Raw genomic sequence first — 64,921 nt, 5'->3', positions numbered from 1 at the left:
ACATTGATTAAAAAGACAAAAATTGCAATGTTCTTTTAAGTTTAGTAGTAGAACAACGCAAACTTTAATTATGTACAGCTAATTATTTGGTTGAGGATTTAGAGATATAATTTTTTTCTTTTAAAAACAAGAATATAATTTTTTTCAGTGATAGGATATGATTTTTATTAATAAAAATGGATGGTCTAAAATAGACTATAGGTAAGAGCAGGGATGGTTCCAAGTGTATTGATATGGGGCAAGCGCCTCCACTACAATTTAAAATTTTTTTGAGTAGTATATGATAATAATATTTATTTGCTCCTATTAGATTCTTAAATTTGACCTTACAATAATTTTTTACTCAACTTTTGGTACTTAATCGTCAATTTAAAAATTTTATATTAGATATTCGTTAGAATGATCAATTGTCAGATTTAAACGAAATTAGTGTTCTTTTTTAAAAATCAACTCAAAAGAATATTATTTATCTTCTTTTCAAATTAGCTTTAATTTTTGCGTAGCAACTATATTAATTGAAAGAACTTTTTTAACTATGAATATCAATAAGAATCGGCTTCTAATTGTGTTAGGAAGTGAATTTTTAAATAATTGTTTAGTAATATATATAGAAAGAGAGAAATTTTGATGGCAGTGTTAACAGAAAAATTACTTAATTTTTTAAAAATATAAAACCTAAAAGAATAGAATTTTAAATTATATATTATTATTTAAATTACTATTTTAGTGTTTTAATTTGTATATTAGATATTTTGAAGGCTAATCATATTTTACAATAACAAAATATAATCATAACAATAATCATGCTATATGTACATAAAAAATAATTATTTGTATAAAATATATATTAAAATATAAAATACACATTGAAAATAAGTTAAACAAACATATGTATTTATACACAGATATATAGTGGTTAATAGATAATTTAATATTTAATTTTTTATATACACATATTATTTTTATTATAAAAATTATTATCATGTTATATAAATTTTGCCCCCACTACCAAAATTTTCTAGATCTGTCACTGGGTAAGAGTAAAAAATGAATAGAGTTTTTAAAATTCTAATACATATCATTGGAAGAAAAAGAAAAGAGAAAGTGAGGCTTTCATATTCTTCAACGTTCTTCCATAGCCTTCCAAGCTGCTGCCAAGACCTCAGATGGGGGATTTGATGATCTTCAAAGATGAAAATGTTTCGAGCTTTCTAAATCTGCCAGGTAATATTTGCTACGAGTTCTCTTCTTTCTTTAGTTGCTTTATTTCTTCTCAGCTTATTTTCCACTCTCATCCACTCTTTTCAGGTCTCTTCTTACTGGTCTGATGTGAAAAAATTTACTGCTTGCCAAACATCCTTCGATTCTATGCACTCCCAGAAGCAATGAAAGGTTGATTCCTCAACTTGATTGCACCACTGGCAGATTGGGTTTACTGATTGAATTCGGAATTGGATCTTCTGAAGAATAGGTAGTCCCTTATACATAATCTTCCAAAGGCAATTCTTAATTTTTGGATGACAATTTATTTTCTACAAATTAGACCATAATGCTTTATGTTGGCACTGTTCTTGTAGGTATTCTAAAAGTGGGTGAAAAAATTGAAAGCTTATCCTGTATGCGGAGTTCACAGTGAAACTATCTCTTTTTCCTTTCATCCAGGTAACTTTATCTTTGATTTCATGTATCTGTGTGTTGAGGATTGCTGTAGCAATTTCTAGGCTGAAGATTGATTGAATTAGTGGATGATTTCATGACCTGTTAGGTAGGATTAGGTCTGAGACTCTCTCTGGTCTTTCTTCTGTATGTTGTGAGAGATTAGGATTGATGGTTACATAATCTCTGACCCATGAATCCTCTCTAATTCGAATAGATAGACCTTTGCCCACTTTCCAGAAAATTCCTTTCTCTAAGACTTTCCTTCCTTCCATTATATTACGCCAATCCCAGGAGGATTTGTACCTCTTTCTGCTCTTAGGAAACCAGAATTTTGATAATACATACTCTAGTAAACTTTACTGATAAGAGAGTTTGGCCTGGTGAGTAGACGCCATACTTGTTTTGCTAACATTGTCAGATTAAAGGCTTTAAGGTCTTTGAAGTTGAGTCCTTCTTGATTCTTTAGTCTGCAAGTAATTCTCCAACCAATCCAGTGCATTCTCCGTTCAGACTCCTTTTAGCCCCACCAAAATTATAGGATGGCTCTTTGAATTTCTTCAAGGAGAGTTTCTGGTTGTTTGAAACAACTTAGAGTGTAAATAGGAATCGCCGTGGTTACAGCCTTAATTAACACTTCTCTGCCACTAGTAGATAAAAGAGCTCGTTTCTAATGACTCAATTTCTGAATCACCCTATCGTTAATGAAGTTGAAAATAGTCTTCTTGGATCTCTGAATCACTGTTGGGAGGCCTAGATATTTATTCTGATTTTCAATGTGTAGTACCAAAAGAATTTGAGCTAGTTGGTCACGGATGTAAACTGGGATATTTTTGCTGAAAAGGACGACTTATCAAGATTAACCTTTTGCCCACTTATTTTTTCATAAACCTGTAAAATCTAAAGCAAATTTTGGCATTTTTTTTCACTTGCTTTGCTGAAAAATATTGAATCATCTGAAAAAATAAATGGTTGATTCTAGAATATAATTCTTTTTATATATTTTGAAAATGGATTGAAAATAAAATGTCTTGAGAAATCCTTTTTATCCTTAGTACAACTGTTGGTTTTTTGAAACTCGATTTTCTTTTCTCATCTTATTTGGTATTGAGTTAATGTTCAAAAAACCAACATTAAATATAAGCCTAGAGATTTTTTGAAATAACACATGCAATTTTAAATTCTAAATACTACTTAATTTCTTTTTAATTTAATATACAAGCTAAATTTATAATTATAAGTGACAAAATTATAAACATCTCAAATAGGATTTATGACAAAGGCACAATTGATTTTCTCTCTTTTTATTTTATTTTATTAATATATTTCAAAAACAACTGGTTTTAGTTTTTTTTTTTTTTTTTGTCTTAACTGGTTTTAGCTTTGAACAATTATACACATGAAAGTTGGACGTGGATCATCACACCCCTTTAAGCCCTCTCTGTATTATGTTCGGCCCAAAACATAGAGACAATATTGTTTTAGTGTATGCATTATTGGCCCAACAAAAATTTGTTGGATATTTTTTATATTATTTCAAGAAGTTTAATCTGAATCCTATCTTTTAGAATACATGTTGTGATTAACATACTACTTAAAGTACTTAGACCTTTGATAATGAAATTCAGTTCTTCCTATTGAGAAGAAAGGGGCGCAAAATCTGAGCAAACTTTCACTCCCGGACTAAAAAGGAAAAAGAAAAAGCAACTTTTTTTTTGGTCTCAAATCATCATTTTATTTTCATTGGGAATTTTTTTTTTTCTCAAGCAAGTTGAATGTCTCCTATATCCTATGGTATGTTGATCCAAAATTTGGGTAAGTTTGAAAGTTAAAATAGCATTTATGATAGAGGAAGGTACTCTATCATATGATCATATCTTTGAATAACTTTTAAGTATTTTTCTCTATGACAAATCATTTTAAATTTTATGTAACTAGAAGGACAATATATGTGCAATATGGTCTTGTGTTAAAGAGATAGTTGTCATAACTGGTAAGAAAATATCTGCAAAATTCATATGTGATTCACACCTGATATTTCTCTTAGTAAAGAAGATTGCCTAACAATATAACACCTTGCCATTAATTAATGCCATATATGTTAACACATAAATGGTTGGACTGCATATAAACTTGAGTTAATTAGGCAAATCAAACTCTAATTATTACACTAACCAATAATCACAAACAACAATAACATAGCCACTGGACTAGTACCTAGCTTCTGTTTTAGGTTTTTGTCTTGGTGTTCCAAACAAGAAGTGATATTTATTCTCATCATGGAAGAATGCATCTACCTATAACAATATAAGGTGGAAAAATGATGTGCATATAATGTACAACAAATTGGATCCAACTCAGTCATTGTCAAAACAAAATCAATAATGAAAGCACTGGAATTGGACAATATTCATATGATCATATACACACATATCCAATTTTCTACAGGTTATTTTAAGAGAATTATTTGGGAACAGAACTGCAACTTAGATATTAAGATAAAGGTAGAGGGGAGAAGATGAGAATGATTGTGTTTTCTTGTAGTTGTCAGATTTTAAACATATGGCATGGGTATCACTGTAATGATGAAAGTTTATGTAATATAAGGGAGGGACCAGTGCCTTTTAACATAATTCATATACGGGCCCTAGCTACTACCACTGGATTAAGATGGAAAATAAAAATTGAAATCAAATAAAAAACTAGAATTTAACTAATGTGTTTTAAGTTATTATTAATCAAAGTTTAATCTTTTTTCTTTAACAAATACATTATAAATGTATTAAAAACTTAAATTTTGTATATTCTTTTGTAAAAGCTTTTGGATTGTAAAATTAATCACGTGTCTTACTGTTGTATTAAGGTTTTTACATTAAGTGAAATTTATATTGACTAGTATTTGTCACTCTCAAGATATGGATTAATGATTAAAACGTGAATAAAAGATTATGTATCTCAATTTGGTATTTGAAATATCATACGTTACAAATTAATTCTTTAAAAAAATACTATAATAAATAAAGTTAATCATTTTATCCGTTAAATAATGATACATCACAAAATAATTTATGTCATGTGTCGTCAACTAATTGATAAGAATCAATCTGGTTCGATGTTATATTTCTAAGGGTCAATCTAAAATATCTAATTTTTTGAAGACCAAATTAAATACAAATGATATTTTAGAAATTATTTTGTTTATATACTCTCCAAATTTGATTTAGTTAATAATGCAACAAATGTTTTTCATGACATAATTCATTTTATTATTTTGGTATATCTATTATCTACTTTTTCTTATCCTATACAGTAATTTGTAGGACCTAAACGATTTATTTATAAGTATGTATCAATTATGTGATGTTTAATTGTATTTTAATAAAAAATAAAAAAAAAATTCTGATATATTTAGACATATTTAAATATCATTATGTATTAGCGTATTCAGTCTTATTTTTAATATATATTTTTAAAATAAATTTAAAAATAAATAAAATATTAAAAAATTAATTAATAATTTAATATTAATAAAATATCAAAATATTATTATTATTTTTTAAAATTTTTTTATATATTTTATATAAATACATGTTTTCGAATCTTATAAAATTTAAAAATTTGTAGCGCGTGTATCCCGCGTGTCGTATCGTTTTCAAAATTCTACTACTACTACTATTATTATTATTATTATTATTATTATTATTATTATTATTATTATTATTATTGATAAACCATACGAGCCATATTATTATTTCCCAGCAGCTGCATGATTGGACCACAGCATAACTTTATTGTACCGAAATTGATGTCTCGTACTAAAACACACATTTACATTATCAATCGAACTGATAAAAAGAAGTTGCAGAAAAAAAGTGCTCTTTTGCTTTCACGTGGAAGGATTTTCCACCGGATAATAATAATAATAATAAATTACTAAAATAATGTCCAAAAATTTGTATCACTAATAAAATAAATTTCAAAAGATATTAATCATAAATAAATTTCTAAACAATTTAAAAATAAGACAAAAAATTAAATATTAAATATATGTATTCAAAAAAATAATTTTAAAGATAAAAATTTTTATGTAAATTTTTGTAATTATTATTAAAAAAATATTTTTATCTTTAAAATTTGATAATTTTTGTGAATAAATTTTTTTAAAAATATTTTTTTTTATAAATGACCACATTTTTTAAAAAAATAAATGAAAAAATCTAGAAATTAAATTTGTGCTTCGAATTTTTTGTACACTTTTTAAATATTTATTCAAATCTTGTCACAAAAATTTAGATCTAACGAATAAATCATTTGCTAAATATAAAATTTTTTGTTGTTTACAAAAAATATAATGTTTATTGGTTCTTTTTGTCTTATTCAAATTATTTAGGAAATGTTTTGTTAATAACATCTTTTAAGAATTTTTTGTCAACAACTAAATCTTTAGGATACCAAATTAGTAGTTAACCCAAATAATAATAATAATAATAATATCTAAAATTCATATTTGTATTTATACTTTTTGTTTTTTTTTTAAATAAAAAATTTGAGAATTTGATTTGTATTTACAAACCTTTTATTATTGTAAAATTACAAATTTAAATTTCAGATTTGTATACTCCTAAAATTTTATCATGAAATCTGGAATTAAATTCTAAAATAGTCTCTGTGATTGGTGTCATACACTAAAATCTTTTATGAGATTTTAATTGCACCAATTACATTTCTAATATTGACAAAAGTACACCATATTAGTCCTGACCCATTTTCTGTTTACAGCATGATAATATGGCTTGATGATGTAGACTAGTAGTGATACATGTCATTCTATAATTTGGCTACGTGTAATGGTATAATGATGTGTGGACCAGTGACATGAAGTATGCTGACGTGGACGGTTGTGTCACATGTCGTAACAGTATTTGTCTACGTGTCATATGTTATATCATTATTGTAAATGCACCAAATTAGTTCCTCATTTTGCATTAAGTAATTTATTTTAGTCCCTGAAATTGAATGTTATGCATCAATCTAGTTCATGCACTAATTTTTTTCTCATTTTTAAAAAATTAAAAATTCTCAGTTAATATGACTCTAATTAACAATTTGGCCTCACTTTAATGCTTCTATTAGAATTTCTTTGTAATGATTAAAAAATTAATATGTAAAAAAAATTTATGCAAACATAGAATAAAAAATTCATGTGTAATAATATATGAAATGACCTTATAAAAAATAAGAATGATATTATTATCTTCCTAATTTTTTAGTTTTTATACATAACAAGAGAAAGTTAAAAAAACTAGAAAGGGAGTAACTTTCACAAGACAAATTCACCTTGTGTCTTTAACTCTTTATACAACCATTCACCACATTTGTAGAATTGTAAAATATAATTTACAAAAAATTGATGTATAGGTAAAAAAAGCGAGTGACTTAAATATTGTAGAGGAATCCAGGCAATTGCAGTTGGTTAAGAATTTGTCAAGTTTAATTCTTTTGCCGTTTTGCGACACAAAACAAAGATGAAATGCGAATATTATTTTATTGTCATGAAAATTGTTGAAGATGATCTACTCCTAATCCTTATTTTGTTAGCATACACGGGAGAAACTTGTAATTCAATTCCTATAGTTGCATCTCTTGTAGCATTGAAAGTCTCTCTTTTTAATCACAATATTAATTAATGTGAAGGATAATTATTATTCAGTGACCTTATCGGGTGTTCAGAACCTCTATAGAAGAGTCTTCCATGATTTACCAATAAAGGGAGCACTTTGATTATAAAGTCAGGCCATCAGTTGAGTTAAGAGACGCGATAATATACTCTCACTTTTTACTTCTTAATCTTAGAATTAGCCATGACGTATGATTCATCTCAAATTCGACAGTATTTTCAAATTAATTAAACAAGTCGTCGTTCTAATGTGAAGAACTATAACATTTCCTTAGGCAACAATGACATCAGATAATTGTTATCAAACTTGGTAAATCAAACTTTAAACTAATTCGATTCAATGTATAAACTATTTAAGCAATAGAATTGATCAAACTCAATTGAATCGAATGGATCGAATTAGACACACATGTTAGCATGTGCTTTTGAGGGGGCTTTTTTTTTTTTTTTGGATTAAATGGTTCTCCTATGATTTGAACCTTAGCTAAACTAATGTTACGATGGGTAACCGGAGATTAATGGGCTAAACTTGTTAGGTTGGCCCAATCGTCTGAGGATGGAAGCCTCCGAGCAGGTTTGCGTTTGGGAGCCTCCGTCCGACTTGTAAGTGTGAGAGAATGGGAGGTGGTACCTGCAAAGACACTCCGATGCTTAAGTCAGCAAGGGTCTAAGCAAGTTTAAAGAGTATTGGAACTTAGTAATACCTGAGGGATGTCAGTGTATTTATAGTGGTGAACCAATAACCACCGTTGGAGTAGTTCCACCTTTTAAGGGGGATAACCGTCCCTTGATCTTAGGGAAGTTGGGATATAGCTCCTGGAAGTAGGTTGAGAGATTCTAGGGGCAGTTACCTATTCGAATGGGTGTTATCTGCCAGTTAATCCGTACTCCCGACTTCCTTAGAGCAGGTCGTGGTAAGAACCGACTTCTTGAGGGAAGGTCGGCGTAGAGGGAGGGTCAATCCTTTGGATTGGGCCTCTCGTTTGGATCTGGGTCTTTAGCATTGGGCCAGGGTATGAACAGTGCCCCTACTCGAGTACAATCTCTTTCAAGAGTTGGGCTCGAGTATTTTGACTTGGGCTTATAACCGACCTGCTGAGGAACTGACGTGATTTTTCGGAACTGACGTGTTTCAAGGTTTCCCAACAGTCGTGTCTAATCAAACGTCGCGTCGGTTAGGAATTTGCGTATTCATACGCGGGGATCAGTTACATTGGTAACGGTGCACCTCTTTAATAACGGCCTCCATTTTTACGATTATGCCCCTAACGTAATTATAAATACTTTCCCTCTCTTTCTTTATTTCGTTTCTGAAAACCTTTGCATTTGCTTCCCTTGTTTAAAAAAAGAAAACACTCCGTTCGCGAGGATTCTTCCTTTTTCTGAGCCTCTACTGCCCCATCCTTTTTCAAGCAAAGGTTAGTTCTTTTCTCTACTCTCTTTTTACGAAATGCTTTCGTTTGCATGTTTTAGCGACTCTGTTTTGTTTGAGGATTTTGTCCCAGGCCTCTTAGAGACCTTAGAGAATCTATTTTTGATCCTTTTCCTTTTTCCATTGTAGGTTTCGCCGTCCCCTTTATTAAGGAAAATATGTCTTCTGTAGAACCCCTCGCTCTGTGGGTGGATGTTACGGTTCTTGGGGAAGAACCTTTTGTAGATACTGACTACATCACCGATCTTCGCACTCATCATAGGATTTGTGCTTCTTATGAGGATGAGTCAAAATACGAACTGGTTGTCCCAGATCCGGAAGACCGGGTTTGTTTTGGAAGGGCTTCTGACGAGGACCCTCATTTCTTTTTTATGTATGAGAGTCTCTTTACTCGACTGGGAGTTTTTCTACCTTTTTCCTCTTTTGAGATTTCTGTTCTACACCATTGCCGTGTCGCCCCTACTCAACTTCATCCCAACTCTTGGGGTTTTTTGAAGGTTTACCAACTTATTAGCCAGGCTTTAGATTTTTCGACCTCTTTGAGGATTTTCTTTTATCTTTTCCATATGACCAAGCCCTTTAGTGGACAAAACAATAAACAACAGTGGGTGTCTTTCTGGGCTATTCAAGGTCGGAGAGTTTTCAACCTTTTTGACGAATCCTTTCATGATTTCAAAAATTTTTTTTTGTTCAAGCTGTAGAGGGTCACCACCCATTTTTTCTGGATGAGAATTCTGTTCTCCGCTTTTCTTTATACTGGTTGGAGGCTTCTCCTGTGGAGAAGTATGGTTTGGATGACTTGGATGAGGTCGAGGAGGCTGTCGTGGGGTTCCTCCGAGAAGTTTGGAGAAGGGCCCCTTATTTGGATACAAAGAAGTTTCTCCAAGGGTCTCCGAGTTTTGTTCGGGCCCAGATAGGTAGATATAATTGTTTTTTGATTGTTCCGATTTGTTGTAACTTCTTTCGACTTGTGCTTAATTTATTTGTTGTCTTCTCCCTTTTCAGTAACGGTGGAGAAAGCTTCTGCCTCCTCCTACCAGAAAATCCAGGATGCCAAGAAAAGATCTCGGGCGCGGGTGGACGCTGCAAGGGCCACTGGCGATCTTCCCCCTCCTCATCCTCCTCATAATTTGGGAACTTTTTCCCGTCCCATTATGGTATCCTCTTCCTCTACTTCTTCTCTTCCTTCTCCTCCCCCTCCGCCCCAACCTTCCCCTGAACCCGAGAAGAAGAAACAGAAAACTTCTGGCTCTTCTTCCGGGGCTGCTTTTGATGGTTCTCAGTTTGTCCGAACCATCTTTTTCCTCATTCAACTATTAGTATGGATGATGCTATGCTTTGGAACCATCTAAATCTTATAGTTTAGACAAGCGTTCGGGCGGCTGGGGTTTGTACCAAGCTCCTGGATATTTTTGAACATACTCCCCTCAGTTCTTTGGGTTCCACCCCAAGAGTTGAGGAACTTGAGGGGAGGATTTCTTTATATCAGGAGGAGGAGAAGAGGTTGAAGGAGGAGGTTACCAAATTAAAGGAGGAGAAGGATAAGATTCGGGAGAGGGAGAAGAAGCTTATGGGCCAGTGTGCCATGGCGGAGGGCCTTAAGGAGAAGGCGGAGCAGAATTATATCAGACTTTTTACGGAGAATTTGAACCTAAAAAAGGAGCTCTCTCGGTGTCGGGACGCCTATCAAGATTTGGAAGATTCAATTACTGAGGGGGCAGAGGAGGCTTGGAGGATCTTTAGGGAACAAGTCGGAGTTATTGCTCCTGACTTGGGCCTCTCTCCTTTGGATCCCGACAAGATCGTGGTGAATGGTGCAATTGTCTCCCCTCCCAAACCTGAGACGGACTCCGAGTTGAAGACTCAGGGGCAGAGGATAATTGAGTCTCCTCCTCGGCATGATGTTCCGAGCTCTTCAGAGGTTCCTTTTGAGGTTCCTGACCAGCCTGCTCCGACTGCTTCTGACGCCGCTCCGACTCCTAGTGGTGACCTTCCTTCTTCTAATTAAACTATGCTGGCTATATGGGGACCCAGCCTGTGGGTCCTCCCTTTTTTAAACAATTTTTTATTTAAGTTTTTATTTGTGGTGGTAACTTGTTGATAATTTGGTGGCCTTTTTTTGCCATAAACAAAATTAAAAATACCCTTTTTTGGATAAGGGTTTTAGGTTATCTTTTATGTTGGCTTGCATGCTTTTTTCTTAGGTTTTTGGAAACTTCTTTTGATTTGTTTTGTTTTTACGAGAACCTTTTTTGAAAAGGCTTTTAACAGGGCTGACCGTCCTTTGTTTAACTTGAACTTTTTTCTAAAGTTTTAGGACAGCTTCTGCCTATTGGTTTTCGATGTATTTTCTTATCTTTTTTTGGGTTGTTCCTTATACTCAATTTTGGATTTCATTGAGTTTCTGTGAATTAGGTTATTTTTGTGATGCATTTCATCTGTCATTGGTTTTCCGACTTCTAGGTCGGCCAATTTTCGAGTTTTTATGATCTGCTTATATAACCTCTTTACACCGACTTGTACCTCGTCGTTTTATCCTGACGACCATCTAGGTCGGTTCATGGGATTTTCACGTTTTGTCGAGCTTAAGTCGGTGCGTTTTATAGAAAAAGTAAAAAGGTAAAGGAATTTATAAGAGATATTGTAAAAGATCTTTATTTATTTGTAAAGGTACTTTATTGCTACTAAGGGTTTTTGATGATTTAGTAGACCCTTAGCCTCTACTTTGATGCCTCATTAAAAACCTCCCCTCCAGGAAAACCCTTTCTTTTGGGAAAAAACCATAAAGTTGGGAAAAGAGTACATCAGGGAGTAGGGTTCGCTTTTAACTGTAGTACCTTTTCATATTACAAGCATGCCACGACCTTGGTAACTCGGTGCCGTTCAAGTCGGTCACCTTATAATAACCTTTTCCTAAGACCTCACTAATTTTGTATGGTCCCTTCCAATTAGCAGCGAGCTTCCCTTTCCCAGATTTGTTGACTTCAATGTCGTTTCTGATTAAGACCAAGTCGTTTGGGGTGAAACTCCTCCGAATGACTTTTTTGTTGTATCTGGTAGTCATCCTTTGCTTCAATGCCGCTTCTCTTATCTGGGCTTGCTCTCGGATTTCAGGGAGCAGTTCAAGTTTCTCTTTGTTCCCCTGTGTGTACCCGACCTCATCATGGAAGATCACCCTTGGACTTTGCTCGCCGATTTCTACTGGTATCATGACTTCCACGCCATAGACAAGTCGGAAGGGTGTTTCCCCTGTGGCAGATTGTGGCGTCGTCCGATAAGCCCACAACACTTGGGGGAGCTCCTCAGCCCAAGCTCCTTTTGCATCTTGCAACCTTTTCTTCAATCCTACCAATATGACCTTGTTGGCTGCCTTGGCTTGTCCATTTGCTTGTGGATGTTCCACCGAGGTAAACTGGTGTTTAATCTTCATACTGGCTACTAGGCTTTTGAAGGTTGAGTCGGTAAACTGAGTTCTATTATCTGTGGTGATGGAATGAGGTATCCCATACCTTGTGATAATATTTTTGTATAGGAACTTCCGACTTCTCTCGGCAGTGATGGTGGCTAATGGTTCTGCTTTTATCCACTTTGTGAAGTAGTCTATTCCCACTATTAGGTACTTTACTTGTCTTGGGGCTTGGGGAAAAGGTCATAACAGATCTATCCCCCATTTTGCGAAAAGCCATGGAGAAGTTATACTAATGAGCTCCTCGGGGGGAGTCACATGGAAGTTTGCATGCATTTGGCATGGCTGACACTTCTTCACAAATTCTGTGGCATCCTTCTGCAAGGTCGGCCAGTAGAACCCAGCTCGAATTACCTTTCTGGCTAGCGACCTGGCTCCGAGATGATTTCCGCAGATTCCATTATAAACCTCCTTTAACACTTCAGTTGTCCTTGAGGTCGGGACGCACTTTAGCAATGGTGTTGATATTCTTCTTTTATAGAGGATATTTTTCACCAGAGTGTAGTGTTGTGCTTCCCTCCGGATCTTCTTGGCCTCTTTTTTTTCTTTGGGGAGAATGTCGAATTTTAGGTATCCGATTAAGGGGTTCATCCATCCGAGGTTTAGCCCGGTGACTTCAAGGACGTCTTGTTTGGCCTCTGCTTTAACTACAGAGGGTTCTTGGAGGATTTTTTGGATCAGGCTTCTATTATTTCCCCCTGGTTTGGTACTTGCTAACTTGGATAGGGCATCTGCTCTGCTGTTAAGATCCCGAGTTATATGCCTGATCTCAGTATCTGCAAAGCGCCTGAGGTACTCCAAGGTTTTGTCCAAGTATCTCTTCATATTTGGGTCTTTGGCCTGATACTCTCCATTTATTTGGAAGGTCACCACTTGAGAGTCGATGAATATCATCACTTTTGTCGCACCGACTTCTTCTGCCAACTTCAATCCTACGATCAAGGCTTCATATTCTGCCTGATTATTGGAAGCTGGAAATTCAAATTTGAGGGAAACCTCTATTTGTGTTCCCCCCTCATTGACCACTATTATGCCTGCGCCGCTTCCTGTCTTGTTTGAGGATCCATCCACGTATAGTTCCCATGTGGTTGGTTTTTTCTCTTAATCTCCTACATATTCTGCTATGAAGTTGGTGAGGCATTGGGTTTTAATTACCGTCCGAGTTTCGTACTTCAGATCGAACTCAGAGAGCTCTATTACCCATTGAACCATTCTCCCTACAACATCCGTCTTTTGGAGGATTTGCTTCATGGGTTGGTTCGTTCGGACTCTTATTGTGTGAGTTTGGAAGTAAGGCCGTAACCTTCGTGAGGCTATTACTAAGGAGTAGGCAAACTTCTCTAGTATATGGTACCTTAGTTCAGGGCCTTGTAGAACTTTGCTGGTGAAGTACATAGGATGCTGCCCGACCTCATCTTCCTGTATTAGAGTTGATGTTACAGCTTTGTCTGCTACAGACAAATATAGGACGAGTTCTTCCCCAACTAGAGGTCGGGTCAGGATTGGAGGTTGGCTCAAAAACCTTTTGAACTCCTGGAATGCTTCTTCGCACTCTGGGGTCCATTCGAACTGGCATCCTTTTTCTCAGTAGAGGGAACAATGGAAGGGATCTTAATGCTGACCCTGCCAAGAACCTGGAGAGGGCTGCAAGTCGGCTATTCAATTATTGAACCTCTCTTAAGCAAGTTGGGCTTTTCATTTCTAGGATGGCTTTGCACTTGTCGGGATTTGCTTCAATTCCCCTTTACGTCAGCATAAACCCCAAAAATTTTTCAGCCTCCACTGCGAAGGTACATTTTGCGGGATTTAGCCTCATCCCATGTAACCTTATGGTGTTGAAGACTTGCGAGAGGTCTGTCAAGAGGTCGGTCTCCTTATTGATTTTCACCAGCATGTCTTCCACATAGACTTCCATTAAGTTCCCAAGGTGGGAAGCGAACACCTTATTCATCAGCCTTTGGTATGTGGTCCCAGCATTTTTCAACCCAAAAGGCATGACCACATAGCAGTAGTTTGCTCTAGGCGTGATGAATGATGTTTTTTCTTGATCCGACTTGTGCATCGGGATTTGGTTGCATCCCGAGTAAGCATCCATAAACGACAAGTATTGATACCCTGAGTTGGAGTCTACTAGAGTATCAATGCTTAGAAGAGGATATGGGTCCTTAGGACATGCCTTATTAAGGTCGGTGTATTCAACACACATCCTCCACTTGCCGTTTTGTTTTTTGACTAGTACTACGTTTGCTAGCCATGTCGGATATTTGACCTCCCTGATGAAGTCGGCCTCTAAGAGTGCTCGTATTTGTTCTTCCACCACTTGAGCCATTTAGGGTCCGAGCTTCCGCCTTTTTTGTTGAACAGGTCGCGATCCGGGGTAAACTGACAGTTTGTGTGACATGAGTTCGGGATCTATCCCGGGCATGTCTGAAGCTTTCCAGGCAAAGAGGTCGGAATTTTTTCATAGGAGCTTTATGAGATTTTCTTTCAATTCTTCTTTCAGGTCAGCTCCTATGTTGGTATTTTTTCCATCCTCTTTTCCGACTTGAATTTCTTCAATTTTGCCTCCCGGTTGCGGTCGCAGCTCTTCTTTGGCTCTTGCTCCGCCGAGCTCTATGGTGTGAACTTCCTTGCCTTTTCCTCTCAGGTTCAGGCTTTCATTGTAGCACTTTCTTGCCAATTTCTGGTCTCCTCGTACCGTTGCTATCCCCGCATATGTTGGGAATTTCATGCAAAGGTGAGGGGTGGACACCACCGCTCCGAGCTTATTCGGGGTAGTTCTGCCAATCAAGGCATTATATGCTGACCCAACGTCGATGACTATGAAGTCTATGCTCAGAGTTTTGGATTTTTCCCCCATTCCAAAGGTAGTGTGGAGGGGTAGGAATCCTAGTAGTTTTATTGGCGTGTCGCTTAACCCGTACAGGGTATCAGGGTAAAGCCCTTAACTCCTTTTCATCCAATCCTAGTTTGTCGAACGCGGGATTGAAAAGGATGTCGGCTGAGCTCCCCTGGTCTACTAGCGTTCTGTGGAGATGGGCATTTGCCAGGATCATGGTTATCACCACTGGATCGTCGTGTCCAGGGATTACCCCTTGCCCATCCTCTTTGGTGAATGAGATAGTTGGGAGGTCGAGTGATTCGCTCCTGACTTGGTGAACTCACTTCAGGTGTCTCTTGCGAGATGACTTAGTGAGTCCCCCTCCTGTAAAACCCCCCGAGATCATATGTATGTGCCTTTCTGGGGTTTGTGGTGGTGGGTCTCTTCTGTCTCCGTCATCTCGCTTTCTTTTTCCATGATTGTCCGACCTTTCCATGAGGTATCTGTCAAGTCGACCTTCCCTGGCCAACTTTTCTATCACATTTTTAAGGTCGTAGCAATCATTTGTTGAGTGACCATATATCTTATGGTACTCACAGTAATCGCCGCGGCTCCCCCCCTTTTTTATTTTTGATGGGTCTGGGGGGCGGCAGTCTTTCAGTATTGCAGATTTCTCTGTATACATCCACTATGGAAACTTTTAGAGGAGTATAAGAGTGATATCTCCTCGGCCTATCGGGACCGACCTCCTCTTTTTTCTTAGGCTCCCTTTCTTTCTCCTTTGCTGAGTAAGGGTGCCCAGGTCACCAACTGGGTTCTCGTAACCTGGCATTCTCCTCCATGTTGATGTACTTCTCTGCTCTCTCTTGTACATCGCTCAAGGAGGAGGGGTGCCTTTTTGATATGGACTGGGAGAAGGGACCTTCTCGAAGTCCGTTTACTAGCCCCATGATATTTGTCTCTGTGGGCAAGTCTTGAATCTCCAAGCACACTTTATTGAACCTTTCCGTGTAGTCTCGCAAAGATTCTCTGACCTCCTGCTTTACTCCCAGGAGGCTTGGTGCGTGCTTTACTTTATCCTTCTGGATGGAAAACTGCATTAAAAACTTTTGCGAGAGGTCCTCAAAACTGGTGACCGACCTTAGAGGGAGGCTGTCGAACCACTTCATCGCTGCTTTTGACAAGGTGGTCGGGAAAGCTTTGCAACGAGTTGTATCGGAAGCATCAGCTAGATACATCCGACTTTTGAAGTTGCTTAAATGATGCTTCGGGTCTGTGGTCCCGTCATAGAGGTTTATATCAGGGCTTTTGAAGTTTCTTGGGATTTTTTCCCTCATTATGTCCTCGCTGAACGGATCATCCCCTCCCAAGGGCGATTCTTTTCGGTCGCCGCAGGAGTTCCGACTTCTAAGGGAGGATTCTAGCTTCAAGAGTTTTTCTTCTAACTCTTTTCGTCGCTCTATCTCTTCCCTTAGATTTCTCTCCGCCTCTCGTTGTCATTGTAATTCTTGTTCCAGCTGTTCTAAACGGCCTTGGTGGTCGTGGACCAACCCCATTAGCTTGGCCGCATGGGGTAGTCCTTCCTTTCCTGACTCGCGTCCCTCTGAGGAGTTCACCTTCGGATTTTTTAACCCCGAGGTCCCTTCTCTGTGTTGGTCGTTTGCTCCTTGGTGGAGGGTCATGTCTTTGTCATTATTTCCGGTGTCCAGATTTTCTTGCTCTGAATCGGACGCCGTATGACCATCTTCTGGCGAATTGTCCACCATCACTGGTTGATCTCTCGGTTCCTCGGCAACGGCGCCAATGTTATGATGGGTAACCGGAGATTAATGGGCTGGACTTGTTAGGTTGGCCCAATCGTCTGAGGATGGAAGCCTCCGAGCAGGTTTGCGTTTGGGAGCCTCCGTCCGACTTGTAAGTGTGAGAGAATGGGGGGTGGTACCTGCAAAGACACTCCGATGCTTAAGTCAGCAAGGGTCTAAGCAAGTTTAGAGAGTATTGGAACTTAGTAATACCCGAGGGGTGTCAGTGTATTTATAGTGGTGAACCAATAACCACCGTTGGAGTAGTTCCACCTTTTAAGGGGGATAACCGTCCCTTGATCTTAGGGAAGTTGGGATATAGCTCCTGGAAGTAGGTTGAGAGATTCTAGGGGCAGTTACCTATTCGAATGGGTGTTATCTGCCAGTTAATCCGTACTTCCGACTTCCTTAGAGCAGGTCATGGTAAGAACCGACTTCTTGAGGGAAGGTCGGCGTAGAGGGATGGTCAATCCTTTGAATTGGACCTCTCGTTTGAATCTAGACCTTTAGCATTGGGTCAGGGTATGAACAACTAATAAGGTCTAATTGTTTAAAACCATTAGATTATTTTGTTTATCGGTTTCATTAAATATATTACATACCTGTTGAATTATATTTTATATATTAAATTAATTAATTTAAATTTAAATTCTGATCGTATTAATTATCCGATTGATTTTGATAATTTTGTATTAAAAGACAAAATATTGTGCGAAAAACAACCAAAAAAATAATTGCAAAAAAAGACAAAATATTGTGCGAAAAACAACCAAAAAAATAATTGCAAAAAATATATGGTGATTGAAAAGAGTGATACATTGATTTGCGTTATTTTATGCTTTGGATGCATGATCATATATAATAACTATTCTTGATATTATTAGGCAAGTGAAAGTTATGTATATCTGCAGCCATCTCTTTATCCTTCCATATTGACACATATTTTTGTTTAACGTGGAAGCTAATTAAATTAAACTAAACTAAACTAAATTAAATTAAAGCCCCACATGCATGGACAAATATATAGGATCGTCACGCAGCGATTGGTGCCTTAATTACTTTCGCTCTCAGGTATGCAATAATAATCCCTTTACCCCACACCACTACTCATCAATCCCCTTCATCTTCTTCTTATTTACCAAGTGGTTAATGCTATAAACCGCTACCCTTTCTTCCATGCATGCTTGCCTTCTTTGTAAAACATTCATTCAAAAGTTGTTAGAGATATGGGTTTGTAGGCTTCTTTTTTTAACGGTATTTTTTAATTTGATAAGTTATTTATTAATTTATTTTAAATTTAAATTTTATTTAAAAATTTATTATTAACCAATTAATTACTATATGCATAAAATAAAATTTAAACTCTCAACATTTATTTAAATAGACAAACGAACTAATTACTTATTAATTTTAGTTAGTCAGATTTTTTAACTTTTAACATATATTGAAGAAAAAAGAGAAAAAGAAAACGTAGTTTGTGACATTATTGGCGTAAGTAAATGAATAATTATTAACATATCTAATAAGTAATAATAGAATCTTATATTATATAGTAGCACCTTATAGTGTAAGCCAAGTAATTAACAGAAACATTTTTAAAATCTATGTTATGGAGTAACAGCACTCATCCCATTAATTGGTTTTGGCCGTTAGTGTTAGGGATAGTGTTAGTGTGGTCCTGTAACTGCAAGTAAGTACCATGGGATAAGTCACGTGTACAGTGTACACCATTCTACAGTTTTATTTACTTTTACTTCTCCAAAAAATTAAAGTAATACCACTCTAATTAACAACCTTAATAGTATAGTGATAATGACACAAAGAAAAACATACTAGTAACGGTAAATTTTTTTGGCTACAAAATTTTCTTTTGATGATGATAGAAAATTATTGACAATTTGCGAATGCCTTGTTAACTTTTTTTTTTTGGTAGTTCATTGAAAAACTAATATATCTTAACAAACTTTTGCAATTATTATTCTTCAAACACACGAACTAACATAGCTTTCTCAAAAATCAAATATCCGAAATAAATTAAAAAAAACAATTATTTCCTAAAACAAATTATTCTAACTTTAAATATCACGATACATTTTTTTTCATAGTTTTAGACAAGTTTGTCACACTCGTTGGCAAACTCTATTATTTTCATAGAATTCGCCGCATCCTCCGGCGAACTCTATAATTTATATAAAGTTCTCGCACTCCCGGTGAACTTCACCCCGAGTTCGCCTCACTATATAAGCTGTGAGACCTTCATTTTGTCGTTTTCAAAATTTCTCCCTCCCAAATCTTCTTTGTTTCATCTTCATTTGTCGTTTTTTTACTATCTTCTCTGCCAATTCATGTGTCTTTCCGACGCCTGTAAAGTTTTTTGTCTGATCTATCATCAGTTCGAGATTAGTATGCACTTCTTTTGTTATTGGTTTCAATTTGAGTTATTGTTTATAACATATTTTTTTATAGTTAGAGTAACTTATTAATTAATTGTTAGTTGAATATGTAGTTAGATTGAAATATGTATGAGTAGTTAGTTTGATTAAATTATCAGTTAATTGATGATTAGTATGTTTGTATAGTTAGTTGTGATCAAGCAGTTAGTTGTAGTACATGTTAGTTAATAAATTTATAAACTGATTAAGATGTAAAATAGACAATTAGTTTGAATATGTCTGATAAAAAATTAGTTAATGTGAAAGGAACTAAATTCAGTTTATTTTATTTTATTAGAGTATAATGATGGAGCAGTAGTTGTTGGGGTACGAGCATACTCTGTATAGACTGGATCAGGCTGAGCATATAGCAGGCAGACTTGATCGAATGGTACACTTTTATCACTCTTATTTATTATATTGTAATGAAAGGTGAATTTGTAATTTTATTTGTTGACCCTTTTTTTTTGAACTTGTTTATTTTGTTCGGTAGGCGCCTCGGATCTTACACACGAGACGAAATTCTATGAGACGCCCACCTGAGCAGATTAGGCTATATCTCAGACGAGTTGGGTTTGAGTATGTGACATACATGGTGGAGCTCGAGCATGATTGGCCATTGGCGTCGTTAATTGAGAGATGGAGACCTGAGTCTCATACGTTTCATTTGCCATGCGGGAAGATGACTATCACCTTGCAGGATGTGGCATACCAATTAAGACTCAGGATCGATGGTGATCCTATTAGTGGATGCATAGGTGGGTAGGAGAAGCACCATGATGGACGGTCCATTAAGGACTTCTGCCAACAGCTACTGGTGTTGTTTTGGGCTCAGATGATAGACAGTCACCGACAAAGTGCACTGTCAAACTTAGCTGGTTTCAGAATATCATTTGCAGAGATCTAGAGGAGGATGCGACTGAGGAGCGCCTGTTGCGCTACATGAGAGGGTATATCATATAGGTGATCGGGGTATCCTATTTCCGGATGCATCTGACTCTCGGGTACACATCAGGTGGCTGCCCTTGCTAGAGGACCTTGACAGATGTGGCAGGTTATCATGGGGCTCGGCTGTGTTGGCATGGCTGTACCGCCAGATGTGCCGTGCCACGGAGCATAGTCAGCGCAATTTGGGTGCTTGCGTTAGTTTGCTGCTCTCTTAGGCTTATCACCGTATTCTACTGCTACGGCCGGATAGATTTGAGACTCGTTGATTTCTGCTAGTTGAGAGGTATTATTCGTTTTTGCACTTTTCTTCGTGAGTTAATGAAATAGAGTTGTGATGTATAATCATTCGTTGTATATTAGGTGGGTTGAGTATCATCCGGATGATGCCAGAGGCGAGAACAGGCTTAGACATTACAGATGTACGTTGAATGGGGTCGGCATTCTCTACGTAAGTGATAAAGATTTAAGAATTTAATTTTATATTAATTAACTTTGAATCCTTTATATGATGCGTCTTGCATTTTGTGAACAGGTTGACTGGATGCTGTACACTGACCTACAACTGCAGGGTGTAGTTCCACCGGAGATAGCTAAGGTTGAAGCCTCGGCAGCGGTTGTATGTCCGCTCCTTTGCTTCGCTATCGTCGAGTGAAACCAGGTTGACCGGGTTGTGCATTAGTTCGGTGGCCTACATCATATTCCGACCAGGACACTGAACATCGACGAGATGTATCGTCACGATGGGAGGATCGGGCAAGGCGAGTGGTTCTCACATTTTCTGGGTGGCTGGCATGAGATGTGGGATGCTCGTGCAGACCACCGACTCCACATATACCATCATATTGACTTGCATCCATCAGGGCCATATATGACATGGTATCTTCAATAGGCCCACATAGAGTTTTTTGGTCAGGGTGACCAACACTTGGTGGCAAGTGGGGTTGTGCCAGATGAGCTTCCGAGTCACCACCCCGAGGCTCCAGAGCTGTATCAGCCAGAGGATGGTGAGCTTCCAGATGTGCGGCCTTATGCTGAGGGAGGGAGAGGTAGGGGGAGGGGGAGAGGTAGAGGTAGAGGGAGACGCGGTGGAGGGAGAGGGAGGCAAGGGGATCCGAAGGTTGCCCTCGACAGAGGTTCGGTCAGCCCGCCAGCGCATGAGGTAGAGGATATTGGATGCCAGGTCAGGGATCTTTCAGGACCCTTCCTCGGAGACTATTTGACCCTTAGACCTCCTGGGTCACATCCTGCGGATGCTGGGCCTAGTCACCAGGGGCATGCACCAAGAGCCAGGCCCAGTGCGCACCTTGATGTTCAGTTCGACCTGCCATTCAGCCCGTCAGACTTCGAGCCCGAGATTGACTATCAACCTATTTTAGATACGCAGGACATGGTGGATGTGACCCTGGGTATGCCTAACTGGATTACTCATTTGATCCAGGGAGGTGATGGCGGGTTGCCGAATGTTTCGGCAAGGCCACAGCAGACCCATCCTTTTTCACAGATGCACATCACCCATCCACAGTCTGCATACCAGCCACGACACATGGATGATCCATCTAGCAGGTCATTATCCACTGCAGATTATGTGACTCTCAGGGACCAAATGAGCACTCCAGTACCTGATCCGGATCCGCCCCTCAAGCGAGGACAGTTCGATGTCAGACCTCCTACATGTGGCACAGGTGGATGTCTTGATGCGAGGCCTCATGGATGACATCTTGGTCCACGTGGTGGTAGGCGAGGTCATGGCCAGTAGAATAGCTTAGAGTTTTACGCATTTTAAATGTCTAATGTACATAGTACAATGCTTTGCCATCATTATGCACATGCTTGTATTATCGTGTATCATCATTATTTATAGTTGTTATCTTTATTATTGTGTTATTATGTATATCATCCTTTATAGCTATGTTTTAAAGTTCAATCATGTATTCTGTTTTCAACTAGTCAGACGTAGTGAATTACATGATACAACGCTTTATCGAAATCAACTCAACGATGGTTACAATACAAGAGTTATCCACCCTAAAATAACAGCTTATAACTAACATGACTAGACGATTCCCCACCCCCGTGAAGAGTAGGGGTGGCAGTGGGGCGGGTAGGGGCGGGTTTTTACCCTACCCGACCCCGCCCCGCCGTCCTATTATTCATCAACTACCCGCCCCGTCACTACCCGCGGGTAGTAAATTGCACTACCCGAACCCGCCCCTGCGGGTACTCGCCCCACCCCTACCCGCCCCTATAAAAATTAAATATTTTAATTTTTACATATTTATATATAAATTAAGACAAAAACTTAAAATTCATAGATAAATTAAACTACAAACATAAAATTCATACAATGTCATTAGCTCAAATAACTTGAAATTAAAAAAAAGTGTTAGATCACTACAAATTTAACACCATAATAAAGAAATTACAATATTAGATATAAAGGAAACTTCAACCCTTATTCTTGATCACTTTCAACATCTTCATCATCATTAAAAGTTTGCAAATCAAGATTTAAACCTGAAAATCATATAAAAGTTTGCAAATCAAGATTTAAACCTGAGGGTATAAAATTAACATAAATCATATAAATGTATAAAGATCAGAATGCACAATTGCAAAATCAGAATAAAATCAAAATTTAAAATGCAAAATTAGAATAAAATCAGAAATTTTCTACTCTTTATGAATACACATTCATAATCTAAATGATCAAAAGAAACAGAGTCACTACAACACACTAAAATGATTTGAAATGGAAAAAAAAAATTAGAAAGAACGGAGGGTAATAGCTATCAGCTTGTCCTCATAAAGAACAACAAAATTGACTCAAGAGGTAAAAGGACATTGACTCAAGAACAACAAAATTTTGATATCTCTACTCTAGGAAACACTGAATAAAAACAATAGTATATATAAATAATATACATTTCAGTCTTGTTAACACTTAACACAAGGCTTTAAGTCACATGAATAAGTAAAGTGGCTCCTCTAGCCTAGTGGGGTCAAGTTCAAGTTCAAGTTCAAGTCATCATTTCTAACACAACATTCCTTAGATGAACAACATTAATCTAATAATAATGATAATAATGGAATACATACATTTGAAATGTTTAGAGTTATATAGCATGTATAATAAGCAAGCATTGAAATGTAATAATGACGAAGATTGGATTATGAATCTTTGATAATCTCATAAAATTAATTAAGATGATGCATGCACTGATGATTAAAAAGAAGAGGAAAAGGCTGCTATGCTGCAGAGTGTAGTAGTGTCTTGCAAATACAAACTCATAATACATATTACAAAATACTAATATGATCTACAAACATAAACAGGCATAGCACAAGTAAATTAAAAGGAGTAATTATTATTGTTACTATTATATTCATGATTAAATAATGAGGAACAGAAAAGGGAGAAGAAAAAGTTGGACATGGTTACAACTAAGCAGTAGGCAGATCTAGAAGGAGCCATGGTTCAAGGCAAGAAAGAAATGTGTGTGTTGTTGCTGTTTACAGGAAAAAGGAGCAAAGGTATATATATAAATAAAACAATAGTATATATAAATAATATACATTTCAGAGCTCAAGTTTTTAAAAGAATTGAAGCTAAAGTTTAGGAGGAAAAAACAAAACCTTTTGGTTCAGTTTGATTAAACAGAAAAACATAAAGGGTGAAGCTTCAATAAATGAATGAATAAATAAAACAACAGTGGAATTATTATATCATCATTCAACAGGATGAAGCCATCAATCTCAGACTCAGAGTAACGAATTCAACAAGAATAAAGCTATTTCAATTTCAACAGGATGAAGCCATCAACCCACACCGTCACTTCATAGCTCAATTTCATCATTTAATTTTTTTATTTAAAAAAGGGGGAAATGATTTTTTTAATTGAGCCAACAAACACTGATTGTTCCCTGAATCAAGCTATTTCAACCCACAAAACTTAGTAACAAACTCAGGAAACTCCCTAGAGAATTTGTTATCACCCAAATCAGAAATTGAAGAATCTTACAAGAAGAGTTACACAATGCAGGAATCTACCTAGTCAAAAGAATCTATGGACTGAATTTTAAATGTTCTTTTGAGCATCAAAATTAATTTTAGTTTTATCTTAACTATTTTAACATAAAACATAAATCATAAACATTAAATTAAAGAAAAAAACTGAAGATGCACATCAGCAGTAAGTATTGAGCGAGAAGTGCTTAGTGCTTACCAGTCACCAGAGAGACAACGACGGAGGAAGAAGGGACGACAAGGTGAGCAGAGACTAGAGAAAGAGGGGTTCACTCAGTAGCTTCGGTAGACGGTAGTGCAGCAGTGATGACTCGATGAGTAAGTTCGAGCGTTCAGCAGGGCGACGACACGGCGCCAACAAGACGACAGTGCAGCGGCAGCGACTCGGTGACGGGCTCGGCAGGACGGCAGCGCAGCGACGGCGACAAGCTCGGCGGAAGGCTCGATGGCGCAGTAAAGGTCACCAGATCTGAGGTTCACTGGGGAGAAGAGGAAGTGACTTTCCTTCCCTCTTCAATCTTCTCCGCTAGGGTTCTTTGGGGTTGAAGAGAAACGCGTAAATGAAAAAATGAGATGAGTACAGTGGTGGCTGTGAGGAATTGAGGATTAGAAACCCTAGAAAATTAAAATGGTATATATATATATACTCCGGGGCGGGTTTACCCTGACCCCGACCCCGCCCCGCCCCGGTCAAAACCCGTCCCGCTCCGGGTCGGGTTTAAACCCGCCCCGATCGGGTTGGGGCGGGTCGGGTACCCGCGGGTTCGGGTTCTCCTGCCACCCCTAGTGAAGAGCCGTACAAGTCCTACATGTGTGACCTACTTGACGACACAATCCACATCTCTTCTCCCGCTATGCTCAACATCATCCATGTTGTTGCGAATCCTGGAGCTAACAGGCCGACCTCTCTTACTCTCATCATCCTAGGGTTGGGCCGAATAGGGCCCCGTCATAGGATGGTCAGTCATCCTCGTGACCATTTGGTTGAAACTCTGATTTGTAAACATTAAATACCGACTCCATGTGATACACGGGATGTACATACTGCTTCCAATCAAGTCGTGCATGAGAGCAAGGTGCAAGAATGTGACGGTAAAGAACATGAAGAGCCTGAAAATATCCACAATCACACTTACCCTCATCAAGTAGCACTTGGTAATTCTATTGCCTAGACCTGGGCACTACTGCTAACTCTTCAACCGTGAACATATTCCTCGGCCGATCAAACTGATAAACATTCATAGTGTTGACATATTTCGGGTTGAACTCTATGGCCTTCATCAACGTCTGTGAGAATTCAGCGCCGACTTGAAGTTGAGCAAGAGCTTCTGAAACCTTCCTAGCAAAAAGTTCACCCAAACGGAAATAACTTGATTTAACAAGAGCAGTGATGGGCAAATTATGAGAACCCTTCATGACAACGTTAATGCACTCCGTGATGTTTGTCGTCATGTGACCAAACCGACGACCCTCATCTGCATATGCACCTAATGTGAACGAGGCATTTCTTCAAGCCAGTTTGTAATTGCGACATTCTCACCCCTCAGACGACTAAAATAATGAGCGAACTCCCGTTGCGACTTCGAATATGCTGCGTTAACCAGAACCTTCTTCAAGTCCTTATTTTTGAAGTGACTCATGAAGTTGGCAGCAATGTGTCTTAAAAAAAATACCTGGAAGGCATGCGGTGATTTTCATAAACTTCCATCGGCATTCAATGCAGCATCAATTGATTTATGCTTGTCTGAAATCACTAAGACACCAGGTTGTGGTGTCACAAGCTACCGCAAATATGAAAGAAAAAAATGACCAAGCCTCCTTCGTCTCACCATCAACAACGGCAAATGCAATAAGCAATATGTTTATATTTCCATCTTGAGCAATAGCCATGAGTAACGTGCCTCCGTATTTACCATATAAGTGGGTGCCATCGATGGAAATAAGTGGCTTGCAATGCTTGAAAGTCTCAACACACTGTGGAAACGTCCAAAATACCCGATGAAACATGATAGTGTCGATTGCACCAGGCCAAGGCTATATCACAAGTTGCACCCAAGTACCTAAATACCCATCAATTGTTAACATATGTAGATGGAGATTTTATACATAACTAAGCACAATGTATTGCATCTTACCGGGTAAGTACATCTGCATAGCGAATAACTAACGAGAAAGCTCGTTGTATGACTCCTCCCAATCATCATATATTCTAGGGGTGACAAAACGGGTTGAATCCGTCGGGTCGATCCGCTAAACCCGCTAAAAAGGCGGGTCGAGTTAGGATTTGGAGCCCGCCAAATTAAAACCCCTGCCAAACCCGCACCGCCAAATTGATGGGTTTTGGCGGGACGGGACGGGTCGGTCCGCCGGGCTAAAGATTTTTATTTTTATTTTTTTTATTAAATAAAAGAGTTATTACTATTATAAAATTAATAATTATAGAATTTTTAAACACTTTTTTTTATTTTTTATTTTTATTCTGTTTTTAGTTATTAACTTTATTTATTTTATTTTACAATTTCGTATATATGCTCAAATTATGTGACTTAATTTTTAAAATAAAGATAATTTTATTGACAAATATTATTTTGAACCATTTTATTGAAGTTAAAAGTTTTAAAAAAATAGTAAAAAAATAATATTATAATTTGATTATTTTTTATTTGTATTTGATTTTTTAATTTTTTTTTGTTAATTTTAATGAATTTTATTTTTCAAAAAAAAAAAAAAGAGTTAAGCAGGCTAGCCCGCCAACCCGCCATAAAGTGGGGCGGGCTAGCATTTTGAACCAATTTTAGTTGGTGGGGCGGGCCGATCCGCCCCGTTTATAGGGCGGGTTGGGGGCGGGCAGGCCCGCTTTGCCACCCCTAATATATTCTAGCAATGACTCTTTGCTTTGTAAGCCAAACCTTTCTGTAGACGCCTTGTAACCGAAGTGATTCTCCACACCTCCCTGCAGAACCCTTATGCTGATTGTTGGATCTGCTTTGACCATGGTGAATATGTGCTGAGCAATCACCTTCAAATCCAACCTACGATGGTCTTGACCCATGAATGTTTGCATGCAAGTACGAGGATCATTATATCTCCTAACCTCCCATTTTTCTTGCTTTCAGCGATATGCTATGCGTATGTTCCAAGAGCAACTGGGCCCGAACTGGATACACTGTACATCATACTTCAACTGGTCACTCTCAAGTATTTTATACTCCACCGCCCTCCTGATGATGCTTGTATTCCTTAACTGCCAACATGACTTCCTCTTTAAATGACCAATCTGAAGTCATTGCATCCAGATTCAATCTAAAGAAGTGATCTGACCCGGTCATATGGTCGAGAATAATAGGCTGTGTCAGAGCAATTTGTGTATCACCGTAGTAGTTTATCTCTTCTTCCTCGTCACCCTCGTCAGAAATTTTCGTTGGTTCATCATCAACATCGTCTCCATCATCGGGGTTAACTTTATAGGGATCCATCATCGGGTCCCTGATAGCAGAATCCTCATGTTATCTTGCATCATAATAGCATTAGGAAGTTCAACGTTTGACCCCTCTTGACTACCTTCAGCTGGCATATTTAGATCAACCATCGCCCTTCTAATATTTCTTCTAACAACTCCATTTAACGGACTATCATCAACCGTATCCACAGATGATCCTCGTCCACCCAACTCAACTAAAAATATGAATATTTCCAACAGATGAACAATTGTCCATCGGTTGTGTCACGACCTTATAAGACATACGTCCTCGTCATCACGTAACCGATACCTAATTCAAAATAACAGAAAATTTCTCAGAACCGTGATCTAATAAACATAACAACAACATAACAAAGACAACCGTAATATATCTTTTATAAAATAAATTGTCATCTACTTCGGTTGGATATCTGTAGTAATTTTTTTCACTCTTCTCGTGTGTTGTTGTCCAACATAACGCAATATCAAATTTTTTAACGCTGTTAGACTGTTGGCTTCTAGTGTCATGTACGTAACTATTGGTTGCCCGGACTTAAAAACGATAGAACCTTCTTCATCATACACTATTTCACCATCATAATGAATGGATAATAATAGATTGATTGACATTGTAGAGAAAAAATATCAAGATGAGAAAACCAAAGAGAAGAATGATATAATGATATTGAGCTCGCTTCTCCACCAACCATGCTTTTATTTGTCGAAATCGAGGTGAAGTTCGCTGGAGTACGGCGAACTCTACGAAAATAATGGAGTTTGCCGGGGGTGCGACAACTTGCCTAAAACTATAAAAAAAAAAAAAAACGTATCGTGATATTTAACGTTGGAATAATTTTTTAGAAAATAATATTTTTTTAATTTATTTCAAAAAAAATTCTAGAATTCTACAATAAAAATGTAAAATATTTTAGGTGAATATCCAATCACATTTTTTAAATAAGTGTTTTTAATTAACGTGACAATTAAGTAATTAGATAAATATATAAAAATTTTTGATTAACATAATTATAAAATAAATGTACAAAAGTCAGTCACAATATATATATATATATATATATATATATATATATATATATATATATATATATATATATATATATATATATATATAATAGTGGCTTAATTTTTTACGTTTATGTAATATGACTTTTACTTATTTTCTAAACCTCTTGGAATGGAATAATTATCCGTTAGTTATGTAATATTTAAAGGGAAAAAAAAGGAAAAAAAAATATGATGCAAGTACAAACGAACAATTAATGTCAAAATTGTATTTGTTTTTTTATTAATGATACATTATTGATGAGATAATAATTAAGAGGAAGTTGAAGAAAATTAAAGTTGAAGGTGACTGATATTTGTCCATTAACGGATGGGCGTGTCTCATGTCTCGTCCATGGAAGAGTAAGTTGGAATGCTTAATGCCATTTTGTTAGGGAAAATAGTTACACATCTTTTTGCTTCTATTTAATTTGATATTTGCCTAAACCCTAAACGACAAAACACAACTTCCCTACTCTTCCTTTTCTATATCCTTTAATTTCTTTCCCTAGCTTCCATAAAAATTCCATTTGAATATCTTAAGTAGAGTGAAAATTTTATCCAATAGTTTTACACATATATTAGCGTAATTAAGTTCAATTTTATATCATATAGATTATGGACTTCAATTGTACCTTACACTTATTTTAAAGTGGCGGGGAAGAAAGCAAGGAGTTTGGTGGGCGTAACAAAATAAAAATCATCATATGTTATTTAAATAGTAAATAGTAATTATCTTTTACTTCTTGCCCCAAAGAATGTCTTGTACTTAATTAGTATGCCTAATGAGAAACTTCCTCTCATACTTTATTTATTCTCAACACTCATATCTGTTATTCAATTATTCAGTCATGACTTATAAAGTGTGCAAAGAAGGAAATAAGAGTTAGCTTGCATGTAAGATTATTTTATCCTTAACTACTACAATAATATTGCGTAATTAATAATGTAATACTTGGTAAGTTGGCTAAGCCATTGCTGGTTTTCTGTTAAAAGTGCATTTTATTTGTAATCTCAAATCTCAAATTAAAGGGTTTGACATCATAGGGCATATGGATCAAATTAAATTGTATCTTTCTAAAAGAGTTCAAAAGGTTCAAACCTCACATAAAAAAAGGTTTAAATCTTAAAAATGCTCAGAAAAGTATCATTATGTAATTCCTTATTACTTTATATATTCAAAAGGTGTAGAAATGCCACAAATTACCCCCTCCGCTCTTCTTTTCGGTTGATGAATTATTCATAATTAAAGTTATTATCAGTCTTGAAAATTAAAAGGGACACAATGCATGGAGGTTTATTTGGTAGTCAACCCTACTAATTCATATTATCCATTTTCTGTTTATATATTTTTGTCATATATTGAAAAGCAAAATTGAGACATTTCAATAAATAATTATTTTACACGTACATTAAAAATCAATCCCATATATATATATATATATATATTAAAAACATGTAAAATATAATAATATGTATTTATTCACAAATACAAAATAGCAAATTTAGTAATTAATTCTTAATATATACATAATATTTCTTTTTAAAAAAAATAGGTGTTTACACAAAACCTAAAATAAAAAAAAAGAGTATTTTGAGAATATAAAAAAAATATAAAATGTCCATTGTAATTTATTATTTTAAAATTTTTAGTTGTATATCAAAATTTAACTATATTACATATACACTAAAAATTAATCACTCATTATATATTAAAATATAATATATTTAAATAATACATATATTTATACATAAATATATATTAACTGATTTGGTAGTTATTTTTTGTGTGAAATAGTATTTTTATCAAAATTTCAGTAATTAAGTCACACTTTTCTTTTAATACAAATCCCAAACATCTTCTCTGATCTTAGGCTATATTGTTCAAACTAAAGAAAGCTACTTAACCAATATTTGATCTCTCATTCAAATAATTTTAAGTACATACTGCATACCCAACTCTTGAATATGAGATTGTCCAACAAACATGAATTATTTATTTGAGTACAAATATGACAGAAATGGATATGCTTTTAATATGAGTGGTTATAAGTTAAACTAGATTATATTAAAATTTTTTAAACATATTTGATTTTCATTTTATGTTCATCGAAAATTTAAGAGGCTTTTCCAAGGCCTTAACCAGTTAACCTAACTTGTTTGCTATGTATTAAAGACTTCTTATATATCATTCTACCAACATATTCCTTGAATTTGTCCCTCAAGTAGGGTTGTAGACCTCTGTTGCCCAAATTTATTAAGAACAACAAATTTGTTTGTTCTAATTTTTTTCTTCTTCTTTTTAATTTACTTCTTCTATTCATTCCATTTTATGTTTCATCACATTAGAACATCAACATATTGTATTAGACAAAAAGATTTCCATTATAAATGAACAAGAATTAAATGTAAAATTTAATCTTAAATAAGACATATAAAAAATTAGTCAATTAACTATAATTGAAATGACATAGTTTTTTTTATCCTCACCTAAAAATTACGAATTTAAGTTTTACTTCTATCTTTAAAAAAATATATATAAAAGACTAATTAATAAATTACATATTCAAGGTAGAAGTAGAAAAGTACTAACTTAGAATACTATTACATTAAAAATAGAAATATATTAAAAATTGAATAGAAAAAAAAAAAAAAAAAAGAGAGAACAAAAGTAAAGAAAAATCCAAAATATGTATAAATAAATTGAGAGTAAATGCCACGTCACCACCAGCTAGCCAAGGCAGCCACCTTCGCCTACCCAAAAACCCAAAATATGTTGTCGTTGCAGACAGAGAGACAATAGACCCACTCTTCTCTCTCCTTCTCTCTCTTCCATTTTTCTGAGTTGAGAGAGAGAAAGAAAGAAAGAAAGAAAGAAACTGAAGAAAGAGAAAAGACAGCTCTAACTTCCCAACGAGATAATATAGCAGTGTGTGTCTCCTTTTTCATTTTCAGTCCACTACGCTTCTTCTCCGTTTCATTCACATTTCTACCTTTTACCTTCGACCCAAAAAAAAGGGAACTTTTTTTTTTGAATTTCATACCTTACAGCAACTACTTCTACTTCACTTCAAATCATTCTCTCACAATTCTACCTCTCTAAATTTACTTTTATTATTATTTTTATTACTATCTATCTCTGAATTCGCCTTTTGGGAATTCAATTATTTGACTAGTCTTTTTGTTCAGCTTTTTTTCTTTTTTGGGTTTGATCACCATTCACCAACTTGTTCCGCTCCAAGTTGTGAATTCGCCATTTTTGGGTTCAGGTTGGCTCCGATCGAATTGGGTATTTGCGGGATCTGCGAAGGTGTCTGGTTGTTGCAAAAAGTTTTGATCTTTGCTTTGCGGGGACGAACTCAAAACATCGGTTTGGATCTGATCGGGGCAGAAACAGCGCCATCAGATGGCGCTGTTCAGAAGGTTCTTCTACCGGAAGCCGCCGGATCGGCTTCTAGAGATCTCCGAGAGAGTTTATGGTTAGTTCTTGTTTAAATTCTTTCTCTTACTTTTTTTCCTAATATTTTATTATTGTTATTATTATATTTTTCTTTTGGTAACCATGGTTGTTGGCTTTTTTGGTTTGAATTGCTGAACTAATAAATGCGCGAATAACTGCAAGAAATGAAGCATTTTGACCTGTTACCATAACCTTCCATACCCACCTTTTTCTCTATGTAGCTTGTTTAGGCCTTAGGGGCAGCTGAAGTTGCTCCTTTTAGTTTTTAGGATTCATTTCAATGTTTTAGAAGCTAAGGTACTGAACTTTGATGTCGTTTTCGAACAATGCCGATGGTAATGTGCCAAGAGTCTAAGGCATTGTGGACTTTTTTGGACTTCGAACTTTGATATCATTTTTCTCCTTTCTCTTGCCTTTTCCATTAGAAACTAGGCAATAAATACTTCTTAGAATCATAGCTGAAAAACAAGCATTGCTAGTAGTTGATGAACTGTGAAGCTTTAAACTGAGACTATTGTCACTATAAACTTCATATTATATGGTATGCACTAAGTGTTGTTTCTAATAATTTAGTAGAACTTACTCAGTGAAGTGCCCTCCTCTGGCACAAATCCGAATTTTCTGGTCTTGATTTTCTTAAGCAGTTGTGCAACAAGTCCTCTGAGTTTGAGTTTCTTGGGTTTCTGTCTGATTAAAATGAAAACAGACGCTGAAAATGTAAGTTTTGTGGTTCTGTGCCTCAGCTGTTTGACAGTGACTAAATGCTTTTGCTGTATTTATGCAGTTTTTGACTATTGCTTCTCTACGGATGTCTTGGAAGAAGATGAGTATAGAGTTTATATGGGGGGGATTGTGGCGCAGCTACAGGATCACTTTCCAGATGCTTCTTTCATGGTGTTCAACTTCCGAGAAGGGGATAGACGCAGCCAAATCTCAGATATATTTGCTCAGTATGACATGACGGTTATGGAGTACCCTCGGCAATACGAGGGTTGCCCCCTTCTGCCATTGGAGATGATCCATCACTTCCTTCGATCAGGTGAAAGCTGGTTGTCTTTGGAGGGGCAACAAAATGTGCTTTTGATGCACTGTGAAAGAGGAGGTTGGCCCGTGCTGGCATTTATGTTAGCAGGTCTTTTATTATACCGTAAACAGTACACTGGGGAGCAGAAAACTCTTGAGATGGTGTACAAGCAAGCTCCGAGAGAACTCCTACACCTTTTATCTCCCTTGAACCCACAACCTTCACAGTTGAGATATCTTCAGTATATTTCAAGGAGACATTTGGGTTCTGAGTGGCCCCCTTCTGAAACACCCTTGTATTTGGATTGTCTGATTCTTAGGGTCCTTCCGTTATTTGATGATGGAAAAGGTTGCAGGCCTGTGGTACGTGTGTATGGTCAAGACCCTTCAAATCCTGCTAATAGAAGTTCGAAGCTTCTTTTTTCAACTTCGAAATCCAAAAAGCATGTTCGCCACTACCTGCAGGTGCTATATAAATTTACATTTTTGGTACTGAATTCTGAATTAATTATGTATAATGTCCTCTTAATTAATTTTAATCACAGGCAGAGTGTATTTTTGTGAAAATCGATATCCGTTGTCGTGTTCAAGGGGATGTTGTTCTTGAGTGCATACATTTGAGTGAAGATTTCACTCGTGAGGAGATGATGTTTAGAGTCATGTTCCATACTGCATTTGTGCGGTCAAATATATTGTTGCTGAGCCGTGATGAAATTGATATATTGTGGGATGCAAAAGATCAATTTTCTAGGGATTTCAAAGCAGAGGTAAGTTATAGTTATTCTTCTGTGGAATCTATTTTCTGATGCATTACAAGTTGAACACATACTCATGTCTGTTTCAGGTGCTTTTCTTGGATGCTGATGCTGTTCTACCTGATCTAACCACAGTCGCAGCGAATGATGATGCAAATGAAACTGAAAGTGCCTCCACTGAAAGTGCTTCACCTGAGGAGTTTTATGAAGTGGAAGAGATTTTTAGCAATGTAATTGATGGACAGGAAGGTAAAGGTGAGTATGATTCTCATGCTATTAATGACAGTGCTGTCTTTGATGGAAATCATAAAGAGGTTTGGAAGGGGGAGTTGGATTCTCACGGCTTTCAGGATTGTACGCCAGATGATGGGCTTCAAAAACGGCTCGATGAGATGGATTCTGGTATTAATGAAGTGAAAGACATCTCTGTTGATGATGTGAAATACAAGCTTGATGAGAGCATGGATTCAGATCCTCATGCAGTGAAGGACATTGCTGTGGATGATGGAAAAATTAAGTCAACCGCTGCAATATTTTCAGACATGAAAACAATGGAAATCGATGTGGATGTGAACCAGGAAATGGTAATCCAAAACAAATATGATGAAGATAACAAAGCTATAGAAAGGGACTTAGAATCCAAGGCAGGGCAGCAGATAGCTGATATTGCAAGACAAAAATCAGGTAAACTTGTTCCATTGGCTCCGAAGAAACAACCTCCATCAAACTCAAAGCCAATGGGAGATTCAATTACAACAAAGCAAAAGACTAAACAGCAAGAAACCCAAGGTTTTCAGTCAAAACAAGCTAAGCCTACTGCAGTAACTCAATGGATTCCTTCTAACAAGGGTTCTTACACAAACTCAATGCATGTATATTATCCATATAGGAACAATAGTGCACCTGCAGCACTTACAAATTATACAGCTCCAAAGGATAAAATGGAAGATACCAAAGTGAAGTCTTCATCTGCGTCTGCTGCTTCTACTGACACGAGAATTGAACTGAAAAGTCGCAAGGTGGCCCCTACAAAATCTTCAGGCAACACAGTAGTAGGATTGGATGCTAACCGCCCTCAATCATTACCATCTGTTAAAGAAACATCTTTTGAGTTAGTTACAGAAGCAGATCAACAGAGCTCAGAGAAAGAGCTACGGCCTCCACCACCGCCTCCTCCTCCTCCTCCACCTCCACCACCTCCGCGAAGAAACTTTTCTTCACATGTTTTTGAACCCTTATCGTTTCAGGATGATGTATCAAGTCAAGCATCTCAATCTCCACTGGTATCCTCAACCTCTTTGGGTGGAAATGTGTCTACTGCACAAGCCCCGCCACCTCCACCACCACCACCGCCGCCATTTTCAAGATCAATTAGTAAACAAAAAGTAGGGATAAATTTACAACCTGCAACTTCTCCTCCTCCCGCTCCACCCCCAACTCCACCACCACCCCCATTTTTTGGGCAAAACAAGGGGAGCTTACAACCTTCTGCATCCTCTTGGAAGTCTCTGTATTCCTCAATTTCCACTGCTGCGGACTCTAGTAGTTCTGAGGTATTTGAAGTAGTGGGTCTTGCACCTCCTCCTCCTCCACCAATGCCTCCTTCAAGCTATGATGTTTCATCCATTCCTCCACCAGCACCACCAGCACCTCCTCCTCCTCCTCCTCCTCCTCCTCCTCCTCCTCCTCCTCCTCCTTTAACATCATCGGTTCCTTCTCCTTCAACAACTAGAGTTCCTCCTCCTCCTCCTCCTCCACCACCACCACCACTTCCTACATCTTCCATGTATAGGGGTGCACCCCCTCCACCACCACCTCCTCCTCCTCCTCCTCCTCCTCCTCCCCCTTTTAGTCATGCTTCAACATTGCCACCTGCTTCACCTCAGACTCCTTTTAGTAGAGCTCCTCCACCCCCACCTCCTCCTCCATTTGGTATAGCTCCACCCCCACCACCACCTCCACCTCCTTTTAGTAAAGCTCCAACACCACCACCTCCACCTCCACCACCTTTTAGTAGAGCTCCACCGCCACCACCTCCACCACCTTTTAGTAGAGCCCCACCGCCACCACCTCCACCTCCTTCTAGTAGAGCTCCACCGCCACCACCTCCACCTCCTTTTAGTAGAGCTCCACCGCCACCACCGCCACCTCCTTTTAGTAGAGCTCCACCTCCCCCACCGCCACCTCCTTCTAGTGGAGATCCGACTCCCTCGCCACCACCACTTTTGACTAGAGCTCCATCTCCTCCACCACTTCCTCCATTACGTGGAGGCCCACCTGCACCTCCACCTCCTCCAATGTCTAGAGCCCCAGCTCCTCCACCTCCCCCTATTCGTGGAGCACCACCTCCTGCTCCTCCTCCTCCTATGCGGGGAGCACCCCCTCCTCCACCACCACCTGGGGGTCGAGGTGCACCTGCTCCGCCACCTCTTGGTAGTCGAGGCCCTCCTCCTCCACCTCTTCCTGGTGCTTCCGGTGCTCCTCCTCCACCTAGACCTCCTGGTGGCGCACCACCACCTCCACCCTTGGGTTCAAAAGGTTCAAATGTTGGAGCTGATCCAAGAGGAAGAGGGCGTGGATACGTGCGCCCTGCAGGAGCAGGTGCGGTTGCACCTCGACGGTCCTCCTTAAAGCCATTGCACTGGAGTAAGGTTACAAGGGCATTGCAAGGAAGTTTATGGGAAGAATTACAAAGATTTGGAGAACCTCAAATGTAATATGTCTTCCCTACTATTGCATGTTCATCTGATTCATTTCAATTTTATGTGCACACAGTTCTTTCTGCTTTCTATATCCCTATGTTTGTAATGACTGGTTTTACATTTTATCTTAGTGCACCAGAGTTTGATGTTTCAGAGCTAGAGAAGCTTTTCTCTGCAAATGTTCCAAAACCTTCTGATTCAAGTGGTAAATCTGGAGGGCGGCGCAAATCTGTTGGATCTAAAACTGACAAAGTCCACTTGGTATTCTTCTATCTAAATATTTTGGCAATTTGGGTTTTGAAGAAACAACATTGTTGTTAAACAATGAATTGATGGTTTTCACTTAGTCTTTCCTTTAGGAACTGCAATGAAGTAATTAACCATGATTTGTAGTTTTACTTCTCAAAGGCTGCTAAATACTAAAGTTCAACCCTATGTACATAGTAAAATTTAAGTGTAAGTTTGTAAAGTGGCTATTTGTTCGTTGAAAAAAGTCGGCTTCGTTCTGACCTAACTTGAAAGTTCAGGTACTTGCTCTAAATTTGTGGGGCAACCAAATGTACTTTTCTCTAGTTTTGTCTTGCCTGTAAATCTGTAAATGAGGCATACCTTGTTACATAATATATTAAGCATAGCTGACTGCACTGGTTTTATCTCTGAATAAAATTTCTTGTTTTTCAACAGTTACTTCTCTAACTCTTTATGTTTTAAAGTTTAGCATCTTTATGCTGACAATTTAATGAACTGTGAGGTGCATATTGGGGCTGCTTTTTGGCTGTTAGTACTCTGTGTCTCTTTATATTTGCTGGTTTCCTGTTACTGGTAATTAACTTGTTTGTTTGTATTATTGATTGTAGATTGACCTAAGGAGGGCTAACAATACTGAAATTATGCTCACTAAGGTTAAGATGCCACTTCCTGATATGATGGTAAGCTGAAAATTGGCGTGAATAAGTTTTTTGATCATTCAGGATAGAAGATTTTATAATGAAAATATCATTCTTTGTTGATTTCTAGTAAATATTAGTGTTTTTTATTTACATAGAAGATGCTTATTGAAATTTGATTGACTTGTATATGTGCCTAAGGCCACCAGTAATAGCTCTTGCCAGCAAATCTGAAATATCCACCTCGAACAATGTGGTTAAGTATTATCTGACACGTTAAAATGGATATTCTCAGGCTGCTGTGCTGGCTATGGATGAATCAGTATTAGATGTAGATCAGGTGGAAAATCTCATTAAGTTTTGTCCTACCAAAGAAGAGATGGAACTTTTGAAGGTAAAGATTAACAAACTTATCATACTTAATTCTTACATCTTGTTTTGTCAGCTAAGGTTTCTCATTTGGCGTCTGCTGTTACGGAAACATATCTTTTACTCTGGTTTGTTTGCTTTTGTAATTTTGATTCCCCTTGTTTATGAAGGGATACACTGGTGACAAAGAGAATTTGGGAAAATGCGAACAGGTGTGTACTAATTTGTTATAGCCATATCATTATTTATGTTAGCTAATTTAGCATAAATCTAAGTACTCAGAATTATGTAGGATACTGTTTGTAGGCTCATAACTAGGATCCGTCTACCAGCATTTGATTTCTTAGACCCTTTGCTTACTTTAAAATCTGATAGGGAGTTGGGAGGAATGGTGGAGAAATGAAGTAGAGAAGAGAGGAAACTTATTTTAAGGGGAAAAAAAGAAAAAACAATTGTTGGCATGGAAACTGGAAATTGCAAAATTCTGGGTATAAATAATTAGCTGCAGAGGTTAAAGAACTGAATGCGGCAAGGCTTTGATTTTGGAAGTGAATCTAACATATGATAATGATCAATAAAATTGTGCAAGAAGTCTATTTCCTTGGAAGGCAGCTCATATGAATTCAAGGTCTATATCACGTATAGTTACAGATTTGTTGTTGCCTGCTTGCTTCTAGAAAGAAAGAAGCAATTTATTACATGTTCCCGCTTTCCCTTTAGATGTTGGTTATAAAACAATTCTTTTGGCCTTTCCTAATGCAATATCATACTATGTATCTATAATCATATCCTGCATATATTTGGTCATGTTTCAGTATTTTTTAGAGCTGATGAAGGTGCCACGAGTAGAGTCAAAGTTAAGAGTATTCTCTTTCAAGATTCAATTTCTGTCTCAGGTATGGTGGTGCTTGCTATATTTTTCTATATGTTTTGTGGATTTGAACTTTTGATTCAGTTATGCTTTCTTCTTTTTGCAGGTTACAGAATTTAAGAAGAGTTTAAACGCTGTGAACTCTGCTTGTGAAGAGGTACATTGTGCATGAAACTAACAAACTGTGTTATTGGCATTTCTTTGACCTCATGCATTTTCTCTTGGGAATAGGTCCGAAAGTCTGTCAAGCTGAAGGAGATCATGAAGAAAATTCTTTTTTTGGGTAATACACTAAATCAAGGAACAGCTAGGGGTATGTACTTTTTTCTTTTAAATGTTAATGTCCTTATCATTCTCTGGGACATCATTCTAGCTCTCTCAATTTTCGATGTTTAGATAATCACAGGCCCTTCTTAATTTTTCAGCAGTTAAAATTTAATTTGATTCTGTTAGATCTTGTCTAACGTAAACTTATAGTTTATGGATTACTATTTATTTATTTAATTTATGCAGGATCCGCAATTGGATTCAAGTTGGATAGTCTTTTAAAGCTTACTGACACTCGTGCTTCTAACAATAAGATGACACTGATGCACTATCTTTGCAAGGTATAATAACAATTGCACTAAAGGAATATATCATTTGATCACTTACCTTCTTTCCATTTTGCTATTTTGGCTCTAGGTTCTAGCTGATAGGTCGCCTGGACTGCTTGACTTCCACTTAGACCTTGTAAGCCTGGAAGCTGCGACTAAGGTGATGATTTATGCTTGGTTGGAAAAAGAAAATTATTCAACTGCTAATTGCTAGTTTGGTTGGTTTATTGGTTCTGTTTCACTTTGTTCCCCTGTAAAACTGAGCACATATCTCCTCCTCTGACTTCTTGCAATGATATGTGTGTCACATGAATTAAGAGTTAACTCACTTTAGAAGCTCACTAGAGTAAAGTGACCCAAGATCAATCATCGTTATTGCTCGCCAGAGAAGCTCATTACTTTGGCATAATCTCTTTTAAGTCCAATACCTGCTAATACCTTCAAACTTTAGCCCATATGCTAGTATATTCTATGGTTTCAAATTTGGTAATTAATAAACTTATAATCTGAAGGGCCTTTGCTGAAAAAGGAATTGCCAAAAGTCACTGAATCGAGAAATTTCACCTAGTAGACATCTTGAATCAAATTCCTGGAAGAACTCCTTTTCATTTGACACATATTTCTTGCTTGTGTTCGCTGCGTAAGGGGATATTTGCTAGATGTTGAAAAGGGAGGTTGATTTCATCCTTGGTTTGCCTGGGCCTCAAAAGCTGAAGGGTTTATTTCCTTTTTAGCCAAACATGAGTACTAGTTGATGTTTTATGGGACTTTTCCATTTGGACATGTTGAGAGATTGGAAAGCTACGCATTATAGATAAAGCTTTTGTGTAGGGGATCCCTTAGCCCGCAACGTGAATTGATTAGAAGTTGCACTTCTTTCAGATACAATTGAAGTCCTTAGCAGAAGAGATGCAGGCAATCATCAAGGGACTAGAAAAGGTTAAACAGGAGCTTGCTGCATCTGCAAATGATGGACCTGTGTCCGAAGTTTTCTGTAAGGTGTTTAACATGTTTATGTTAGACTCTTTTTATTATTCATTTTTTGTTTAATCGAAATTCTTTATTCTTCATTTTCCTTGGGGAAAAAACAAGGGAGTTTCAAAATGATTCATAATAGTAGGTTTTGTGCTTTTGATGGACATAGTTAATCTTTTTAATTATCACCAGCTTTGCCAAAAAACTCTTATATGCAATATGCTTACAGAAGAGTGTGTATATTAACCTGTGTTATTGATCATGGTGTTGACAACTTGACAAATTAATCTCAATATGCTTCTCTAGCCTTGTGTAAACATTGATTATGGTGTGTCTATTTTAGCCCTTTTTTTGGGGGCATATCTATATAACACACTAAAAAAGCCACTTTTCATATATGTTGTATAATTTTTTTCAAAATTTACTTTTTTGAAAAAGGATTTAGCTTTTCTGCCGGAGCTAAAAAGAGTAGCTTCTTCAAAATAATAATAATAATAATAATAAATAAATAAATAAATAAATAGAAAAGAAACCCCTTCAAATTAAAATTGTCACTTTTTTGAAAAACTCTGAAATAAATGCACCAATAATCAGTTAATTTTTATTTTATTTTTTTTATGGTATTGTAGTATTATACCAATTACATCTTCACTATATTTGACTCATCTTTTGTGATCTCTTGTCAGACATTGAAAGAATTCATATCTGTTGCTGAGTCAGAGGTAGCATCTCTGACAAGCCTGTATTCCGTGGTGGTAATTTGCTTAACCTTATTTTAGTACATTAGGCATCTACCTGTGAAGAGATAAATAGATTGTGTAATTTGTCAATGCACAGGGTAGAAATGCAGATGCACTCGCACTATATTTTGGCGAGGATCCTGCTCGTTGTCCATTTGAACAAGGTAAAATGACCATTGGTCTTTTAACTGGTTGCTTGTTTCATCAGATTATAGTTCATTCAACTGATATTTGAGGGAAATTAATTCATGTCCATATCTGTTATGTTTGGGGAAAAAATAGCAAGATTATCTATTTATTTACTTTTCTGGTTTAAACTTTTATAATGCTCAGACTAACTTATTGTTTCTGGTTTGGCAATTACAGTCACCACAACTCTCTTAAATTTTATAAGGTTATTTCGGAAAGCGCACGAAGAGAATTGCAAGCAGGCAGAGTTAGAGAAGAAAAGAGCCGAGAAAGAGGCCGAAATGGAGAAGGCTAAGGGCGTTAACTTGACAAGGAAGAGTGCAAAAGATAGTTGACGACTGTGTTTTCTGCATTTTTCGCACCGACATCGTGCTCTCGCCAAAGAGTAGGTATCTTCCCATGGTATGAACGGGAACAATGCTTCTGGACTTTAAGAAGCCTACCTTTCCATGATGATGATGTGATAATTAGCTTTTCGACCCAGTCCATTCGAGGTGGAATTGCATATTCCTGCTCCCTGTGGACCTCTTGATTCATTAAATGCTATGATGCCAGAATCTGCACACACAAGTTTATGCAAATGACACCATGCTTCTGTTGCTTCAGATGCCCTCCACGGCCAGCGAGTGCTACGAAACACAATGTATCCGGTCCCACGTCGATTCAAGAAGAAATTTTGTATTTTTCAGTGGAACTAGCATTGGCTTTGCACCATTGATTTAGCTGCTTCCTGACCTTCTTGGATCTGTAAAGCACCAAAGTCAATTATAGTATCATGAAATCTTGTACAAAGCTCTAACCCTTTTCATTAGGATCCAATTCTTTGTCATGTAACATAGAAAAGAAGATTAAATTACTCTACCTTTTGATAGAGATTTTGGTAGTACCCTCAGGAAAAAAATGTTGTATAGCTGTCAGTTGAGTTAAAAATAGAAAATCAGGTGATCATTGTATTGTAACTGTAATATAAGTGAAGAGTAGGCCGAATTAGGAATGCTAGTTCCCATTTTTCATGTGAAAAAAAATACAATACTCGGATGTGTAACACGTTTTCCGGCTCATGAAATTTTATCACGCTGGATTATTTCATATATTTTTATTAGAATGAGAAATTTACACTGATCTCCTTTGAAGTTAGGTGGTATCATATATGATATTTTTATTTGTAAAAACATACACTAATTTTTTTATATTTAAGTTATATAATACGAAAGGTAGCTTTGGAACAATAGTTGAGTTGTCTCATCTCAAGATTATGAGTTCAAGTTGTGAAAACAATCACTGATATAATTATTAGGTTAGGTAAAGTTAAGCTATGTGTATTACATTTTACACCATTTAGAGTTGTTTGATGAAATAGTACTCTCTTATTGTTGTACTTTTCATTTATATAATAAAATAAGAGATATATATTTTGTTACAATGAATATGCATCTTTTGTTAACCCTAAATGAGTTTTAGTATAACAGGCTGAAATGTCTTTCTTTTCATATAGTAAAACTAGAGATTAACAATGATCCATAGAATCGAAATATTAAACTAGAAATATACTATACTTTGTCTTATTGCTTTTGAGCATATATGTCAATTGAACAGCATAGTATTAGCAGTCATCTCTCTGCAATGAAGTACAAATATCTAATCTTTCACTGGTTTTGAGAGACAGTTTTTGACTGTGTTTGATTATGGAAGCCTTTGTATTATTCACACTGTAAAAGATTGCTAAGTATCAATATACAAAGTAAATTTGATAATCAAAAGAAGGGGCCAGTTGAACAATATACATATAACAGAAAGGAATCTATATAAATTGGTTACTCTCCAGCTTCTTGTGTGTTGCATATAGCTGAGATGAGGTTCCTCCATTGAAATTTGAAAAAACTTGATGCCTTCAATTTTGCTCAATTCACTTTGAGTCATCAAGTAACATGATGAATTTCTCTCAAAAATTTAACTGGTAGTTCTTACTCCTTAATCAAATCAATAAGTTGCTACCTTATATGTCAAGGTAGTTCTTCAAAATTCTTGTTCTTTATGAAACCATAATTGTCCTCTTCTTGAAATTCAATCAACAAGTTCTTGAATTCTTGATCCACACTCGATCCGGTCTTGAAGCTTTTGTAGAACATGCAGCTCACAATGGTGTCAATGATAACAAAGATTGAATATAAGTAAGCAATGAAAATCCCCTCCAAGGCCACATAAGGCCCTGCCTTTCCGGCTATATGATAAGTCCTTACAATGCGAAATTGGAACAAGGCCTCGATGGCAGCCAGGGCCACATTTACTGGAAGTGCCAGGAACAAAGCCATTGATGTCTTTTCTCTTATCATAACACAAGCCTTAAGGATTGCCAGGTACCCTCCATGTCCTTCCATACCGGACAGAGCGAGTGCCATATTGCATATGACAAGTGCATTTGCAAGTATCACAGAAAACAGAACAGCCCCAGATGTTGACAAAAAGAGGAGCAAACTCTGCGAAGAGTAGCCGAGCCCTTCCACACAGCTGAATGCCAAGAACAAGAGACCAAAGGCGGTTGCATTTGCCGAGAGGATCAAGAAGCAGTTGCATATATAGGTTTGGAGGAGTGGCTTGTAAAGGGAAAATATGGAACCGAAAGAAGGTGGAAGCAGAGTTCTTTTGTGTTGGTTTAGAGTTATGATTATAGAAGCTTTTGCTATGAGGAGAAAGGTGAGGGTAAAAGGAAGGGTAAATATTGATGAAGTGATTGTTTGAGAAACTTTAAGGTTAAGAATGGTAAACAATTCTGAAGGAGGAAACCCTGCAGCATCAAAGAGATTCTTCAGGCGATTGTATACTTGAGGCAAGAGTGATGAAGGTGAAGGAACCAAAGCCTGTGAGAGAAGCAATGAAACTGAGAAAGGAAGAACAAGAAAAACTACTGTTGAGGTAAAATAGTGATAGTTTTGAAGAAAACAATGAATAGATCTTCTTAGTATCTTGCTTGAATCTTCCATTGCCAAAAATATTGATATGTATAAGTGTTTTTTTTCTCTCAGCCACAATAATATAGTCTCTATAACAGTAGAGAGGGTATTATGTTACAAATGAAGAGGTTGGTGTTTCATTTTCTGTGAAACTTTTTCTCAAACAGGTTGTGCTCTTAAATTTCTGTTGTAGGAATGGATGGTAGGTTAGAGAGTTATTATGAATGGGGTTGGTGTTTTTTGGATGAACAGATTTAGATAATTAGAAATAATAGGCCAACAACAAGAAACTAACAAGTCATGAGGTGGAGTTGTTTCGACTTTGTTTTTACCATAATTTTTTGGACACTTTTGTGAGTTTTTTTCTTTGTCCTAATAATCCCTCCCTCAATATATTGAGTCCACATATATTATTAAATAAAATATAATATTTATTGACAATATCTTTTCTGATAAAATATTATTTAATAACAATTATATGTGTGGATTCACTGTATAAAAATAACACAAAATAAATAATATATTAAGTTTTTAAAAAATGTATTTCAATCTTAGTCTTTTCCTTTTTCAAAATAAAAACAATTCGTCTCTTTCTATATATAATGATATACTATTTTTTTCTGTTAAATTAAACATGTTTATATCTATTAATATCTTTGAATTTTTATAATGAGAAGTTTGAAGTAATTTGGCATGGAAATTCTTTAATGTGGTCTCTGTCTTTGATGATGAGAGGCTCTCATCTCTCTTTTGGCTTGCTTAAAATGCACATTTATTTTTAGGAGGTTATTATATTGCTGATTACAAGTTACGACCCTTTTCCAAAGCACCAAAACTATATTATAAAGTCATGACAAAATGAAGCATTCAGATGTCGACCCCATATTATCCTTGAAATTAAAGCCTCATCTTCAAAAGGAGCATAGTTCGCGGCACGGGTGCAAAATAAAATAAAGAAAATATATATCTTTAAGGGTAAAAAGGCGAAAAACACGTTAAAATATTAACTAATTATAGTTCAAATAGTATAATTTTTTTTATATTCATTTAAAAATATGTTATTATTTTATTTATAAAATTTTTATTATTTTTTTATGAATTTTTTTTATTTATTATTTTTATTTTTTGTTAATTTTTTATTAATATTATACAATTTTATAATTGTGATTCTTATATATTATATTTATTATTATTTTTTTATAATGAGTAAATTACCAATTCTGTTTTCAAATTATTAGAATATTGACAAAAATAACTTCTACTTTTAATAATGATAAAAATACACCTAAAATATTAGAAAACATTACAAAAGTATTCACTTGTAAATAAAAAAATATTCCGTTAATAGAATTAGCTGAGCTGTTAAACGGATTTCATTACATCTTTCTTTTGCTTCTCCTTCATTCTTCCTCACTCCTTCCCTCCCCCAAACTTTTCAAAAAGAGCTTACGTCTCACCCTTTTCACTCAAACTCTGAATCCATGGCTGCTGTCTTTCGATCTTCTTTGTCTTGCGTTCTCACACCCCACTTTCTGCTCCTTTTTTCTTCTCCCTTTTTCTCACTTTCACTTCTCCAACACACAGAACAGTTGCTCATCAATCCACGCTACTTTCTCTTTGTTTTCAACAGCAGAACTTTGTTGTTGCCACTACTGCTTGCTCGCCGCTCCTCTGTTGTTGTAAAAACGGATCTCGCAGTTCTTTACCCTCTTCACTCTCGCACTAGATCTCTCAATCTTTCATTTGCTATTGTCGTTGCTTCTTGCTTGCTACCCCTCCATCGCTGTCAGAAATCTGTCTTACAGTGCCTTATTTTCCTCTCTCGCAGTAAGCCAGCAGCGGATAGTTCCTCTCTCTCTCTAGGATAGTGAGGAACCCTCTCTCCAGCTCCTTTCTTTGTCATTCTTTCTGTTTAGATTATATTTTTATTAGATTATTAAAAAAACTATAATAAAAAATTGTGAAATTGCTGATTATGGATGATTATTACTAATTCTGGTTGATTATTGTTGTGGCTGAGATGAACAGTGTGAGACGTAAGGTCTATTTTGGAAGGTTTGGAGGAGGGAGGGAGTCACTGAGATGTTGCTTATTGTTGTTGTTGCAATTTCGGGGTGACTGAGATATATTGTTGTTATTGCAGCTTGCAACGGCTTTTAGGAGGTTTTAGGGGTGGAGGGGAGGGAGAGTGACTGAGATGCTATTTATTGTTGTTGTAGTTGCTTTGGGGAGGGAGGGAGTGAGGGAGAATAAAGGAGAAGCAGAAGAAGGGGTGTAATGGAATCCGTTTGATAGCTCAGCCAACTCTTTTAATCAAATAGATTTTTATTTACGGTCGAGTATTTCTGGAACATTTTTCAATATTTTAGGTGTATTTTTGTCGTTAATAAAAGTTGAGGTTATTTTTGTCAATGTTCTGATAATTCGAAAGCGAACTTGGTAACTTACTCTTTTATAATATAATTTATTGATTCCATTAGGTAGAGTAAATTTTAAAAAAAAATTAACCATAAATAAATAATAATAGTAATAGAAAATTATAGTGTACTAAAAAAAAGTATTAAGAGTACTAAACAAATATTATATAAAAAACATATTAGAAAAATTATAAAAAAATTAAATATGCTTAAAAAAATAATATTATAATTTAATGGTATATCTTTTTTAGTAATTATCTATCTAAAAGTGATTTTAATTAATATTATCCAAACAAAGTTTATTTCATAGATTCACTCCTACCCAAAATCAATTCTATAAAATCACTTTTATTCAAATTTCAGTTTAACAAAAGCCAATCCAAACGCACATTTATAACTGAACGGTGTTATTGTTATAACACTGGATAGAATTTTAATTTAACTCTTATAATTTGTCATTATGATTTAAATAAATTGACTATTTTAATTTTTTTATTAAGTTAAATTATTTTATATTTTAAATTTTATTATAATTTTATATTTTATATATTTAAATTTATTCTTCTAATTTTAAGTAAAATCTTGATTTTTTTAGTAACTTCTCTTCGTGATGGATGAGGCTCTAAGATAGGACCAGGACCCGATTTTTGGCACTTTTCATACGATGCAAGTGAATTAATATTACGTAGCTTCTAAGCCATATTAAATTAAGGTGGATTACTCAACATCATTAATAAATATATAAAATATTTATATATACATACATAAAATAAATGAATGGTAATATAACTTCCATCAACAATTATTAGAAGAAAAAAAGAAGGGACTTCTTAAATCTAAGTGATACAGAAAATCCAGACGATCTATTTAACATAAATCATATGAATATGACGCACATAATTATTAATGAATGTCAAATTAAAATTAAAATGGAATATAAAAGGTGGGTAGGGTAGACGTGGTGCCAAAGGCTATATATAAGATTAGGCATTAGGATTATCAATAATAATCAATAATTGTTTAATTTTGGAGAAAATAATACTTATCAAAATTCAAAACTCGTTTTGATGTTTTTATGTTTTTAATATATTTAAAAATATTTTTATGTCAAAATATATTCTTTCACTAGTATTTTATTTTGAAAACGCTTATTAAAAATATAAATTATAGGTGAAAGTATTTTAGTAAGGCAGTATAATTTTCTAAGCTTTTAATAATATATTAAACTCAATAAACTTAACAATTCTACATTTATATTCCTAATAATAACTTTTAAAATACATGTAAAAAAATTCTTATTAATTATAAATACAATACATATAGTGTTTTAGGATGATCACCTAATAAATATCACACATACTGAATTGATTGGGGCCATTTTTTGGCCAAGAAGTGAAAGACAATGCAAATCAGGCTGATTCAATAATGCAAGTATAATTCAGTAGTTGAACTGAACCAATTATTTTTAGCTTTGAGAGTTTATTAGTATTAAGAATATTATTGACAAGTCCTTATATATATTAATTGATTTGGTTCTTTTTTTATGGTGACTTAATTATCTATTTGTTTGGTGACTTATTGATTTGGTTCTTTTAATATGCAGAGAGAGTATTATATTATAGTATCTAATTAAACAAGATTAAAGTATTTTTATTATTGTTTATAGCTTTGGTTATACTATCTTCACTTAGCTTGTTGAGATGTCAACACATTTGTTGACATTGCAACTGAAATTTAATTGCAATTGCAATTAGGTACTTGAAAACCAAATAATAGACTTATTTATAGACATGAAAAGATGTTTGGGGAATGGGCACTCTGGGTTTTCGAACATGGGAGCATTATTATTTAGGAAAAAAAAAAAAAGCCAAAACTGTATATACAAACGTGTCGGTTAATAGTTGTTTAAAAACTAAGCTAAACCTTTGATGATGAAACAAAAAGGTGGTTGCAATTTTTATACCTTGTTAATGTAATTTTAAACAAAATTTTAATTATGTATTATTATGACATTTAGGGACGGACATATGGGCGAGTAGGTCCCCAATTTTTTTTAAAAAAATTAATAGTAATAAGTTATTAAGTATGATTTAATTTTTTTTAAATTTATTTAGTATTTAATTTAATATAAATAAAAGTCTAGTCTAATTTAAATATTAATAATTTTTAATATCTAAAAAAATAAGTAATAATATTTAAAAAATTTGAAAAGATATTATTACTAATATTTTTAATTAAATAAAATTTTTCAAATCTCATAAAGTAGATTTTTTTTTTCTTGTGAGCGTTTTTCTTGATTCATTTGGTATTAATTTTCTCTGTTTCAACTATTATAACTGAGAGATCTTTTTCAGTGATGAATATTGTAAAGAATAACTCATAAACAAAATGATAGGTTAATTTCTTGCTAATTGTCTTTTAATTATATTGAAAAGAAAATTGCTAAAAAATTTGACACAGATTCTATTATCGATAAATTTTATGATACAAAAAATCGACCACTTCATTAATAAAAAGTACCTACATATTTTTTGTACTTTAAAATATATTCTCTATCGATATATTTTATATTATAGAATTTTTTGTATAATTTTTTAATATTATATATATTATTAGCCCTTCCAAAATAATATTTTTGGATTTGTCCCTGATGACATTAACAAAGAATAACTAGCTTTTATGCTTACCAATATTTGAATAAAAACTTTTTGTTAAATTAGCACAGCTTATGCGCTCATTGATGGCTAAATCGTAGTTAAAATGAATATAAATATTATAGCAAATCTTTTTGTTGAAAAAAATGTAACAATTACGTTAAGTAAGAAAGTGGGAAGCTCTAACAAAAGAAATAACCTATCTCTCTTTACATTACAAATTTCACAGAGAGAAATTTCCACTTGATTAGGACAATTTGGCATTATTAAAGTGGTGTTAGTATCTTTAGGTTAACAATTCAAGTAAAAGATTGAATGATTAACAATAAACCACTGCGTAACGGCACTGGAAATGTACCATTTATTTCTCATTAAGCATCTTCAGCAGTATTATTATATGAGGAGGAATATTTTACCCTACTGATTCTATTTGAGTATACATTTTAATAGCCCTTTTTGTTAGGGGAGAAATAGAACAAAGGAAAAACAACAAAGAAGCTAACACACTTTCTTAAAATAGCTTGATTGAAAATTTATTCTGAATAAGTTGAGCCTATAAATATTTTAATTAATTTAATACTATTAATAAACACTTTTTTGTGACTAATAATAAACACTTTATTTCATGAGATTATTAATATAGTGCTTTATATTATCCATCATCTTTCAGAAAACCTCCATCAATCCAGACATTTTTCCAAAACTGAGTTCGTCTCCTATCACCCACTTCCATAGGCAATCCAGTAAGCATCTTTTGTCAGACTTCTTGACTCTTGAACTGTAACTGACAGATATCCTTCCACGGACCACCTCAAATAGGTAGTTCCTGAGAGGACATGGGCTCATTTGGATTGAGGTTGTTATAGGAACATACAACCTTCTTCCACAGGGGACACTCCTCTTTAGAGAACCTCCACCACCATTTAAACAGAAGAGTTGAATTTCTTATCATAGCATCCCTAACCCCCAACCCACCTAACTTCTTAGGGGCCTGAACCACTTCCCACTTAACCAAAGCCATACCACTCTTTCCATCCTCTTTATTCCATAGAAATCTTCTCTGCAAGGAAATCAGTTTCTCTGCAACAGCCTTTGGCATCTTATAGAGGCTCAGATAATAAACCGGTAGACTATTTAACACAAATTTGATAAGTACTAGCTTACCGGCCTTATTGAGGATCTTGGCCTTCCAGAGACTAAACTTCTCCTCCACTTTGTCTATTACTGGCTTCTACGTCTTCACCAGCCTTGGGTTTGCTCCTAGCAGGATACCGAGATATTTAACAGGTAGATTGGCTTGCTTACAGCCCAACACACCGCACATACGTTGTACCCACTGCTCATCGCAGTTAACAGGAATTAAATTGGATTTATCAAAGTTAATGCTTAAACCTGACATCAACTGGAAGCATCTAAGCAACCTCCTGTAGTTCTTGATTGTGTCTTCCTCTGGAGGGCAGAACAAAACAGTATCATCTGCGAACTGTAGGTGCGACAACTCAATATGATCTCTCCCAACCATCAACGGTGATATGCGTCTGTTTCTCACAGCTTCTCCAATCATCCTATGTAGGACATCAACAACAAGTACAAAGAGAAATGGGGACAGAGGATCCCCTTGTCTCAGACCCCTTTCCATCTTGAACGGCTTGGATGGCGAACCATTTATCAACATTGACATAGAGCACGTGCTGATACACTCCATCACCCAACCCCTCAATCTTCGACCAAACCCCATCTTCTGCAATACAAGGTCTACAAAACTCCATTTGACTCTGTTGTATGCTTTCTGGAAGTCCAACTTTATTATTGCCGCTTTCCTCTTCCGTTATTTGATCCACTGAACCGTTTCACATGCGATAAGAGCCCCGTCATGAATCTTCCGACCCTTTACAAAAGCACTTTGTGTCTCGCCTACTAGTCCTGGCATAACCCCTCTCATTCTCCTAACCAGCATCTTCGAAATTACCTTATATACACACCCCACCATGCTAATCGGACGCAAATCTTTGATTTCCTTAGCACCAGAAAACTTGGGGCCAGCGCCACCCATGTGACATTAGCATCAGGCGGCAACCTTGAAGATTGGAAGAAACCCAACACCGCTGCCGTGAAGTCCGATCCTATATCATTCCAACACTTCTTTATGAAGTTCATGTTGTAACCGTCACATCCTGGGGCCTTGGACGATTCACAATCCCACACTGCCTCTTTAATCTCCTCAGGTGACGGTAGCACCTCTAGTGCAAGAGAATCCTCCTTGCTGATCCTTTCCACCAGACCATCTCTGAATCCCACCTCAGGGGACCTCTCTTGATGATATAATTCTTTGTAAAACTCCCTGATGGAAATTTTAATCCTAGCTTGATTCCTTATCAATCTTCCATTAATAGCCAGTGTATCAATCCTGTTATTTCGCTGTCTTGCCGAAGCTAAGTTATGAAAGTATCTCGTATTTTTATCCATGTCCCTTGCAAGCCTCGACCTTGACATCTGCTTCCAATGTAATTCTTTCCTCACATACCATTTCTCACAGCACTTAACTAACGCCTTCCTTCTTGCTTCCACTGTCTCATCATAGTTCCCATTGCCAACCATGTCATCAATCTTCTGAATCTCTTCCTCAAACTTCAAAATTTTCCTGTCCATATCACCAAAGTTGTCTCTGTGCAATCTCCCCAAAGGAACCGTCAACGCCTTCAGTTTATCGGTGAATTGTATCTCTCCCAGCCCTCTCCATTCCTCCTTAACCATCCTTAGAAACCCTTCATGAGTAAACCACGAATCCAGACTTCAAAACGGCCTCGGTCCAACTCTTAGTCTCTTCTCTTCCACTATGATAGGACAGTGATCTGACAACCCCCGTGACCCACCTCTCAAACGAGTCTCCGAGAATGCCTCAAGCCATTCCAGACTAACCAAAGCTCTGTCAATACGGCTACATGACTATCCTCTGAACCATGTAAACTTACGATCTGAGATTGGCAAGTTCACCAAACCCATGTCATGTACCCAATCCTTATAGTCCTGTGCCGACAGAGGTAAGCTTTCTAGACCTCGCCTTTCTTCCACTTGTCCAATCTCATTAAAATCCCCCAGAAAACAACAGGCGCCTGGACATAAGCCAGCCATGTAACTCAGCTCCTCCCACACAACACATTTCTCATCTCTCGTGTGAGCCCCATAAACCAAGAAAAACGCACAGTTAACAGACTTCTCTGACAGTACCCCTTCAACACACAGCCATCGCTCACCTTTATAGCAATTTCGCATTTTAAAGAAACCATCATCCCACATCAATAACAAGACACCAGAGGCACCATCAGACTCCACATATTCCCATCCTGCGCTTCCACTCCCCCAAATTTTTGATACATCAAACCTTGTCACTAGCTGTCTTTTAGTCTCTACCAAACCTAACATATCCAACCTATGTTTCCTCTTGAGTTCTTTTACCATTCTCAACTTCTCGTCACCCCTTAACCCCCCAATATTCCATGAACTGATAATAATTTTGAATTATAATTACACACCTTTTTGAGATTTTTCGGCCTGCTTCGTCTTGCTTTAGCCTTCTGTTTTGCCACTCTTCTCTTACGAGCAATCTCTTCATTCTGTTCTTGGAGGATAACCATAATGTTTTCTTCTTCATCAAGCAGCATTGCTCCAGACTCTTTTGCTAGCTCCCATGTCTTGCGGTTTTCCAGCATTTGTTCATCCAAACTTACATACTCATGACTGCTGATCTCATCATCATTGAGGTGTCTTTGTTCTCCTTTATGATTACCTCTATCACCATACCCCTCCTCCACATTCTGAATGGGCATATTCCTGTCACTAGCTAAATCAATTTCCAAGCCTGGCTTCCCTGAACTTGCATTACCACCAATAACTGTTTCATGATAGACATCATTACTATGCCGGTTCCCCTCCTCGACTGGTTGAACCCCCTCATGACTCATCACAGCCCCCTCCTCCCTGACAACGTGTTTTCCCAACCCATAAGTCCCTGCCCTTGTCGCTTTGTCGCTTTCTGCAACCTCCCTCTCTCCATCGATGCCCCCTTACCGGCGCACAACCAGCAGTCATCCGGGTGATGTCTCTATCCGTCACCCTCCGCCTCGAGGATTTCCGACCGATAGACGCAGAGCTCCCTTCTTCTTCCTCACGCTCAGATCCGTCCCACTCACCCAGTTCACCCTCTTCTAACCTTCCCACAGTGCATCATTCCTCTCCTCCTGCATCGTGCACGATGCATCCTCCGCCACCTTCCCGCTTTCTGACCTTGCTGCCCGTTGCCACTATCACGCGTGGTTCCCCTAGCGGCGCAGTTGGAGCAGCAGGAACCGATCCCATCCCTTAGAGCAGCCTGGCCCGACCCGCGGAGACATGGTGGATTCCTTGGATCAGACTGACCCGACCCACAGGATCATGGTCCAGCCCAGCGTAGCAAGTACCGCTTCTCCCCATCCCAGCCGTTGAAGAATTTGGGCCTCTGCTGTTCTCGGTTTCAAACCAAACAGGATCAATGATAGGGGATTGTGGGTTTTGGGATGGGTTAGATTGGATATGGAATTTTCAGTGGAAGAGAGAATTGTTCCAATGGGAGTTAGATCTAGTAAACCAGCTTCACCTCACTCAGAGGCTGGTCAAACTTGATCTTGGGAAAGAGGATAGAGTTGTATGGAAGTATGATAAACAAGAGATTTTTTCTACTAACTCATTTGTGCAGGTGTTGCAGGTGGAAATGGCTCCAGAGGATATACATAGTTACAGCTTTACTAGGACCATTTGGAAAGGCCTTGTCCCACCCAGAGTAGAGTTGTTTGTCTGGTTTGTCCTGGTTGGCAGGGTTAATACGAAGGAGAGACTGAGTCGACTTGGAATCATTCCCCAACAAGATACTTTGTGTGTTTTATGTAACAGTAATGTAGAATATGTCCACCACCTATTTCTTGGTTGTAGCTTTGCTTGGCAGGTATGGTGTGCTTGGTTTTCATATGTTGGAATGCAGTGGGTTTGCCCAGATGCAGTAAAGGACCACTTCCAGAGTTGGACTGAGAGCTCAAGTACAAAACAAGAGTGCAAGAGATGGATGGTGTGTTTATGCGCGATCATCTGAAACTTATGGTTGGAATGGAACCGAAGGATTTTTCAGAACAAAAGAAAAGGGGTTGAGGAGATTATTAACATGTCAGCGTTGAGCTACAAGAAGAGGTTAGGGGTTGACCCTTTTTGTTGTTGATGGCAATGCCAGAGATGACAAAGGGGTATCTACAGCTTCGTTTGTTCGGTCTATTTATTTTAGTTTTTAATTTTTAGTCTTTCTATACTGCTGGTCCCTATGCTCCACCTGTTGTGTTGAGCTTTCGTTCAAAAAAAAAAATATTATCCATCATCAAATTCTTTTTTATATTGTCACTTTTGCTATGAATATAACAAATCAAAGAAAAGTATTTTTTTTTCTTCTCAAACTTGAGAGAATTATTTTTTTAATTTTATCGTTATAATTTTTTGTCTAATGCTAAACACATTCACCACACTTAACCATATTAAAAAAAATTTTATACTTTTATATTTCACTCTTAAAATTTAAATTTTGGTACAATTTAATGAAAGATTTATAAATCTTTCTTCTATATTAAGTCTTGACTTTAAATTGAACATTCACAATATTATAATTTTTTAGTCAAGTTAAATTAGGTGAGGCTCAAACTCAAAACCTCTTATCGAAATAGAAAAAACATGCCATTTGAGTTATGGCTATTATAATTAGAATCACCTCCCTCTTTAGATTTCTCTTTTGGGATATTCCTGTATGTAGGGCTGTAAGTGAGGCGAGCTGAGTCGAGCTAAACCAAGTTCAAGCTCGACTCACGAAAATTATGCTTGGCTCATGACTCGACTGATGAGCAGATAATTTATACGCTTTTTGGCATTGTTTTTAGTATGTTTTTAGTATATTTTTGTTAGTTTTTATTATATTTTTATTAGTTTTTAAATAAAAATCATATTTCTGGACTTTACTATGAGTTTGTGTATTTTTTTGTGATTTCAGGTATTTTCTGACTGAAATTGAGGGACCTGAGCAAAAATCTGATTCAGAAGCTGAAAAAGGACTGCAGATGCTGTTGGATTCTGATCTCTCTACACTCGAAGTGGATTTTCTAGAGCTACAAAAGCCCAATTGGCGCGCTCTCAATTGCGTTGCAAAGTAGACATCCTGGGCTTTCCAACAATATATAATAGTCTATACTTTACCTAAGATTTGATGGCTCAAACCGGCGTTCCAAATCAGCACAAAAATTATGGCGTCAAAACGCCAGAACTGGCATAAAAGCTGGAGTTAAACGCCCAAAATGGCACAAAAGCTGGCGTTTAACTCCAAGAAAAGTCTCTACATGTGAAAGCGTCAATGCTCAGCCCAAGCACACACTAAGTGGGCCCGGAAGAAGATTTCTGCATTAATTACCTATTTTTGTAACCCTAGGCTACTAGTTTTCTATAAAAAGGACCTTTTGCTATTGTATTTTCATCTTTCAATTCATCTTTTGATCATCTTTGAATCATGTTTTGATGATTGAATCCTCTTTGGGAGGCTGGCCATTCTGCCATGCCTAGACCTTTTGTTCTTATGTATTTTCAACAGTGGAGTTTATCTACACACCATAGATTAAGGTGTGGAGCTCTGCTGTTCCTCATGAATTAATGCAAAGTACTATTGTTTTTCTATTCAACTCAAGCCTATTTCTTCTCTAAGATATACACTCGTTCTTTAACCTGACGAATGTGATGATCCGTGACACTCATCATCATTCTCACCTATGAACGTGTGCCTGACAACCACTTCCGTTCTACTTGCAATAGCTTGAGTGCGTATCTCTTAGCCTTCTGGTTCATGACGCATGGTTGCCTCGCCTGACAACTGAGCCTTCCATTCCATGATATCAGAGTCTTCGTGGTATAGGCTAGAATCAATTGGCAGCATTCTTGAGACCCGAAAAGTCTAAACCTTGTCTGTGGTATTCCGAGTAGAATCTGGGAAGGGATGACTGTAACGAGCTTCAAACTCGCGAGTGTTGGGCGTAGTGATAGACGCAAAAGGATCAATGGATCCTATTCCAACATGATCGAGAACCAACAGCTGATTAGTCGTGCGGTGACAGCGCATTTGGACCATTTTCACTGAGAGGACGGGAGGTAGCCATTGACAACGGTGAAACCCAACATAAGCTTGCCATGGAAAGGAGTATGAATGATTGGAAGAAGGCAATAGGAAAGCAGAGGTTCAGAAGGAACAAAGCATCTTCATACGCTTATCTGAAATTCTCACCAATGAATTACATAAGTATCTCTATCTTTATTTTATATTTTATTCATCTTTTAATTATCAATTCTCCATAACCATTTGAATCCGCCTGACTGAGATTTACAAGATGATCATAGCTTGCTTCAAGCTGACAGTTTCCGTGGGATCGACCCTTACTCACATAAGGTTTATTACTTGGACGACCCAGTGCACTTGCTGGTTAGTTGTGCGGAGTTGTGACAAAGAGTTGAGATTACAATTGTGCGTACCAAATTGTTGGCGCCATTGATGATAACAATTTTGTGCACCAAATTTTTGGCGCCGTTGCCGGGGATTGTTTGAGTTTGGACAACTGACGGTTCATCTTGTTGCTCAGATTAGGTAATTTTATTTTATGTTTAAGCTTTTTACTTTTTATTTTTCGAAAAATTTCAAAAAAAATATGTATTTCTATTTTGTTCTTCAGAGTTTTTAAGAATGAATTCTAGAGTTTCATGATGATTTGTTGAAGTCTGGCTGGCTGTGAAGCCATGTCTAATCTTTTGGACCGAGGTTTTAACTTATCATCACAAGGGCTTGTTGATTTTTATCAATCTTGCTGTTGAACGTAATGATCTGCTAAAGCTTGGCTGGCCATTGGCCATGTCTAGTGTTTTGAACCGAAACTTTCACTGAAAGCTTGGCTGGCTAGTAAGCCATGTCTAATTCCTGGACCGGAGTTTTAGACTAACATTGCATGATTCCTGGAATTCTTATTAAAAATTTTGAATCTCTTTATTTTCTTTTCCATATAATTTTCGAAAAATCACAAAAAAAAAAAAATTTACAAAATCGTAAAATCAAAAATATTTTATGTTTCTTGTTTGAGTCTAGTGTCTAATTTTAAGTTTGGTGTCAATTGCATTCTTCTAATTTTCGAAAATTACATGCATTATGTTCTTCATTAATCTTCAAGATGTTCTTGATGATTTCCTTGCTCTGATCTTTAAATTCTCTTGTTTTGTGTGTTTAGTTGTTTCTCATATGCATTCTCAATCTGTTGGTGTTTCTAATATGAAAATTTCTAAGTTTGGTGTCTTGCATGCTTTGTTTATTTGATCTTAGTTTTCCATGATTCGTTTCATTTTGTTGTTTCTCATCATTAAAAAAAAAACTCAAATTTTTTTTTTAAAATTATGTCTTCTCAAGTCAATAATAAAGAGAATTGAAGATTCAGAACATGCAGAAGAGGAATTACACAGAAAAAGCTGGGCGTTCAAAACGCCCAGTGAAGAAGGAAAACTGGCGTTTAAACGCTAGCCAGGGTACCTGGCTGGGCGTTAAACGCCCAAAAGGGTAGTATTTTGGGCGTTAAACGCCATAATGGATACCATTCTGGGAGTTTAACGCCAGGATGGCACAAGAAGTAAGATTTTGTTTTTAATTCAAATCTTTTGCAAATTTTCATAATTTTTCAAAATAAAATCTTTTTCAAATCATATCTTTTCAATCATATCTTTTCAAAATCAATTTCTTTCCATTTTATATTTTTTTTCTATTTTCAAAAATTCTTGCTACAATTAATGATTTAATTCAAAATTTTCAAGTTGTTACTTGCCTATTAAGAAAGGATCAAATTTTAAATTCTAGAATCATATCTTCTAATTTCTTGTTAGTCAAGTAATCAACTTTAATTTTAAAACTTTCTTTTTTTGTTTGATTTTTAATCATATCTTCTCAATCATATCTTCTCAATCACATCTCCTTCAAAATAATTTTCAATCATATCTTTTTGATTTCTAATTTCAAAATCTTTTTCAAAAATCACTTAATTACTTTCTCAACTTTAATTTCGAAAATCATCAATCCATTTTTCAAAATTTCTTTTAATTATTTCAAAATCTTTTTAATTTGTTTTCGAAAATTCTTTCCTCCCCTTCTCGCATTTTTCTATTTAAGGACTAACACTCCTCCACTATCAGCAATTCGGACTCTCTCTTGATAAGTTCGAATTCTCTCCTCTCTACCTCCTTCTTCCATTCATCTTTTTCTCTGACATCTCAAGGAACCTCTATACTGTAACATAGAGGATTCCATACTTTCTTCTCCTCTCTCTTTCATATGAGAAGGAGTAAGGACAAAGACTTTTTTGTTGAGGCTGATCCTGAACCTGAAAGGACCTTGAAGAGAAAGCTAAGAGAAGCTAAAGTACAACTCTCTGTAGAGGACCTAACAGAGCTTTTCAAACAAGAAGAAGCCATGGCAGCCGAAAACAACAACAATACCAACAATGCTAGGAAGGTGCTTGGTGACTTTACTGCACTTACTCCCGACTTCTATGGGAGAAGCATCTCAATCCCTGCCATTGGAGCAAACAACTTTGAGCTTAAACCTCAATTAGTTTCTCTAATGCAACAGAATTGCAAGTTTCATGGACTTTCATTAGAAGATCCTCATCAGTTCTTAGCTGAATTCTTGCAAATCTGTGACACTGTCAAGACCAATGGGATTGACCCTGAGGTCTACAGACTTATGCTCTTCCCTTTTGCTGCAAGAGACAGAGCTAGGATATGGTTGGATTCACAACCTAAGGAAAGCCTGAACTCTTGGGAAAAGCTAGTCAATGCCTTCTTGGCAAAGTTCTTTCCACCTCAAAAATTGAGTAAGCTTAGAGTGAAAGTCCAAACCTTCAGACAGAAGGAAGGTGAATCACTCTATAAAGCTTAGCAATTGATCAGAAGGTGTCCTTCTGACATGCTTTCAGAGTGGAGCATCATATGTATCTTCTATGATGGTCTGTCTGAACTGTCCAAGATGTTATTGGACAGTTCTACTAGAGGATCTCTTCATCTGAAGAAGACGCCTGCAGAAGCTCAGGAACTCATTGAAATAGTTGCAAATAACCAATTCATGTACACTTCTGAAAGGAACCCTGTGAATAATGGAACAAATCAGAAGAAAGGAGTTCTTGAGATTGATACTCTGAATGCAATATTAGCTCAGAACAAAATATTGACTCAGCAAGTCAATATAATTTCTCAGAGTCTGTCTGGCATACAAGCAGCAACAGGCAGTACCAAAGAAACTTCATCTGAAGAAGAAGCTTATGATCCTGAGAATCCAGCAATGGAAGAGGTGAATTACATGGGAGAACCCTATGGAAACACCTATAATTCTTCATGGAGAAATCATCCAAATCTCTCATAGAAGGATCAACAGAGGCCTCAACAAGGCTTCAACAATAGTAATGGTGGAAGAAATAGGTTTAACAATAGCAAGCCTTTTCTATCATCTTCTCAACAACAGACAGAGAATTCTAAGCAGAGCCATTCTGACTTAGCAACCATAGTCTCTGATCTAATTAAAACCACTCAAAGTTTCATGACTGAAACAAGATCCTCCATTAGAAATTTGGAGGCACAAGTGGGTCAGCTGAGTAAGAAAATTACTGAACTCCCTCCTAGTACTCTCCCAAGCAATACAGAAGAGAATCCAAAAAGAGAGTGCAAGGCCATCAACATTACCCACTCGGCCGAACTTGGAGAGGAGGAAGAGACAGTGATTTTCACTGAGGAAGACCTCAATAGACGTTCACTGGCCTCCAAGGAGTTCCCTAATGAGAAACCATGGGAATCTGAGGCTCATACAGAGACCATAGAGATTCCATTGAATTTACTTCTGCCATTCATGAGCTCTGATGAGTATTCTTCCTTTGAAGAGGATAAAGATGTTACTGAAGAGCAAGTTACTAAGTACCTTGGAGCAATCATGAAGCTGAATGCCAAGTTATTTGGTAATGAGACTTGGGAGGATGAACCCCCCTTGCTCATCAAAGAACTGGATGACTTGACTAGACAGAGATTACCTCAAAAGAGACAGGATCGTGGAAAGTTCTCAATACCTTGTACCATAGGAACCATGACCTTTGAGAAGGCTCTGTGTGACTTAGGGTCAAGCATAAACCTCATGCCTCTCTCTGTAATGGAGAAGCTAGGGATCCTTGAGGTGCAAGCCGCAAGAATCTCACTGGAGATGACAGACAATTCAAGGAAACAGGCTTATGGACTTGTAGAGGATGTCTTGGTAAAGGTTGAAGGCCACTACATCCCTGCTGATTTCATAATCCTAGACACTGGGAAGTGTATGGATGAATCCATCATCCTTGGCAGACCCTTCCTAGCCATAGCAAAAGCTGTGATTGATGTTGACAGAGGAGAATTGGTCCTTCAAGTGAATGAGGACTCCCTTGTGTTTAAAGCTCAAGGATATTCCTCTGTAACCATGGAGAGGAAGCATGAAAAGCTTCTCTCAATGCAGAGTCAAATAGAGCCCCCACATTCAAACTCTAAGTTTGGTGTTAGGAGGTCATCATCATGCTCTGAGTATCTGTGAGGCTATATGAGAGCCCACTGTCAAGCTATTGACATTAAAGAAGCGCTTGTTGGGAGGCAATCCAATTTAATCATATCTTTTTATTTTCCATTGTTATTTTATGTTTTCTATAGGTTGATGATCATGTGAAGTCACAAAAATAACTGAAAAATCAAAAACAGAATGAAAAACAGTATTAAAAATAGCACACCATGGAGGAGAAGTTTACTGGCGTTTAAACGCCAGTAAGGGTAGTAGAATGGGCGTTAAACGCCCAGTCTGGCACCATTCTGTGCGTTTAACGCCAGAAAGGGGAGAAAAGCTGGCGTTAAACGCCAGAAATGGGCAGCAACCTGGCGTTTAACGCCAGGATTGGCAATCAAGGGGGCGTTTACACGCTACATGGTGCAGGGATGAGAAATCCTTGACACCTCAGGATCTGTGGGCTCCACAGGATCCCCACCTACTTCATCTCTCTCTCTTCTTCACACCACTCCATAACAACCTTCCCCAAATATCCTCCACCAATCACCTCAATACCTCTTCCCCAAATACCCCTCACCTATCAAATCCTACCCTCTTCTCCATAATCTCTTCACCAATCCACATCCATCCATCATAAAACCCCATCTACCTCACCATTCAAATTCAAACCACTTTCCCTCCCAATCCCACCCATACATGGCCGAACCCTACCCCTCTCTCCACTCCTATATAAACCCATCTTCACTCCTTTATTTTCATACATCATACACACTACTTCTCCCCCTTGACCGAACCACAAAATCCCCTCCATCTCCTCCATTTTCTTATACTCTTTTCTTTCTTCTTTTGCTCGAGGGCGAGCAAACCTTCTAAGTTTGGTGTGGTAAACGCGTTGCTTTTTATTTTTCCACAACCATTTATGGCACCAAAGGCCAGAGAAACCTCTAGAAAGAGGAAAGGGAAGACAAAAGCTTCCACCTCCGAGTCATGGGAGATGGAGAGATTCATCTGAAGGGTGCATTAAGACCACTTCTATGAAGTTGTGGCCAATAAAAAGGTGATCCCCGAGGTCCCTTTCATGCTCAACAGGGTGAATATCTGGAGATCCGACATGAGATTCAAAGAAGAGGTTGGGAAATTCTCACCAACTCCATTCAACAAGTCGGGATCTTAATGGTTCAAGAGTTCTATGCCAATGCATGGATCACTAAGAACCATGATCAAAGTATGAACTCGGACCCAAAAAATTGGTTTACAATGGTCCGGGAGAAATGCTTAGATTTCAGTCCGAAAAATGTAAGGTTGGCATTCAACTTGCCCATGATGCAAGGAGATGCACGCCCCTACACTAGAAGGGTAAACTTTGATCAAAGGTTGGACCAAGTCCTCTACTTTGGCAAGGTTAGCATTCCCTCATCTCATTTGTCACCTCTGCAATTCAGCTGGAATTGACATAGAGGAAGACATCCTCATTGATGAGGACAAGCCCATCACTAAGAAAAAGGATGGAGCAAACAAGAGATCCCACTCATGGGCAAGAGCATGAGGAAATTCCTCATCATGAAATCCCTGAGATGCCTCAAGGGATGCATTTTCCTCCACCAAACTATTGGGAGCAAATCAACACATCCCTAGGAGAATTGAGTTCCAATATAGGACAACTAAGGGTGGAGTACCAAGAGCATTCTATCCTCCTCCATGAAATTAGAGAAGACCAAAGAGTCATGAGGGAGGAGCAATAAAGGCAAGAAAGAGACATTGAGGAGCTCAAGCACTCCATAAGATCTTTAAGAGGAAGAACAAGCCGCCATCACTAAGGTGGACCCGTTCTTTAATTTTCTTGTTCTTTATTTTTCTGTTTTTCGAAAATTATGCTTTAGGTTTATCTATGTTTGTGTCTTTATTACATGATCATTAGTGTCTTAGTGTCTATGTCTTAAAGTTATGAATGTCCTATGAATCCATCACCTTTCTTAAAAGAAAAATGTTTTAATCAAAAAAGAAAAAGAAGTGCATGAATTTCGAATTTTAAAATAGATTAATTATTTTGATGTGGTGGTAATACTTTTTGTTTTTCTGAATGAATGCTTGAACAGTGCATATTTTTGAATTTGTTGTTTATGAATGTTAAAATTGTTGGCTCTTGAAAGAATAATGAAAAAGGAGAAATGTAATTGATGATCTGAAAAATCATAAAATTGATTCTTGAAGCAAGAAAAAGCAGTGAAAAGCTTGCAGAAAAAAATATATGTGAAAAAAAAGAAGAAAAGAAAAAGAAAGAAAAAGAAAAAAGCAAGCAGAAAAAGCCAATAGCCCTTTAAACCAAAAGGCAAGGGTAAAATAAAAAGGATCCAAGGCTTTGAGCATCAGTGGATAGGAGGGCCCACAAGAATAAAATCCTGGCCTAAGCGGCTGCACCAAGCTGTCCCTAACCATGTGCTTGTGGCGTGAAGGTGTCAAGTGAAAGCTTGAGACTGAGCGATTAAAGTCGTGGTCCAAAGCAAAAAGAGTGTGCTTAAGAGCTCTGGACACCTCTAATTAGGGACTCTAGCAAAGCTAAGTCACAATCTAAAAAGGTTCACCCAGTTATGTGTCTGTGGTATTTATGTATCCGGTGATAATACTGGAAAACAAAATGCTTAGGGTCACAGCCAAGACTCATAAAGTAATTGTGTTCAAGAATCAACATACTTAACTAGTAGAATCAATAACACTATCTGAATTCAGAGTTCCTATAGATGCCAATCATTCTGAAATTCAAGGGATAAAGTGAGATGCCAAAACTGTTCGGAAGCAAAAAGCTAATAGCCCCGCTCATCTAATTAAGACTGATCTTCATAGATATTTTTGGAATTCATTGTATATTCTCTTCTTTTTATCCTACTTTATTTTTAGTTGCTTGGGGACAAGCAACAATTTAAGTTTGGTGTTGTGATGAGCGGATAATTTATACGCTTTTTGGCATTGTTTTTAGTATATTTTTAGTATATTTTAGTTAGTTTTTATTATATTTTATTAGTTTTTAAATAAAAATTATATTTCTAGACTTTACTATGAGTTTTTGTATTTTTCTGTGATTTCAGGTATTTTCTGGCTGAAATTGAGGGACCTGAGCAAAAATCTGATTCAGAGGCTGAAAAAGGACTGCAGATGCTGTTGGATTCTGACCTCCCTGCACTCGAAGTAGATTTTCTGGAGCTACAAAAGCCCAATTGGCGCGCTCTCAATTGCTTTGGAAAGTAGACATCCTGGGCTTTCCAGCAATATATAATAGTCCATACTTTGCCTAAGATTTGATGGCCCAAACCGGCGTTCCAAGTCAGCACAAAAATTCTGGCGTCAAAACGCCAGAACTGGCATAAAAGCTGGAGTTAAACGCCCAAACTGGCACAACAGCTGACATTTAACTCCAAGAAAAGTCTCTACATGTGAAAGCTTCAATGCTCAGCCCAAGCACACACCAAGTGGGCCCGGAAGAAGATTTCTGCATTAATTACCTATTTCTGTAACCCTAGGCTACTAGTTTTCTATAAATAGGACCTTTTGCTATTGTATTTTCATCTTTCAATTCATCTTTTGATCATCTTTGAATCATGTTTTGATGATTGAACCCTCTTTGGGAGGATGGCCATTCGGTCATGCCTAGACCTTTTGTTCTTATGTATTTTCAACGGTGGAGTTTATCTACACCATAGATTAAGGTGTGGAGCTTTGCTGTTCCTCATGAATTAATGCAAAGTACTATTGTTTTTCTATTCAACTCAAGCCTATTTCTTCTCTAAGATATACACTCGTTCTTCAACCTGACGAATGTGATGATCCATGACACTCATCATCATTCTCACCTATGAACGCGTGCCTAACAACCACTTCCGTTCTACTTGCAATAGCTTGAGTGCGTATCTCTT

The 64,921-nt window shown here is 36.8% G+C and overlaps 4 protein-coding genes across 8 annotated transcripts; 1 reads left to right on the top strand and 3 right to left on the bottom strand.

The window, feature by feature from the left end:
• Positions 1-31,561: 31,561 nt before the first annotated feature.
• On the top strand, positions 31,562-42,469 carry LOC112722529 (formin-like protein 20). Of its 5 annotated transcripts, none has more exons than XR_011867713.1 (18): positions 31,562-32,259; positions 33,025-33,728; positions 33,809-34,030; positions 34,108-34,273; positions 34,382-36,731; positions 36,852-36,981; positions 37,578-37,649; positions 37,903-38,001; positions 38,147-38,188; positions 38,792-38,872; positions 38,954-39,004; positions 39,079-39,160; positions 39,361-39,455; positions 39,532-39,603; positions 39,956-40,437; positions 41,105-41,173; positions 41,256-41,322; positions 41,525-42,469. XR_011867713.1 is itself a non-coding variant. In XM_029290256.2 (18 exons), exons 1-18 carry the CDS (start codon positions 32,187-32,189, stop codon positions 41,680-41,682), a joined length of 4,650 nt encoding a protein of 1,549 aa, XP_029146089.1. In that variant the 5' UTR covers positions 31,562-32,186; the 3' UTR covers positions 41,683-42,469. The 5 variants fall into 5 exon arrangements, 2 of the variants coding, with proteins under 2 accessions (XP_029146089.1, XP_029146088.1); XM_029290256.2 differs by having other exon boundaries at positions 40,326-40,442; XM_029290255.2 differs by having other exon boundaries at positions 31,565-31,711; positions 32,050-32,259; positions 34,108-36,731; positions 40,326-40,442.
• Positions 42,470-42,881: 412 nt separating this feature from the next.
• Positions 42,882-44,640, bottom strand: LOC112722528 (uncharacterized). Its single transcript, XM_025773586.3, has one exon. The coding sequence runs from the start codon at positions 44,326-44,328 to the stop codon at positions 43,351-43,353; it is 978 nt and encodes a 325-aa protein (XP_025629371.1). The 5' UTR covers positions 44,329-44,640; the 3' UTR covers positions 42,882-43,350.
• A 5,960-nt stretch (positions 44,641-50,600) lies between these two features.
• Positions 50,601-51,107, bottom strand: LOC140176193 (uncharacterized mitochondrial protein AtMg01250-like). The gene has a single exon (XM_072206096.1). The coding sequence runs from the start codon at positions 51,105-51,107 to the stop codon at positions 50,601-50,603; it is 507 nt and encodes a 168-aa protein (XP_072062197.1).
• Positions 51,108-51,334: 227 nt separating this feature from the next.
• Positions 51,335-52,123, bottom strand: LOC112721743 (uncharacterized). Its single transcript, XM_025772778.1, has one exon. The coding sequence runs from the start codon at positions 52,121-52,123 to the stop codon at positions 51,335-51,337; it is 789 nt and encodes a 262-aa protein (XP_025628563.1).
• Between the last annotated feature and the right edge of the window lie 12,798 nt (positions 52,124-64,921).

This window comes from Arachis hypogaea, chromosome 11 (genome assembly GCF_003086295.3).
Source record: "Arachis hypogaea cultivar Tifrunner chromosome 11, arahy.Tifrunner.gnm2.J5K5, whole genome shotgun sequence".
Classification (NCBI taxonomy): domain Eukaryota; kingdom Viridiplantae; phylum Streptophyta; class Magnoliopsida; order Fabales; family Fabaceae; genus Arachis; species Arachis hypogaea.
This window is presented reverse-complemented; position numbering and strand designations above follow the sequence as displayed.

Coding starts and splice junctions, on each gene's coding strand:
- LOC112722529 (XM_029290255.2), top strand. CDS start 32,187: ATGGCGCTGTTCAGAAGGTTCTTCTACCGGAAGCCGCCGGATCGGCTT. Junction 32,260..33,024: donor GATCTCCGAGAGAGTTTATG/GTTAGTTCTTGT, acceptor GTATTTATGCAG/TTTTTGACTATTGCTTCTCT. Junction 39,604..40,325: donor GCCTGGAAGCTGCGACTAAG/GTGATGATTTAT, acceptor CACTTCTTTCAG/ATACAATTGAAGTCCTTAGC.
- LOC112722528 (XM_025773586.3), bottom strand. CDS start 44,328: ATGGAAGATTCAAGCAAGATACTAAGAAGATCTATTCATTGTTTTCTT.
- LOC140176193 (XM_072206096.1), bottom strand. CDS start 51,107: ATGGGGTTTGGTCGAAGATTGAGGGGTTGGGTGATGGAGTGTATCAGC.
- LOC112721743 (XM_025772778.1), bottom strand. CDS start 52,123: ATGGTTAAGGAGGAATGGAGAGGGCTGGGAGAGATACAATTCACCGAT.